The following is a 69,757-nucleotide window of genomic DNA, read 5'->3' as shown; positions in this document are numbered from 1 at the left end:
TCCCACACCTGTCGTGTCATTCACTAACCTTTGACAAGAACCTAAGAGTCACCAGCAGTGGTGCTGCTGCTGGGATTGGAGCTATTACACATGCAGCCATGTAGAAACAGTCACAGTGTATGTGAAAGGTCAGGACACGTGGATAAAAGCATTGTGCAAGCTGTAGTTTCCAAGGTAGCAGGGCTCGATCGCAGGGGATGGTGAAGGCCACCAAGAATCAGGTTGACCAGATGTTACCACATGCCAGGCGTAGCATCAGGCATGCCTGAAAGTCAGGGATCAACCTGGTGAGGCTAAAACGCAGAATTATGTTCACGCCACAGCAGACATAGCATGCAGTAGACAAGCAATCCCACAACCAATGGATTAGATTTAAGATCCGCCGTTATGCCACCTGAATGTTGGAGGACAATTAAACAACCAACAAGCATCCACCAACATCCCCATCCTCAATACTGAGCACATCAGTGCAAAAGACAAGGCTGAAGTACTTCACCCATCTTCAGCCAGAAGTGCTGAATGGTTGATCTCTCTCGGCCTCCTCCTGAGGTCCCCAGCATTACAGATGACAGTCTTCAGCCAATTTGATTCACTCCGAGTGATATTAAGAAATGACTGAACTCACTGGATACTGTAACCTTGTGGCAATAGAACTGAATGCATGTGCTCCAGAGCTAGCCAGGCGTTTAGCCAAGCTGATTCAGTAGAGTTACAACAATGGCATCAACCAAAGTGGAAAATTGCCCAGGCATATCCTGCACACAAAGAGCAGGACAAATCCAAACCTGGCCAATTACCACCCCATCAGTTTACTTTGGACCATTAATGAAATAATGAATGGGGTCATGGACAGTGCTATTCGGTGGCAATTGTAAAGGATTAACCTGATCAATGATACTCGGTTTGGGTTCGGCCAGGTTATTTGGTCCTGGCCTCATTACAAATTTGGTCTAAGCATGAAAAGAAAGAGCTGAACTCCAGAGGTGATAGTGTCTGCCCCTGACATCAAGCTAACGGAGTATGGAACCAAATCACCATTGCAAAACTGGAGTCAAAGGGAATCAGGGATAATCTCTCCATTGTATGGAGCCATCCCTAGCGCAAAGAAAGATGCCTGCGGTTGTTGGAGGACAGTCATTTCGGCTCCAGGACGTCTCTGCAGGAGTTCCTTACGGTAATGTCCTAGGCAACCATTTTCAGCTGCTTCATCAATGATCTTCCCTCCAACATAAGGTCAGAAGTGGGGATGTTCACTGATGATTGCACAATGTTCAGTTCCTTTCACAACTCCTTAGATATTGAAACTGTCCATGTCCATATGCAGCAAGACTTGGACAATATCCAGACTTGGGCAAATAAGTAGCAAATAAGATGCACACCGCACAAGGTGATGAGCACATCCAACAAGAGCAAATCTAACCATCACTCCTTTCAACATCCAGGTGGTGAACATTGAACAGAAACTGAACTGGATTAGGCAAAAGTGAGGATTGCAGATGCTGGAGATCAGTGTCTAGATTAAAGTGGTGCTGGAAAAGCACAGCAGGTCAGGCAGCATCCGAGGAGCAGGAAAATCGATGCTTCGGGCAAAAGCCCTTCATCAGGAATGGTGGCAGAGAGCCTCCGGGGTGGAGAGATAAATGGGAAGGGGGTGGGTTCTGGGGAGAAGGTACTGGATTAGTGGTGCTGGAAAAGCACAGCAGTTCAGGCAGCATCTGAGGAGCAGTAAAATTGACGTTTCGGGCTTTACCTGGGGAGAAGGTAGCCAAGAGTACAATAGGTGGATGGAGGTGGGGATGGAGGTGATAAGTCAGAGGTTGGAACAGATACGTGGGAAGGAAGATTGGCAGATAAGACAGGTCATGAGAATGGTGAGGACCAGGGGGTTCTGTCCTTGTTGAGGTTGGAGGGGTGGGGTTTGAGGGCAGAGGTGGGGGACGTGGATGAGATATGTTGGAGGGCATCTTCAACCACGTGGGAAGGGAAATTGTGGTCTTGAAAGAAGGAGATCTCTACACCGCTGAAGCCAGATGCCAACTCGAAGACACCTCCTCCTACACCCCCCTGACCATGACCCCACCCCCCATCACCAAACCATCATCTCCCAGACCATACAGAACCTCATCACCTCAGGAGATCTCCCACCCACAGCTTCCAACCTCATAGTCCGGGAACCCCGCACTGCCCGATTCTACCTCCTTCCCAAGATCCACAAGCCTGACCATCCCGGCCGACCCATTGTCTCAGCCTGCTTCTGCCCCACCGAACTCATCTCCACCTACCTCGATACTGTCCTATCCCCCCTAGCCCAGGAACTCCCCACATATGTTCGAGACACCATCCACACCCTCGGCCTCCTCCAAGTCTTCCGTTTCCCTGGCCCCCAATGCCTCATCTTCACCACGGACAGCCAATCCCTCTAAACCTCCATCCGCCATGACCAGGGCCTCCAAGCCATCCCTTTCTTCCTCTCCAGACATCCCCAACAGTACCCTTCCACTGACACTCTCATTCGTTTGGCTGAACTGGTCCTCACCCTCAACAATTTCTCCTTCGAATCATCCCACTTCCTCCAGACGAAAGGTATAGCCATGGGCACCCGGATGGGTCCCAGCTATGCCTGTCTCTTTGTCGGCTACGAAGAACAGTCCATCTTCCGTAGTTACACCGGCACCACTCCCCACCTCTTCCTCCGCTACATTGATGACTGCATTGGCTCCCGCAAGGAGGTTGAGCAGTTCATCAACTTCACCAACACATTTCACCCTGACTTTAAATTCACCTGGACCATCTGACATCTCCCTCTACTTCCTGGACCTCTCCATCTCCATCAATGACAACTGACTTGACACTGACATTTTTTATAAACTCACCGACGCCCACAGCTACCTGGATTACACCTCTTCCCACCCTACCTCCTGCAAAAATGCTATCCCGTATTCCCAATTCCTCCGCCTTCACCGTATCTGCTCCCAGGAAGACCAGTTCCACCACAGAACACAGCAGATGGCCTCCTTCTTTCAAGACCGCAATTTCCCTTCCCACGTGGTTGAAGATACCCTCCAATGCAATTCATCCACGTCCCGCACCTCCGCCCTCAGACCCCACCCCTCCAACTGCAACAAGGACAGAACCCCTTGGTCCTCACTTTCCACCCCCAACCTCTGCATAACTGCATCATCTGCTGACATTTCTGCCACCTCCAAACGGACCCCACCACCAGGGATATATTTCCATCCCCACCCCTTTCCACTTTCCACAAAGACCGTTCCCTCCGTGACTACCTGGTCAGGTCCATGCCCCCCATCAATCCACCCTCCCATCCTGGCACCTTCCCCTGCCACCGCAAGAATTGCAAAACCTGCGCCCACACTCCCCCCTCACCTCCATCCAAGGCCCCAAAAGAGCCTTCCACATCCATCAAAGTTTCACCTGCACATCCACCAATGTCATTTATTGTATCTGTTGCTCCCTATGCAGTCTCCTCTACATTGGGGAGACTGGACGCCTCCTAGCAGAGCGCTTTAAGGAACATCTCCGGGACACCCGCACCAATCAACCACACCGCCCCGTGGCCCAACATTTCAACTCCCCTTCCCACTCTGCCAAGGACATGCAGGCTCCCTCACCACCACCACTCCCTCACCACCTGGCACCTGGAGGAAGAATGCCTCATCTTCCGCCTCGGAACACTTCAACCCCAGGGCATCATTGTGGACTTCACCGGTTTCCTCCCCCCACCTTACCCCAGTTCGAACCTGCCAGCTTAGCACTATCCTCGTGACCTGTCCTACCTGCCAATCTTCCTTTCCACCTATCTGCTCCACCCTCCTCTCTGACTTAACACCTTCATCCCCACCCCCATCCACCTATTGTATGCTTGGCTACCTTCTCCCCAGCCCCAGCCCCTCCCACTTATCTCTCCACTCCGGAGGCTCCCGGCCTTAATTCCTGATGAAGGGCTTTTTGCCCGAAACATTGATCTTCCTGCTCCTCGGATGCTGCCTGAGAGGTGTGCTTTTCCAGCACCACTCTAATCTAGACACTGAACTGGATTAGCCATACTAAAAACAGTAGCAATAAGTGCAGGTCAGAGTGTCAGAATCCTTCAATGAATAACTCATCTCCTGTCTCCCCAATGCCTGTCCATCATCTACAACCAGACTTTGGAAGTCATCTGAGAACAAGTGTACCATCTCTCAATCAGCGGACCACAAATGTATACCTGAGTTCACTGATATCCTTTACGTTAAAACACTGCAGTTTGTGCAGTTTACCATAGAGGCGGAGAGCCAGTGTGCCCAAACTGATGGATTTGCAGCCTTCATTGGGTTCTGTCAAGTACCAGGGGCCAGTGACAACACCCATGTGGCCCTCAGACCTCCATGGCATAATTCTCCTAGATTCTGGAACATGCAAAATTTCCTGCTGTGTTCTCAAACTATTCAAGGCGATATCAAAACACTTACATGCCATACAACTCCTGGCTTCTGTGAATCACACATGCATACTCAGCGGTACCCCAGAAGGCATAGTTAATGATCCAATGCGAGACCCTCAGATTGATGCTGAACAAATCTATGATACAGGGCAAAAGTGAGGACTGCAGATGCTGAAAACCAGAGTTTAGATCAGAGTGGTGCTGGAAAAGCACAGCAGGTCAGGCAGCATCCGAGGAGCAGGAAAATCGATGTTTCGGGCAAAAGCCCTCAGGCAACTCACTCAGCTACTTTCAAATATCTGCAAAGCTTGTTGCAAAAGAGTCACTGAATTCACATAGAGTTGAGCCCAGATTCAGTGCAGATCAGTCAAAAGTAAGGCAAATACTGATGCCCTTGGTTGGAAGACTGAGCACGAGAGGTAAACTACCCTGCCCAGCTGGAGGAGAGAGCTGTGGCTGATGCTATACTCATGCTGCAAGTCAAAGGCAGCATTCCCTCCCCGATTCCCTATGGTATCCAGACTAATATTCACCGAAGCACTTCAGAGTGAGATCCAAACCAGGCCCAGACAGACACAGCCAGGTGTGGTTTCACCTTTACCCGAAAGAGGACCTCAGACAATTGATGGGGGCAATTGCGAACTGCTGGAAAATCCTGATGAAGGGCTTTTGCCCGAAGCGTCGATTTTCCTGCTCCTCGGATGCTGCCTGACCTGCTGTGCTTTTCCAGCACCACTCTGATCTAAACTGTACAATACAGTCCATGTACACACCAGGACTGCCATTGACAGACATTGAACAGGTCATATTATGAAGATGCACCTCTCTTCCTTGGTCTGCTCAGAGACTCACCAGGCACAATCACAGAACAGTCACTTTTCTCCTATGTCTGTTCAACTTAGTCCCAGAATGGGCTGAGAATTTCTGAGATGGAGCAGCTACCTGTCTCCTCAGATGAGGAAGAAGGGGAGTCTGACAGAGATGATGGCGGAGCCAGTTCTGATGGTGATGATCATGATGATGCTGAGGGCAGGTGTGAGACAAGATAAACAGTCCTGAGACAAACTGAAAGTGGTAAGATTTGAGAGCAAATGACTTTGCAATAACATATGTGAACAATCAAAGCTATGCACCAATTTTGGCACCCTCAAGGAAATGCTGCAGGTCATATCTTTAAAACCAGCACTTTGTTTAGCATAAAATGTAATCTTTTGCATCAATAACCTATTTAGTTTTCTGGGCAGAGCATCAATATGACGCTGTGCTCATATGTTTCAAACCTGGGTTTTCAAAGGAGTATTCATTTATTAAACAGATGTAGAGGTGCTAAACTGTTCTGATTAACTCCCAAAACCCAAACATCAGTCTTAGGTTCCAGCTTTCCAGTGACAATGTTTTTTCTCAGACATCAGTGAACAAGGGTCTCAGTGCTCCACGCAATGTACATGTGAGGGTATACAGTGATCATTGTCCCTCAAGACCATCTATAAAGGAAACAGAAATAGTCAGAAGTCTTGATAGATTAGAGGACTGCAAATTAGAGACCACCCGGTTTTTAGTTTCCTATCACTATATCCTGGTTCCAGCTGAGCTTGAGGAATTTGCTGACTGCTGCACTGCCTTGCCTCAGATGATAAGGTCCAGGGCCTAGAGATCTCCTGTGTAGGTGCAACCACCTCAGCCTAACCTGCTAGAAGTATCTGTGTCCCTCTCCGAGGGGCGGGGTGCAGCCTGGTAGCTTGGGAATGCCCAGAGATGACAACTGTTGGGTGCCTGGCCGTCGTTTCTTCTTCCTGTGAGTGCTCAATGACAGTTTCCTCATCCTGGAGTGGGTGGTGCACCTGGAGGGAATTGCTTCACTTCTCTCTTTCTCTCCTTGTCATGAAGAATGAGTCTGTCCTCCTCCCTGACCCTGCTCCGGCACCTCAACAGTTTCTGTGCCTGTTGGGACTCTCTCATCAAGTGGTGCTTGGTTAGTGGATGTTGAACTTTCCATTAATATGGCAGTTTGCAATTGCCCCCATCAATTGTCTGAGGTCCTCTTTCGAGTAAAGGTGAAACCACACCTGGCTGTGTCTGTCTGGGCCTGATTTGGATCTCACTCTGAAGTGCTTCGGTGAATATTAGTCTGGATACCATAGGGAATCGGGGAGGGAATGCTGCCTTTGACTTGCAGCATGAGCATAGCATCAGCCACAGCTCTCTCCTCCAGCTCGGCAGGGTAGTTTACCTCTCGTGCTCAGTCTTCCAACCAAGGGCATCAGTATTTGCCTTACTTTTGACTGATCTGCACTGAATCTGGGCTCAACTCTATGTGAATTCAGTGACTCTTTTGCAACAAGCTTTGCAGATATTTGAAAGTAGCTGAGTGAGTTGCCTTCATCGTTCAGAGCACCGAGTACAGGAGTTGGGACATCATGTTACAGCTGTACAACACATTGGTGAGGCCACTTTTAGAGTACTGCATACAATTCTGGTCTCCCTGCTGTAGGAAGCATGTTATTAAACTAAAAAGGGTGCAAAAATGACTTACAATGATGTTACCCAAACTGGAAGGTTGGATAGGCTGGGACTTTTTTTCCCTGGAGTGTAGGAGGCTGAAGGGTGACCTTATAGAAGTTTATAAAATCTTGAGGAGAGAAGATAAGGTGAATAGCCAAGGTCTTTTCCCAAGGGGAGGGGAGTTCAAAACAAGAGAGCATAGATGAGAGTGGATAGGGTGTCAGGTAAACAGAGTGCCAGTGTGCTCGTTGTCTTGCCAGGATACCAAGTAGTGTGGGGTACCTGGTTCGTAATGTGCAGATAGTTGGGTGTTGAGTAAATAGTCTGCCAAGGAGCCAAACAAAGAAAATGGTAGGTGAGTAGGATGCTGGGAAAGAGGTGGCCTTTGTGTCGGCTAACAAGGGTGATACGAAGGTGGTGAAGCCTTTTGGGTAAGTTGGGTTGGGGAAGGTAATGGTGCCTCCAACTGCATGGCTACCTTCAATAGAATCTGGGGGTGGGGGGAGGGGTGAGTGTGTGTGTCAGATTAGTGGGTTGTTGGGTCAGGTTTGACAAAAAGTTGTCATCTCTGGATGGGGTTGTCAGGCCAGCAGCAGGGACGTTCAGTCAGATGATGGTGTGACTGGTCTGGGGGATTTATTGGAGTTGCAGGGTGGCGGTGTCAAACCAGTGGTGTTGGGTGTTTGGTCTGGTGGTAGAGAGTGTGACATCCCCAGTGTGTGTGGCTGTGTCTAGGGGGAGGGGGTATGTAATGGGATTGTGTTGGGTGGGGCATCAGACCAAGGCTGGTGTTGTGATCAGGGTTCCAGGAAGATTGGTGGGGTATAGTTATGGGGTTGATCAACAAGTCTGGTGTTCAGTTTGATGGTTACACAGGAGTTACAGTAGCTTTCTCAATCCCCTCTCTAATCATTAGCTAAACTACATAGAAACTGTCTGAATTCTCCAACTTTAATGGATGTCTTGAGAGGCTTCTAAACACAGGGGAGTTTTGGATTGTAATGTTCAGTTTCAGTGCATCAGCTCCATCAGGATTCCCCACAGTCCCGATGGGCAACTCCAGTCTGTGCTGAATAAAAACCGAAAGCATTGCAGATGCTGTAAATCACAAACAAAAAGCAGAAGTTGCAGAGCATTTACAGCAACTTCTGTTTTTGTCCAGTCTGTGCTGCACCCACAACCCACTTATCATCACAATATCTGGTTTTTTTTCTGTTCTGTGTGGCTGCGTATTTTGTTCATGTGTGTTTGGACGATGTGCACATTGAGGAGTGTTCATTTTTAGCTGCCAAACTGCAAATGTAAATGTTTGTAAGCGGAGATAACACTTGACCCCATTTGATTGACAGGACCGGTTTTGATTGCCCAAGAGAAATTTAATTGGAACAAAACAAACCTCTCAAAATATTTCTGTGCTTTTGCATTCTGCTCAGGACAAGTCAGATTGAATAGCCTCACTGTGTTTCCCTCATCGATTGTTGTAACAGGGATAGCAGTCAGGCCCCAGCACTTATAACTGACTCTCAGCCAAGCTCCATGACCGAAGGATCTTGGTCACAAAGGCATTAACAGCTCACAACAAGGAAACACTATATTGACATTCCACATGACCAGCTCATCAGATTCACAGCGACCCAACCCAAGAGTGCATGTGACAGTTTGGATGCCCATTTGTCTTTGCTCTGAACATGATCAGTCTCCTCAATTAACATTGTCAGCAATTGCTCTTTGTGTTTGTCCCTGTTGAAGTGGGAATTTCTCAACATCATGCATTGACAATCGAACATTGTATCACTCTAAACCACAGCAGTTGCATTCCACAAGGTGGCACTCCTTTGGCTCCAACTCTCCCAGGACTATCGTGATTACCTGCTCTTATTTCTTCAATCTCTAAGTCCTGGTGTGGAAATGGGGCTGCTTCTGAGTCGTAATGTTGCAGGAGTGGTGGAGTGTTCAGTAAAAAGGGTTTTGTTTTCCAACTGTTGCACTGTGATTTGCAGAATGGTATGCCAGTGGTTAGTTATTGCCATGGTTTTGGTGTGTGCAGGCATGTGCACTAAGTTGGTTTCACAGATTAGGGAAGGTGCATTCCGGTGTGTGCAACAGAGTGTTTTCTCTTTGATAATGTCAGTTGAGGAGACAGTCCTTGTCCAGAGTAAACAGAAATAGACGCATTCACAGTACATTGCTTTTATGCATATGATCTACCTTGGGTTTCAGAAAATGAACTTAATGGTAGAAACAAAGTAAGCTTTTTTTTGTATTCTGAGTGGGATCTGGGTATCACTGACTGGGCCAGAATTTATTACCCATCTCTACTTGCCCTTGAGAAGGAGTGGTGGTGATGAGATGCCTTCTTAAACTGATGCAGTCTACGTGCTGTGGGTAGACCCACAATGCCATTAGGAAGGGAATTCTGGGATTTTGACCCAGTGACAAAGTCAGATTGGCTTGAAAAGGAACTTTCAGATGGTGGTGCTGCACTTGTCCTTCTAGATGGTGGTGACTGTGGTTTTGGAAGTTGCTGTGTAAGAATCGTTGATGAAAATCTGCAATGCATCTTAAGCATGGTGCAAACTGATGCTACTGAGCATTGTGGTGGAGTGACTCAATGTTTATGCCTGTGGTGCAAATTAGCAAGCTGATTTGTCCTTGATGCTGTCAAGCTTCTTGAGTGTTGATAGAACACTGCCTTCCAGATCCCAACTTCAAATAATGTAAAACAGCTTTGCACACGTTTTAAAAATATACTTATTCATAAAATTTGAAAAGTTGCCATAGTCCCAGAGGACCATAGAAAGAAAGACAACTGGTGATGCTTCAAGGGAGGGTCAATGTCAAGAAGACAGGAATTTCATAGTGATGTCAGCTGGCTTGGGAACTAAACCCACGCTGTTGGCATCACTCAGTTTTGCATACCAACCATCCAGCCAATGGAGCTAAACAGCCCCCATATTTTTAAATATTTATAATTTGAAAGATAGATTAAATAAAGTTTAAATTTGACACCACATGATGTGCAAAATGTTAAATTTCTTTCAATACAACATGTGGTACTGAGGTGCCTCACTGCACTCACAGTTAGATTTACAGTCTTGCGGCACAAAGGTAGTGCCCCTACCTCTGGGCAAGGAAGCCTGGGTTCAAGACCTACCTGCTCCAGAGGTGTGTCATAACATTTCTGAGCAAGTTGATTTGAAAATATCTAACTTACCTTTCATGTCAAACATTGTCTGGTGTATACAATTCTTGGGTTTTTACACAGTTCCAGCCCCTTAGTGTACTATGGTGGGAAGGCCTTATTGTCCTTCCCAAATTGAGTCTCTGATCTAAACTTCAATATATCCCTCATGTATTGATGGGATACTGCTTTTCCTGTATTTCCATTTCTGTATATTTATACCTGTTCTATGAACTTTTTGGATATCCATCAAACAGTCAATTAAATGCTGCAATGTAATAGGTCAGGTAATTTGGAATACTGCACTATAATCTAGACTGTGACAAACGATAAATACTATTATCTTCTTTCTCCCGATCTGGGTCATTTAGTTAATATTGAATAATATCTACATCACTTAAAACAAGACCTTTAAGATGTTCACGTCTGCCAAGAATACTTACCTGTTCTTCCAAATGAACTTGGCACATCCCTGGTAGCTACACACTCCCATGCCAAACAAGACATGGGCACGTCATCCTCTCTACTGACATGGTCTCTCTGATCTGCTCCAGAATTACCTCCTGCTGCCTAATCCAAAATCAGACAAGGAGTGGATTATTATTAACATGGATATAAGGGACTGTGGCTTGAATTTCGATAGCTTTTGTCTGAAAGAATGTAACTTAAAGCTTTCCTATACTTTACATATTTGTGTAAATGCAATAACTGAGCTTTCTGAAAAAACTTCAGATGTCTAATTCATGTTTTGAAAAATAACCAGGCCATTTAAGTAAAACCGACCAGCAAGATAGACATGCAAAACCTTGACTGAGAGAGAATGACACTCTCACCTCTAAACCAGAAGGCTTTGGTTTCAAAAGCCATTCCAGAGAGACTTGAGTACAAAATTTAGAAGGGCCAACACCCCAATGCAGTTCTGAGGGAGTACCTCAGTTAAAGAAGGGCTGACATTCTGATCTGGTGGCTAAAGCAAGCCATAATCTGCCCTCCAGGAAGGATGTGAAAGATCCACCAAAAAAGAGCAGCAAATTTGCAGGCAGTGAGATTGCACAAAAAGGCCATGATGATGGTGTGTTCTGAGGAAGGGTCACTTGAGCCAAAACGTTAACTCTACTTTCTCTTCACAGATGCTGCCAAACCTGCTGAGCTTTAACAGCAATTTCTGTTTTTGTTTCTGATTTACGTCTGCAGTCCTTTCAGTTTTTATGACTATGTACAATCTTCTCGGTGTTTTCTGAGTGATAAAGATTGACTGGAAGCCTGGAGGGACAATCTTGACTCATAATGAACTGCAAGGAGTCCCTGAATGTGAAAAAAAATCCAGTGAAAAATGAAATAATAATATTAAAATAACAATAATAAAAATAGTTGTTTGGTAGCAAAGAGCCTCAGTGTTACTGGGAAAGATAAATGTTAATCATCCATAAATGGTGCATTCTCCAAGGGCTCAGGTCTATTAACCAGTGTCATGGTGACAACCCTCATTTGTTATAAATGCTGTTTTTTCTTTCGAGATGGTTTTCTTGCCAATAGTCCTGAAGAGTGCAAAGTGAAAAGCTTTCACCAAGTGTCATTTTTTCTCTCTCTCTAAAAGGGGAAACAAATCCACCTGATCTGTCAGGTCATTGTCCCCAGACACTGACACTCCACAGGCTCCCTGCGCATGCGCGCGCATCCTCCCGCCCCCCCACCTCAGGCGCGGACCCGCCCATTGGCGACGTGCGCGTGCGCCGCGAGGGGTGGCGTGACTGCGGATGACGTAAATGCTCGCGCAGCTTCCGTTGTTGTTGAGGAGGTCGGGGCGCGTTAGAGAGTGAGTAATGTATAGACGTGTTATATATCTGGGCAGAGGGATAGGGGGTAATGTATAGATCTGTGCCGTGGGAAGCTGTAATGTGTTTGTAGGGAGTGTGGAAGAAGTAGGTGTGAGTGAGTAAGTAAGTAATGTACAGAGGGAGAGAGGTCGTGTGCAAATATGGAGCGAGATAGAGAGAGGCTGGGAGTAATGTATAAACATAGACCTGGGGGTAAGTGTATTGGTAGGGAATGGGGGTGTAGATATAGGCTGGAAGAGGGGCTAGTGTGTAGACGTGCAGGGGTGGGGGTAATGTAAAAGTATAAAATGAGATGGGGAAATGTGTAGGTATGCACCACAGGCTAATGCATTCATATAGGCTGGGATTGAGGGTATTGTACTGATACAGGCTAGGGAGAGGAGAGGGATAGTGTACAAGTGTTGCCTGTTGGTGGGTGGGGAGGGATAGTGTACAGGTGTGGGCTGTTGGTGGGTGGGGAGGGATAGTGTACAGGTGTGGGCTGTTGGTAGGTGGGGAGGGATAGTGTACAGGTGTGGGCTGTTGGTGGGTGGGGAGGGATAGTGTACAGGTGTGGGCTGTTGGTAGGTGGGGAGGGATAGTGTACAGGTGTGGGCTGTTGGTGGGTGGGGAGGGATAGTGTACAGGCGTGGGCTGTTGGTGGGTGGGGAGGGATAGTGTACAGGCGTGGGCTGTTGGGTGGGGAGGGATAGTGTACAGGCGTGGGCTGTTGGTGGGTGGGGAGGGATAGTGTACAGGCGTGGGCTGTTGGTGGGTGGGGAGGGATAGTGTACAGGCGTGGGCTGTTGGTGGGTGGGGAGGGATAGTGTACAGGCGTGGGCTGTTGGTGGGTGGGGAGGGATAGTGTACAGGCGTGGGCTGTTGGTGGGTGGGGAGGGATAGTGTACACAATTGAAGTGAAAAAGGATAGGAATGGGACAGTGAGTAATATATTTGTACATAGAGAGTAATGTATATGGGAGACTTATAACAGTAAAATATAAATATAGAAGGTGTAATATGGTGTACAGGGTGATGGAGCAAACAGTGGTATGCAATACAATAATGTCCTGAGTAGGTGTGATGAGGGAGATGATAATACACACTGACTGAGGGGGAAGAAGTGAAGAGTAGGCTGGAGAGAAATATATAAATATACAAGGGTGGGGAGGGATTGCATATAAATATGAGCAGGAAGAAATGAGGACTATAATTTATGCACACCAAGAGTGAAAATGTAAAAGTTGGACAATATACAACAGTGAGGGTGGTAAAGAAATATATAATATAAACATTCACTGAGTGAAATATAAATAATTACATAAGGAGAAAGTGACCCAGGAGACCAAGAAGGACCTGCAGGATAGGGGAAGAGAGAAAGGCAGACATGGGGATATAGAGAAAAAGCACCCAGTGATCAAGTGCCAGTGTGGCACCCAAGGGAGATACATAGGTGGAACAGAGAGAATTTGTGGAGCGGTGTAGGAAGATCTTGGGAAGCTGGGGCATGACAGCTTTGGAGATATAGGTGTTGGGGAGGTTGTGGAATTTTGGGAAGAGTGAGGGAGTGTAAGTGGGTGGTGATTAGGATAGAGTGAGTGTGTCAAAGGGCAGAGGTGGAGATTTCCTTGGGATTGAGAGTTCAGTGAAAGTGTGTCTGACCTTGGGGTTGTTTGACTTTGTTTTTCTTGATCTTTTATGGGGAGCTGTAAGTATAATTCAAAAGCTGAGGGCACAAGGAAGTTTTTTTCAGTAATGTTAATTTAATGTTGTGCTTTAACTTGAGGTATTTAACAACCGCTTAGAATTAGTCTGTTGGGTATCAAACCATCTCTTTCTGAGAATGTTTTGAATGTACAACCATTTCAATAGCATATCGTGGTTGTATGTTGGAAGCACACTAGCTTTCGGAGCGACGCTCCTTCAATCACCTGATGAAGGAGCGTCGCTCCGAAAGCTAGTGTGCTTTCAATTAAACCTGTTGGACTATAACCTGGTGTTGTGACTTTTTAACTTTGTACACCCCAGTCCAACACTGGCATCTCTGAATCGTGGTTGTATGGTTTCTTGTTGATTAATTGTGGAGGTGATATTTCCAGCTCGAAGGCACAATTAGCAAACAGGAGAACCAACCTATTTTCTTCAGTATTTATCCAGTCACCTGCTGAATGTGGTGATTGGCCTGTTTCCTTAAAATTGAGACACCACAGCAATATCAATCGAGCTGCCTTATAACGTGGTTATTCTTGCAGTGTTATCTTGTATTTAGTAAGTGATATTCTCACTTTGAGTCAAGTTTGAGCTCCACCCAGTCACCTAACTGCAAAATAAATGGAATAGTGCACTGTGGTGCTGTGTTTTTTTTAAGTCAAAATGTTAAACCAAGGCTTTGTCATGTTCTGTTGGATCTGTTCAAATTACACTGTTGCTATTATGATGCAGAACTTGGGAGTTATCCTCAGTCTCCTGGCTAATATTTATCTCTCATCCAATGCCTAAAGCAGATTACTGTATTTGATCATCATTATTGTTAATGGGAGCCTGCTGTGTCCAAATTAGGATCTCTTGTTTAGTTCAGTAACTGTATTAGGCTTTGAGATCTATTTTTATTCGTTTGAATCATTAGTGAGTGTATTGACATGGCAAATACTATCTTTTTCTAAAAAAAAATTCTTTCATTTTTTCTGCCAAGGCCTTTATACACTTCTAATTTGCACAAATAATAGTCTGTGTGAGCTTGTTAAAATAAGTTGGAGTCAATTAAATGCAGGAAAATACATTGCCTTTTGAAATTACATAACGCATGTTCTCTTAGAATGCAGTGGAAAGGATCTAAGCATTTACACTGTAGCAGTAAATCTACAGGAGCAAATTTTATTAAAAACTTAATCTTGTTCTCTGGATACTTCAAGTACTTTATGAGCAATAAACTACTGTTTTGGTCAAATATGATAGACATAGCCAGTTAAACAACATATAACTTGTATTTGTAAAAGTCCCTGAACACTCTCCTTCCCAAGGCACTGTGCAGGAGCAATGTTGGACAGAATTGGATATAGCCACATTAAAGAGATAATAGAACATAGACCAAAACTTGGTCATATGATTTTAAGGAGGATTTTTTTCTTTAAGAAAAAAAGCAGAAAGATATGTTGACAACCAGGGTGAAATCGCAAGCTTAGGACCTGGGAACTGAAGACAAAGCTACGGTTTGTGAAATAAAGGCAACCTAGGATGAAGAGGCCAGAGTTTATTATATTTCCTTAACAATCACTTAACATTATTCTCAGTTGTCAACCTAAATGGAGTGAGGCTTGAGGCTTTTGATTTAGAATTGGTTGTGTAGTTGTTACTTTGTGTTCACGTTCTCTTAGATTTTTGTATAGAATTCTTGATCTTGATTTCTGCTTTTGGAATGATAGGTCTTGAGGTTGCTGTGTTGAGAATTCACAGCTGGATAACAAGATGAAACTCAGGATTTGGCTGCCAGGAATTCTTGGAATTCTTCTTGGATTGAACCTTGGCGTGTTAGGCCAAATTACACCTATCCCAAGTTCAGGTAAGATGTGTTGGATTAAAAGGTGTAGTTTAATTGGTTGATCTCTCATACCTACATTTATTTATATAGATACATGCACGCACACACACTTGCTCTGTTATATTCATAGCATCTGTTTTTAAACCAGGATCTGACTGGATATGCTAAATAATATCTGCTACTTTGCTGTATCTTCAAATTACAGACGATAATCATCGTTTCTAAGATAAGCTTTTAATCAATAAATAAGGGGTTGATTTTTTTTTCATGACCACACTTTAGGAAAGGTGTGATTGCACTGGAGGGAGTGTGGAGGACATTCACCAGGATGGTGCCTATATTGGATCACTTTAGCAATGAAGCGAGGCTGGATAGGCTAAGGTTGCTTCCTTTGGAACAGAGAAGGGTGAGGAAAAACCTGATTGAGGTGTATAACATTGAGGGGCTGACTGGGTAGATAGGAAATAGCTGTTCCCCTTAGGTGAAGGGGTGTAATTATAAGGTGAAGGTCAGGTAGTTTCGAGCAGATTAGAGGAACATCTTGCTTCACACAAAGGGTTAGGGGTACAAAGGGTAGAGACAGGAATCCTCAAACCTTGTGGATGAGCAAGGCTATGAGCCAAGTGTTGAAAAATATGAATGGTGTGTATAGGTTTGTGTAGACTTGATGGGCCGAAGGATCTGTTCTGTGCTATGTGACTCTTGTCAAGAGTGTGGTGCTGGAAAAGGCCCTTGCCCAAAACATCGATTCTCCTGCTCCTCAGATGCTGCCTGACCTGCTGTTCTTTTCCAGCACCACACTCTCAATTCTGATTTCCAGCATCTGCAGTCCTCACTTTCTCCTATGTGACTGTATGACCAGCATCCTGGAGAGTTTGAAGTTCGTGGTCTCTTATTGCTTCGCTGTCAGAGTTTGATGATTGGATACCATTCCTGACACCACCTTCCAAAGGTTGTGTAAAAGGTATCTGTGTAGACATGAGGTGCTGACCAGTTGCCTTCAATGATGTATTATTCTATGATTTGAGTCAAGTAAGTTTGCACCTGGATGAGAAGTATAAAATGTTGGGTTTTCTTTTTGGCTAGGAGTCAGGGTTCGATCTAAATATGAGAAATTGGTATTTTAGGCCAAAGGTGGGTGTTGACAGTTGTATAATATTGACTGTTACTTGGGTACATACGATATTCCACATGGCACCATTGATTAATTTGTTGTTTGAGCAGAATACTGCAGTCACTAAAGGAATAACATTTTTTTGAATCGAGTTGAATTGTTGCATCACCTGTTGTAATGTTAACGTTATGGGTCTGCTACTTTTCCTCTGCACCTTTTTACTACTGGATTGTTGTCAAGTTCCATTTCATACAACACACCTTTTAAGATTTTGTCTGTTGGATCTCAAGAGTTGGCTTAACATAGTGTGTAATTTTTGCAAGTCCATGTGAAGTTGAGAAATTGATTTGGGTTCATCGGAATGAGTAGCTGCTTTTGATGACCAAAGGCTTCATATAGTGCATGTGTTTTAGAAATAGAATATTGTAAATTTACATAAAACTAGTGAGTGAACATAGAATGTCTGCACAGATATCTCTGACTTCAATTTCTCTGGGTTCTCATTTTGGATTAGCATAACTTGTGTAATTTAAGTATGAGAGGCAAACGTTGATATTTAGAAATTGTCATGCCCCTGTTTGTTAGAAGTTACTGGGTGTGTTGTATCCAAATGTGACCTTTAAGGGTGCGTTATGTTCACTAGTCTGTAACTTCTATTCTCACTGGTTCTAGAGTTAGCTATTGGTAGAAAATTATGATGCAGAGAGACTAATAGACTAATTTTGACGTGTTCAACAAATGTGTTCCGTCCAGATTCCATAACTTTTAAAGTATATAATCTCTCATTTTTATAGATCATGTTGTAGAAGCTTATTTTGTAGGATGTGGAACTTTCAAAAACATTGGTCTTTGTGATTTCAGTGATGCCATTCTGCTTCAGGCCACATGTACATTTTTTGTTTATTGTTTTGTTGATTTTGTTTGGGTATTGTTACTTTGTGTTAGAGTATTTAGTGTTGTAGGTTTTTCTTGAAGGCCTTCATTCTTGTGCAAATGTGGTTGAATAGAGAATATCATAAGTTTAAACCCATTTCAATCCGATTACATATCCACTTTATTTCAATGTATGTTTCTATTCTTGCCCTGCTCTCGCTCTCATGTCCTCTTGTCTCCATGTTTCTTGCCTGCCTTGTGTGCCTGGCTGACTCTTGCATATCACATTGGTCTGCCTTCTCTCACTATCGCTCGATCTGTTAATTTAATGCACCCCCTCGATATCCTTCTGTCTACATGCAAATGTAGAAGATAGGAGTGGGAGTAGACCATTCTACTGCTTAAGCCAGCTCCACCATTCATTACGATCCTGGCTGATTCTTGAGCTCAATATCCTAATACCACACTTTCAGGTAGCTCTATTAATGGACCTCCTCTCGCTGTTTTGACATGCTCTCACACTTCATTGATGTGCAACCCCTCCCACCTGCTCATACTGTTGATGGGCTCTCAATCTCTTTTGCTTGCTATATTGATTTGCCCTCCTGTTCTCTCCCGTTCTGTTAATGTGACACCCCCACACACTCTCTCTCGCTTTGTTGGCATGCCTCCCTTGTGTTCACATGCCTCCCTGACCTTCTCTTGCCCCTTTTTAGTGATTATCCCTGTCTTTCGCTTGCCCAGCAGGTCTGTTTCCCTGATTCTTGTTTACCCCATTGGTGTGCCCACCTCACTCACATTAGATATTGTCTGTATGGAGTTCACCAAAATGTTCAACAAGGTTCCACGTGGTAGACTGGCTAGTGAGGTTAGATCAAATTGGCTTGAAGATGGTGGTGGAGAGAGGGTGGGATGGTGAAGGTAGTCTTTCAGACTGGAGGCCTGTAACCAGTGGTGTTCCACAAAGATCGGTGTTGGGTCCACTGCTTTTTGTCATTTTATACAAATGATTTGAATGTGAATATAGGAGACATGGTTTGTAAGTTTGCAGATGACACCAAAGTAGGTGGGGTAGCGGACAGTAAAAAAGGTCATCTGGGTGCAATGGGATCTTGATCACATCGGACACTGGACTGAGGAATGGCAGATGGAGTTTAATTTTGATAAATATGAGGTGTTGAGTTTTGTTAAAGACAAACCAGGGCAGGACTACAGTTAATGGCAAGGCCCTGGTTTGTGTTGCTGAACAGAGACTTAGGAGTGCAGGTGCATAGTTCCTTGAAAGTAGAGTAGCGAGTAGATGGGAGTGAAGTAGGTGTTTGGCACACTTTATTTTATAAACCTTTATGAAAGCATGAGGGGCATGGATAGGGTGAGCAGCCAAGGTCACTTTCCTTCGGTGGGGTAGTCCAGAACTAGAAGGCATAGGTTTTAGGTAAGAGGGGAAAGATTTAAATAGGACCTGAGGGGTCCCTTTTTCAGGCAAAGGGAGGTGGACATATGGACCGAGCTGCCAGAGAAAATAGTGAAGACTCTAATACAGTTACAGTATTTAAAAGGCATCTGCATAGGTATATGAAAAGAAAGGGTTTAAAGGGATATGGGGCCAATTGTTGGCAAATGGGACTAGATTAGATTGAGATATCATGGACGAATTGGACCGAAGGGTCTGTTTCCATGCTGTATGACTCTGGGTTCTCCTCTCATCCCCCTACTACCATAAGGAACTTACAAAGAAATTTGATAATTATGCGTGTGCAACTATGACTGGGTTGCTGTTGCAAACTGCACTGATTCCTTTTACGAGTTTTTCTGGTCAGATGACATTCTTGCGTTTCCCAGTAATTGTGCAATCAATCCTCAGTGATTACGAATTGTCAAAATCAAAACTGAGTCCTAAAGAGCTATGCAGTGAAATGAAGCCCTCTTGAAGCATGGTGATTAGTATAATGTAGGAAACAGCAACCAGTTTGCACACAACAATGATCTATAATCAATTACAGGATAATGGTTGGATTATTTGATCTTATGTTTGTTGTGGGATAAATAGTAATCCTCCATGCTAGGTATGACTTCAGAATAGTGCCACGAGGTCGGTGATGTCCATTTGAGAGGACAGACTGGGCTTTGGTTTACTGTATCACCTGAAAGGCATCCCCCCCCCCCCAGCACTGCAGCACTTTTCTCAGAGCTGCACTGGATTGGCAGGCTAAATTTTGCCCTTGAACCTAGGAGGGGAGGCTTAAACTCATGTGTGAGAATGCTATCACACGTGGAATATGTTCATCTAGTACTTTTTGTTAGAATACTAAATGGACTCAAACTCTGAATGTTCACCTGTACCTGTGTTTTTGCTTTTGCCACTGTTTACCTATTATTTACTTATCTATGCTAATTAACTGTGATCTGCCTGCATTGCTCGCAAGACAAAGCTTTTCACTGTGCCTCGGTACACATGCCGTTCAGTTCAATTCAATTTGATCCGATCCGTCACAGCTGATACTGGATTGATTATTGGAAGTGACAAACCTCTAATCTCTCAATTTTAGACTTTTGTAATGTTGTATGCAGCTGTCTCAGTTCCTGAACTCTTCAAGCTTAGTTTCTTTGCACAACTAAAAGTAAAATTCTTCAGGATTTCTTCTGGAGTGTTTCTTTCCAGTAAACAACTGAATGAATGCATTGGTACATTAAATTGAACGTCTGGGCAAAGGGGGAAGAAGAGGAAAAAATCCAGTTTTTTTTTTGGTGTCCCAGTTACCATTTGATAACACACAAGTCTCCAAAGTCTCCATTTTGCTGATTTAAAGCAGACTTCCCAAATTTAATTTAAATTCTGTTAAGGTGATTAAAATAGAGTCTGTGGTGCTGTGTGGAATTGCCAGATTGTACTAAACACCCATTTAGTCCACTTGTGTCCGTTGGTGAAGGCTCACTGTTAAGGTATGGTCAATAAATGGTAGCCTTGCCAGCAATGCCCAAATTCCATGAATGAGCAAAAAAATCTGGTAAGAAAGCAAGGTATAACCATACATGGTTAATGTTTGAAGATGTATTAAGATGAATAGACATCTCCACGGGTTGAGGAGAAGGAATAGGTTAATTGTTGGCTTAATCCTTTGCAAATGAGGCAGGTCCTCTATTCTGAAATTTCTTTTTTAAAAAGTGCAATTAAATATGTATGTCTTTTTCAGGTTCAGGTTGTAGTGATTCCAGTAACATCAATTGTGAGCAATGTCTGAGAAATGTTTCCGTGAGTACCATGATTAATTATTGCATTCCTGTTGCATACTTTGTCTAATGAATGTGATATCAAGCACACATCTGCAGGGATACAGGGCTGGAAAGGTGTGTCATCAGACTGAGGTGGGAGGAGGTGAGAGTGGCAATTAAGTACTGGCCTAGAGCAGTTATGAGGGTGCAATCTGAACAGAATTACCATTGATCCACAAATTTTATGCCATAGGCTATATTTGTCTACTGTGTCTGTAGAACAGTCTAAAACTGATTACACTGCCTTGCTGTCTCTCCCCAAACCTTGCATATTCCTCTCCTTTTTTTGAAATGTTTATTCAAATTTTCAATTAAAGATTCACTTGTCGGTGACTCATTCAATTGCAGTGGTACATCTTTCTGTGGTCTTTCAGTAGTCCCCTCTCTAGGAATGTCTCAATTCCTCATTCTTCTGGTCATTTTAAATAAGTAATTTTACTCCAGTCTCCCTCTGTACTTAATTGTGGGAGTACAGCAGAAATGATAAGCAGTTAAACCACAATGCATTATGCTACTGAAGGTCTCTTGCCATTTGCAAAGCTGGACGAGTTTTAAACAGATGAGGGTAAGTCTTTTCTGACTAAAACCTGGCATTCAGCATTTGTAACAGAATCAATATTGGTGCTCGTGTTGAGAAATCTGTAATATTTCAAAACCGCCCTGGCATGTGTTCGTCTAGTACTTTGTTAGCAGTATGTACACACAGTGCTGCTTCATGTGTATTACAGAGAATTTATAAGATGGAAACTGTTCATTTGGTTCATCCAGTCCTTGCTAGTAATTATTTTTCACCAAGTGTTCTCCCACTCCATTGACTTAATCCAATGCTATCAATAGACCCTTCTATTCTTTTCTCCCATGTGTTTAGCTGCCTTTCTAAACATGTTTTTACATTTTTTACATTACATTACAGTGTGGAAACAGGCCCTTCGGCCCAACAAGTCCACACCGACCCGTCGGAGCGAAACCCACCCATACCCCTACATTTACCCCTTATCTAACACTACAGGCAATTTAGTATGGCCAATTCACCTGACCCTGCACATCTTTGGACTGTGGGAGGAAACCGGAGCATCCGGAGGAAACCCACGCAGACACGGGGAGAACGTGCAAACTCCATACAGTCAGTCGCCGGAGGCGGGAATTGAACCCGGGTCTCTGGCGCTGTGAGGCAGCAGTGCTAACCACCGTGCCACCCACGAATGTGTTATTCATCTCAGCTATTCCCTAGGGTGGTAACAAGCTCTACATCATCTCCACCCTCTAGGCAAAGAAATTCTCTTGAATTTTTTAAAATTTATGTGTGACTACCTTTGATTTCTGATCACTAGATTGGAAAGGCATTCTCTATATCTCTAATTTTAGAAACTCCTTTCAGGTTAATCTTTACTTTCTCTCTTCCTAAGGAAAGAGCACCAGCTTGTTCAATTTTCCTGAAGCTGTGACCGTTCAATTCTGATATGCTCAAATCTCTTCAGTACCTTTTTTTGTAAAACTGAGCATAAAGCAATTTACAATACAACAACAAAATTTGATATAGCATTTCAAGTGCAGTGCAGGAAGATATCCCTGTTTTCATCCAATGTAAAATAATAGCGATTGAGTAAAGTAAAGCAAACCTGATCTGTAGCCAAAATTTTATATATCATCCCCCTCAATGACTTGCTATGTAGGCTGCATCCCAACAAGGGGAAATGAAGCTTCAGTGAATTTGGTTGGATACAAAGTCTGAGCAGCTATTTTCTTACCCAGAATGCTTAGCAACATAAGATGATTAGTAGGATTTTAAATCTGGAAGCTCATACACTACAACACTCAACTTGTCTTGAACAGTGAACAGGCTTTCCAGTTTGAGAGCAGAGGGGTGCTGAGTTTTGAAGGATTACTGACTTGTGCAAATACTTATTCTCTAGGTTCATTGACACCAATACTGTGTGTGCATAGATTTTTAACTAGCTTAATTGAATCTTACAGTGTCTGTGGTGTAATGCCAACAAAAAATGTGTTGACTACCCAGTGAGGACAATCCTTCCACCAAAGACGTTGTGTCCACTGTCTGAAGCACGATGGGGTGTCTGCTGGGGTAAGTGACCGGGAAGTTATTACTTTTATTTCTTGTCAGTCTTTTTGAAATGCTTCTTCACTATTACATAGACTTTTAGAATCATACAGCATGGAAACAGACCCTTCAGGCCAACTCGTCCATGCTGACTAAGTTTTCCAAACTAAACTAGGCCATCTGCCTGTGTTTGGCTCATATCCCTCAAAACTTTTCCTATTCATGTACCTGTCCAAATGTCTCAACGGTTGTAACTGTACCTGCGTCTACCACTTCCTCTGGCAATTCTTTCCACATATGAGCCAGGTCTCTGTTTATAACTTAAATCCTCCAGTGCTGGTGACATCTTTATAAATCTTTTCTGCATCATCTCCAGTTTAATAATAATCTTCCTGTAGCAGGGTGACTGGAACTGTACACAGTACTCCAAAAGTGGCTTTACCAAAGACCTGGAGACCTGCAACATGATGTCATAACTCCAATACTCCAAGATCTGAGCAACGAAGGCCTCTTTACCACTCTGTCTACCTGTGACGCAACTTTCAATAAGCTATATACCTGAATCACTAGGTCTCTGTTTTGAAACACTCCCTCAGGCCCTACCATTAACTATGTAAGTCCAGTCTTTGTTCATCATACCAAAAGCAACACTTTGCATTTATCTAAATTAAACTCACGTGGCACTCAGCTCATGGGCCCAATTGATCAAGATCCCTTTGTAATCTTGGATTACCTTCCGCACTATCTATTAGACCACCACCTTTGGTGTCATCGGCAAGTCTACTAACCTTGCTTCCTGTATTCGCATCCAAATCATTTTATATAAATGACAGACAAAAATGAACTCAGCACCATTATCACTTTCTCAATGCAAAATATTCTGCCCTTTCTTCCCTTGGCCTCCATTCAGCAAATCCTTCAGACTTGGTTAAGTCAATAGCTATCCTGACTTGCCTTTTCCCACACTCCTCTGATATTACTAACCCCCTGATCTTAAGTTTCTTGATGCCATACTCCATTACCAGTATCTGATGCCCATTTAAATCCAAAGTCCTGATTATTAACCAGGTGAACTTCAAGAGCTTTTGCCATCCACATCCTTTTGACCTATTTCCTTCTGGGTTTGCCAACAGGAAGCAAATTTTCTTCATTCTTTCCCCTCTCTCCAACTGCACTTCAAATCTGAAAACTGTCATGTCATTGTCTTGTCACTACTTCCACTGTGGATTAATTCAACCATTGCCTCACCTCGTCACTGCATTTCCCTCTGCAGGAAAAAAAACTATTCTCTCCCAACCAACTTGAAGTTCACCGATGTGGCCCCTGTCTTTAGTATCTGCAAATCCAAAGGACACAGTTGTATCCAGAAGGTTCAAGTGGTTTGGTCACCAGAACTGAATAGCTTTATATTGAACTATTGGTTGTAATTACCAGGTTCTGTAAAGGACACTAACGTAGAACACTCTTCCATTGCTGAATATCTCTTCAAGACATTCGCTCCTGCTCCATCTTCCCTTTCCAATAACTAGAGTAAGGAACATCTTGTGCATCAAGATTGAGATTGCTTGTTCAGTTGTCTCTGCTGCTTCTCAGCAATGACCTGATTTCACATTCTTGTCTAGTTCCTCTCACCACTTCCTAAGTTCAAGTTGTTCATGAGACCCACCTTATAGCACTCTTGACATTATTCCAATTAAACTGTTGACTATCTAATTTCATTTTCTTTCAATGGTAGCTGACCATGTAAATTGTTTTCCTCTCCAGACTTCCTGCCTAAAATTTCCCCTTTCTGACAGCTGCTTATCTAAATCTTTTCAGTTTGTTTTCTGCCCACCGTGATACTTAAATGGCTTGAACTAAAATCTCAAATGAATTTCTCCATGTTTGGGGTGTTCTTTGGTCTCACTACAGCTTTTAATATCTTCACTAATGTTATCTGCCATTTAGTGGACTTCTCATGGTTTGGTTTCATCCCTAGCTATCCGAAAGCAATCAATGTGATTCCACTCGTGGCATTTCCTTTCACCGCATACCATAACATTCATGTTCTTGAAGGAGTTATGCTGAGACCCTTTTGCTTTCTCACATCGATTATATCCCGAAGGCAATTTTGTCCAAAATCACAGTATCAACTTCTGCCTGCTTGCTTATGCTACCCAGTTCTAGCTCTCCACCATTTCAGTGTTGTCAACTAGATATTTTTGACATTGTGTAACATTTGGCTTCCTCCAGTTAACCTTTGGTCAGGATCAAAGCTATTGTCTCTGGCTCCTGCCTCTACCACAAGAGGCATTACCACAGAATCCATTCCCTCCCTAAGACTGGAGAAACTTTCCCCACACAACTGCGCACACATTTTAGAATTTAGGACACATTTTTGTTTTGTTCAGTAATGGGGGATATTTTAGGCTCTGTCCTTGATTCTCTGTTTAAGCTAATGATTCAAAGGGAAGTCAGCAGAGATCCAAGAGTGGTTGATCCCAGGAGAAAAGCGACACAAAATCAACATGAGTTGATGAAAATGTGAACATAAGAATTCATAAATTCTAATTCCAAAGCCCTTCACAGAACCATTTTATTATGAATCACCAAGTGCAAATGGATGCAGTACATCAACCCCTCTAACTATATATAATTTACTCAGTCCTTTTATCAGCCATGTATCTCACTGAATCATTTTTGCCATTCTCCAATAATTTGCATTACACCAGCAAACGGTTCGTCTTTTCAGGGCAATCAACAGAAACTTGCATGAACAGTGTGTGTTTGACATTCTGTACTCTTTTCTATGTGGCATAATGTGTGCATATGGATAGTTTCATAACAATTATTTGTTGATTATAAGCTATAATTGTTTATTGCAGTTGTACTATTGCAACCTTAGTACAGGTCTCCTTATCCACTGATACCAAGCTACTTGCAAAGTTGCAAATTAAAGTCTTGAATTTATTTATGATCTTTTAAATCTTTGGGGCATTTACAACCAATCACCTTAGTTTATTGAAAGGACAATAAGGGAACGTGGCAGCTGATTTGTGCAGAATAACCTCCTACAAACCACAGTTCTACTGGATAATCTTATTTTGGTTTTGGTTGAGATGAGTATTGGGTGGAACACTAGAGAGTATTTCCAGTATCCCCAAGAGGGCAATGAAGGCTTTGGTTTAATAATCATCTCAGTCAAAACATGACACCTCCCTTAGAACCACAAATTGAGTTAAAGATTGGGAGAATACATCTGGAATGTTTATGTAGGCTGCTGAGAGGTGATGGTACTGGATTTTTTTTATTCACTCATTGGATATGGCCATCACTTGTTCAGGCAGCATTGTCGATTCCTAGTTGCCCTTCAGAAGGTGGTAGTGAGCTGCCCCCTTGAACCACTGTAGTCCATTTGGTGTAGGTACACTTGGGAGGTTCACTAGGGAGGGAACACCATGATTTTGGTATGGTGACAGTACAGGAATGGCTAGTGAGTGGTAGTTGGGGATTTTGCAACGATGTTTCCACATAGTTGCTACCCTGTCCTTCTCAATGGTAATGGCCATAGGTCTGGAAAGTGTTTTTTAAAAAGCCTTCATGAATTTCTATAGTGCGTTTTGTAGACATTACATGCTGCTGCTACTTAGCCTCTTTTGAAGTGACTGAATATTTGGGAGGTGGAGCCAATGAAGCAGGTTAATTGTTCTGGATGGTATCAAGCTTCATGAGTGTTGGAGCTGCACTCATCCAGAAAAGTTGAGTATCCCATCATATTTGTGACTTGCAATTTGTAGATGGTGGACAGGCTTTGGAGAGTCAGGAGGTAAGTGACTTGCTAAAAGATTCCGAGTCTCTGCTCTTGTAACCACAGCACATATATGGCTCATCCAGTTCAGTTTTTGGTCAAGAGTAACCTGCACGATTATTGATAAGGGGAGGGTTTAGTGATGGTTATGCCATTGAATGTCATGGGGTGATGGTCATTGCTTGGCACTTTTTGTGGTGCTAATATTACTTGCCATTTATCAGCCCATGGCAAATATGATCCAAGTTTGGGCATAAGTTGTTCAGTATTTGAGTAAGGAATTAAATGGTACTGAACATTATGCAATCATTGAACGTCCCCATTTCTGATTTAATGATGGAGGGAACGTCATTGAAGCAGCTAAAGATGGTTGTTTGGTTGATGAGAGTAGTAGAGTGGAAGAATAAATATTCAGAATTTAAACTGAGGGGTTTTTAATTGTCAAATTAACAATCAAGTGAGTATAACTAGTCTAAATATAACTAATGCTTCTAAATTTGAGAGGTAGATAATTGAACCATTTCTCCACTAGTTTCTTGGTGCACATGTGAGCCTGGATAATCAAGGTGTAAATGCAATGTCTCCATACATGCGCACACCCCTACACCTTCAGGGAGAAGGCACTTGGGTGTCTACCCTCTGCTAATCTGTTGCTTAACTAGCTATGTGAAAGAATTGTAAAGTGTGCTGAAATCAGGCAGCATTCAGATTTTAGAAGCAAGTAGACTGGGTGTGTTGGGTACTTGGAATGCAGGCATCATTAACATTTTAAGGTATGAATATAATGCCACCAGATAGAAAAAGCCAAATGATATATTACAAACATGTTCTTCCTTGATCTTTAAAGCTGATCCAATGCACATTCATGAGAACTGGTTCTGTCACCAAGGGCAACTTATTTCAGAAGTATTCCTACATTTTGCCAGTTCAAACCTCAACAAATTGCATCTGTGCATTGATTTTAAAAGTTAACATTGCCAAAATCAGACTCCATGTGGCGATGATTCTCTCTTTTAGAACTTATTTCTACATTAGAAAAGAAAGCATTATTAAACACAGGATGCAACTTCCCCGTTGCTCTAAAGAAATCACACAGAGCACAAAGGATCTATCGGTCTCACATTTAGCTGTGTCTTGATAACTTTAAAATGAAACACAAGCAAAAGTTCCAAAGTTGGTTTCATAGGAAGTTAATTGTTCACAAAGAAAGAAGCAGTTGCAAGATAGAGAATAAAGGTGCAAAAGAAGTTTCTCATGGGAGAGGTTGAATTCCATTCGAAGTTTAAGACAACCCCTAAAAGATTTACTCTTCTATTCTTGCTCAACTGGTCAACCTCAACCGGCAAATGAATGTAGCAACTCGCTTAAAGTTTTGATTGGTAATGTCTATTTTATGCCTGGTAATTATAAAACATTGCATTGTTCAATTCATACTTGTGAAAAATGCAGGTTATTTCCTGTAGCATGTGGTTTACTTGTTACTGCATACTTAAAATAAGCAATGCAAATTCTTATCTTTGTGTGCTTATTCTTTGTGGTCTATGAAAATTCTGTTTTCGCTGTTAGTCCAGGTTGCTTATTTTTCACAGTTCCTGACATAATTATTTGGTTAAAATGAAATGCAGACATAAATAAGGTGTAGCTTTTTGATACACAGCTGTGTATAAAATTTGCAATTGGCTAAACTGTAGAACTTTAAGTATTAGTGTAGAATCAAAGGAAACAAAGTGGTGGGGAGGTGCAGGCGGAAGGCAAGATCTTGAATGGCTTGGGGATGCACCAACTCAACACAGTTCCCCAAATCGAAACTCGTCACATCAGTGTAGCTCCAGTGATATTTGAGAACTCCCAGTTTGGCTATGTTGGGGTGTGTTTTGGATCCATCTCGTGATGTGAAAGACTTTTTTTGGGATCAGTGGGATCATGCCCCTGTGCAAATCCACTTCTTCAGAAAGGAATGGTGGGTAAAGGGGGACTTCAAGGAGAGCTGTTGAAAGTGCAATTATCCATAGTAGAAATCTGAACATAGCTAATGGCAGAATGAGGCTCTGTTCCATCAAGGCAAACAGTGGACCTACTATGTGCAACTTACTGAAATTGTAGGACTTAAAGATAATCTTGTCTGAATGAGCCCTGTAACAACTCACTCAAGTCTATCTTTATTGTTTCACTTCCTTTTAATTGAGCTGGATTTCCCAGTTGAGACATTTAGAGCTTGTTTTGTCTGTCCCCTTTTGCCAGCTTTCCTTAACAGGTTTTTGAATTTATATTAATGATTGATTTTTCTGAGCCACTGCACTCCTCAGACACCTGAAGTGAGGTGATTTGTGCCCCTTACATCAGCTATATGTTAGTGGGTGGCAAGGAGGGGAAAATTTACTCTTTTTTTTTTTAAATTTGAGAGCTGTTCACTTCTGATTTTCCAGAATCTTGTTTAAAGGTTGAATAAAATATATATTTCAAATGTCCTGAATATTAAACAAAACCCTTTTTTTTTTTTGCAGTGAACTTTGAAGCTTTAATCATTGCTATGTCAGTGGTTGGTGGAGTTCTTATCTTGTCCCTGTGTATCTGCTGCTATTGCTGCTGCAGGAGTCGCAAAAACAAGAAGTGAGTGTTTGGTCTTTTATCAAAAGGTCAGAGTGAGCCAGCACTGAATCATATGGGCTTCCATCTTAGCTCATTGACTTGCTGCATCTATCAGTGTGCTATAGGACATCTGACTCTTCAGTTCACACTTATGTTATTCTTTGAAAGGAATAAAACTGAGAGAATGTTTTTGTTCAATGTAGATATGCTAGTTAATAAAATTATATTAAAATTTTAGCTCTGCTCAAGGCAATGAGGGTGAACATGTTGGACTCCTTTTTTTTTTTCCCCCTCTGGAAAATAGAAGGCAAGATGTGACCTGATTGACATTTTTAATATTACGGAGGGAGTTGATAGAGATATTTCAATTTATACAGAATTTCAAACAAAAGGGACTTAAATATGAAGGAATTACTAATCAACCCAACAAAGAATTCAATAAAATTTCTTTATCTGGAGAGTGCAGAGAATGTGAAACTCTCTACCAACTGGAATGGCTAAACAAAATCAGATGTTTATTAAGGAAATTTGGTAAGTAAAAGATGCAGATAAGGGCACAACATGCAGTTCACTAGGGTGGTGGGGTGGGGTGGAAGATCTGGTTGAAACTTACCAAGTACTTAGACCTGAATAGAATGGCTATGGGGAAGCCCCTTGAGTATCCCTGAATGTAATTGCTATACCCTTGGGTCCTTGCTATCACTTTGGAATTCCCATTTGCACTTCTCTATCTTTCTATCTATTTGAAGACACTCCCTGAAACCAACTTTGACCAAACTTTTGGTCATCTGTTATACTAATTTGTGGCTTAATGTCAGATTTTGGTTTATTATAATTCTGGGAAGTGGTTTGAGATGCTTTACTACTTTAAGGGTGGTATAGAAATGTTGGTTAATTGGTTCGTCCAGTTGAAAGTATGAGAAGCACATTTACTTTTTAAAAATCCATTCACAAGTTCTTTTTGTAAAGACCAGCACTTATTGCGTGAGTCTAATTATCCTTGAGAAGATGGTAGCCAGCTGTTGCCATGAATGGCATTAGTCCTTTCTCGCTGTGGGTTTCACTGACTTGTCAAGCTATTTCAAAGGATATGTAAAACTTAGATATGTTGCTGTGAGTCTGGAGACACATAGAAACCAGACAGGGTAAGGGCCGCAAATTTATAATGAACCAGCTGGATTTTTCTATTAGTGTGATACTACTCTGGTCACTATTACCGATATCAATTTTTTTAATTACACAATTATACCCATCTGCAGATCATTAGTCCTGGTTTCTGGATCATTCCAGGAATTGAGGAAGGGTTCAAATTGTAGAGTTGCACCACCCCACAGGAATTGCTATTTATTGGCAATTTGTTTTCGTGGAACACATTACCTATATTGACCCAATGATGACCTCCTTCGAGCACTGGCCTAAGTTATCACATCATGCTGGAAGACTTCAGTCTGAACAACATACATGGTCAGTCTGGTAACTTTTTTTTTGTGAAGTGGAACAAGAATGATCTCAAGGCATATTAGGAGGAGTCAGAAAAGGCATAGTATGAAAGATGGTAGGCTGGAAGAACATACCAAGCCAGGCAGCATCAGGTGGTGGAGAAGTCTGTTTTGGGTAGCCTTGCTGCTTCTATCTTGCTCCAAATATGAAGGATGGGTAGAGTACCATTATTTGAAGCTACTTTTACATCCTTGCTCTGATATCTGGGCTTCCGTGTGTTCTTCCAGCCTTTTGTGGTCCAATTTCCGACTCCCTGTATCAGCATCTCTTATACGTTTGGTAAGAAGATTCCCAAAGAATATTTACATTGAACTAAACGAGTTAAAAATGAATGTTTGTTTTTTTAATGTCTTGAACTGTTGTTGAGGCATGTCTCTCTCTAAATCGTATTTCTTTGATTTTCTTTTTAGAAACAACAGCATAGATCAGAAGATGGAAAGAGAAAAAGAGCAGAGGAGGATGAGGCAAGAAGAAAGGTAAGGAACAGAAAGGTGGAATAAAACAGGTAGCTTTTCAAGCATGTAAATCTGTTCGTGTGATCCAGATGAACCCATGTGCTTTCACCGTGCCCTGCATGTATCATCAATTCTCTGCAATTTTGACTAAACATCTCCACAGTTCTGAGGTGTGTTCACCACCTGACATGCTTACCCAAAAGGCCTCACTTCCTGCATGACAGATTCTCCCTCTCCAGCGATAACTACCTTCGTCCTCGCTTTTACACCAAGTGCTTACCCTTTGCAAAGCCTAATGGCGTCCTAAACACTGCTCTATTATCCAAGGTTACTAAAGTAGCACAGCAAATCTTGGGCATAGACTGCAGAGAGTTCACAATGCAATAAGTGACAATAAAACTCAACCATCTGCACACTGCTATGGAATCTCATGTTATTTTGAAAGGGAAGGACTGGTTACAACACAGAACAGTACAGGACCTTTGGCTGTCCATGTAGCGCTGACCTTTTATCCTACCCTAAGAATTAGGGATAGTCAACATGGCTTAGTGTGTGGGAAATGATATCAAAAACTTGATTGAGTTTTTTTCCAAGTATCAAACATGATTGATTTAAGGCAGAGCAGTGGACACAAATGTATATTGACCTCCGTAAGGCATTAAAAGATTCTTCTTGGTAGACTGGTTAGCAAGGTTGGAATACAGGAAGAACGAGCCACTTAGACAGAACTGGCTCAAAGGTAGAAGACGGGGTGGTGGTGGAGGTTTTTTGGAATGGAGGCCTGTGACTAGTGGAGTGTCACAGGGGTTGGTGCTAGTCCATTACTTTTCAACACTTATTTAAATGACTTGGATGTGAGCATAAGAGGTATAGTTAGTAAGTTTGAAAATGGCACTAAAATTGGAAGTGTAGTGGACAACAATGAAGGTTACCTCGGAGTACATTGGGATCTTGATCAGATGGGCAAGTGAAGTTTAATTTAAATGTGAAATGATGCATTTTGGAAAGGCAAATCAGGGCAGGACTTGTACACTTGATGGTAAGGTCCTGGGGAATGTTGCTGAACAAAGATCTTGGAGTGCATGTTCATAGTTCTTTTGAAAGTGGAGTCTCATAGGATGGTGAAGAAGATGTTTGGTATTCTTGCCTTTGGTCAGTGCATTGACTGTAGGAGCTAGGAGGTCATATTGCGGCTGTACGGAATATTGGATAAGCCACTTTTAGAATGTTGCATGCAATTCTGGTCTCCCTGCTATAGGAAGGATGTTGTAAACTTGAAAAGGTTCAGAAAAGTTTAACAAGGATGTTGCAGGAGTTGGAGGGTTTGAGCTATAGGGGGAGGCTGAATAGGCTGGGGCTGTTTTCCCTGGAGCATGAGAGGCTGAGGGGTGTCCTTTTGGAAGTTTATAAAATCATGAGGGGCATGGACAGGGTAAATAGAAGAGGTCTTTTCTCTTGAGGGAATCCAAAACTGGAGGGCAAAGGTTTAAGGTGAGAGGGGAATGATTTAAAAAGGACCGAAAGAACAACTTTTTAACAGAGGGTGGTGTGTATATGGAATGAGCTGTCAGAGGAAGTGGTGGAGGCTGGTACAATTGCAACACTTAAAAAACATGTGAATAGGTTTATGAATAGGAAGGTTTAGAGGAATACAGACCAAACGCTGGCAAATGGGACTAGATGAATTTAGGATATCTGGTCAGCCTGGATGAGTTGGACCAAAGGGTTTGTTTCCGTGCTGTACATCTGTGGCACTTATGACTATGTTATTATGGTGTATTGTTTGAAGCTCTTGGGTCTAATCACTTGGGATTGTTTCACTTTTCCTTTTTTTGTTTATATTTCAGGAAAAATGAAATGAAAGTCCGCCATGATGAAATCCGGAAGAAATATGGTGAGGAGAGCTTGTTTTGCAACTGTTTTTCAGTCCTTCCATCATCAAAATGCTCAACCAAGCTGTGCTGCCCTTGGTTTGGAACAGTCATTAAATCCTGATGTTTGGCAGCAGTGGGTGTTATGACTAGAGTAATTTTGGATTTTACTGCAGGGATACAGGCTATTGGGCTCAGCTGCTCTGGCCTTGATGTTCCATGTGAACCTGTCCCTTTATATTTCATTTTACCCTCTCAGCATAAACTTCCATTCAATACCATTCTCCCTCATGTACTTATCTAGCTTCTGCATATCTAGTTCTAATGTTAAAAAATCACGCAACACCAGGTTATAGTCCAACAGGTTTATTTGGAAGCACACTAGCTTTCGGAGCGTCGCTCCTTCATCAGGTGGTAGAACCAGGGCTATTACCTGATGAAGGAGCGACGCTCTGAAAGCTAGTGTGCTTCCAAATAAACCTGTTGGACTATAACCTGGTGTTGTGTGATTTTTAACTTTGTACATCCCAGTCCAACACCGGCATCTCCAACTCATTAGTTCTAATGTTGTAATGGATCCAGTCCGTTGTTGTAAATTTCATTTACACTTCGGAAGCTGAGTTCATTCCATTCTACAGCTAACCATCAAAGCTCCAAAACTTTAGATTGGATTGAATAGAGCTGTAGCACACTTGTAATGCTGTATTCTGTCCCCTTTTATTGACGAGGTAATGCAATTGAAAGGTTAACTTGAATATCTTATACAGTTGGCAATTGGGCCTCAGACTGGAACCGAACTCCCTGAGGAAGGTAAAAGTAGCTGCAAGTGGTTACGGTTGGAAAAGCAGAGAATATAGCTGGGAGTCTGTGTAGGCCACCTGGAGAGCAAAGTGGGCTGAACTATATCTAAGACATGCAACTCTTTCAACTGAAAGATTGGTAGTCATGTAATAGAACAGTGCCTGTCTTTGTACAGTTGTACAAGCTTGAGTGGCAATGCCAGTCAGGAAATCTTGGACTTGTCATTTTAATTGATGGGCAGAATGTACCACCTGCTAATACTTTGAGTGCCATGGCCATTGTCCATTCACATGTGAAACTGTATAATGACCCATTGTATGCACCCATTCACAAGTGAAAGTGTATCTTGACTGACTAAAATATGCAAGGTTGGCTAATCTTAACTTTGATTTTTGCTTTTATTCCAGGTCTGTTCAAGGAACCAAATTCTTACTCCAAATTTGAAAACAACTAATGCGAGTAATGGAAACAACTCTGCTACAAACAAAGAAAATCCAAATGATTAGTATTCAGATAGCTCAGTCTTTAATTATATATTATACTTAACCAACCTCTTCCCTCCTAAAACCCCAGAAGCAATGAAATCAAACCAGGTCTATGTTTGATTTTCTTCTCTGGGAAGAGGAGCTTTTGTTTTTAACTCGTCAAATTCTGGATCAGATAGTATTTAATCTTTGGCATAATTTCTAATCCTGTAACTCTAAGATTCTAGTGTTTACACTGGGGAGATTGACACCAGCAATTTCAAGCAAGTGTTGTAGATGGACCAAGCCACTGTTTCTAGATGCCCTAATTTAGTTTTTCTCAACCCGAACAAACTCATTGTAAAAGAAAAGCTCATTTAAATCACTTAGTTGGATGTTTCTGGTAGGATGTATGTCCAATTCCAGAGCAAAGCCTGTGCCATTCAATGTCTTGCCCCTTTATAATCCACGTACAATGCAAGATGGAGTAGATATTTTTATCCATGCCTTGGATCCAGCTGATCAACAGCTTCTGCAGATAAACAGTGTCGATGGATCTGTGAAAGTTCTGTTTATACAGCCACTTATAAACCAAAGAGTGCAAGAAGTTGAAAATGCTGCATTTTCTAATGGCTGTATGGATGAGAAAAAGGGTATGGATGGGGACTCCAACCAGTGCCTTTCTGTTTTTAGTAGAATTTTGTTTGAGCTCTCGAAGAGGCCATGTTTATGATGATTTCTATTTCATTGCACTCTGTAGAAATACCAATGTATATTGGTGTCATGTTGCTTTATTGCCTGTGGGAAAGCTGCGAAATTTTTTTAACTGCTGAATTCTATTAAAAAAAAATTTAAAAAGAACATGGAAACTGGATTTTAAATAAATTTGAACTGTATGTGTCATGGTGTGCTAGTAGATCTGGGAGAAGGCTGAAATCATGGTTAGCAAAAGCACAGTTCACTCAGACAGAAGAGAAAGCAAATGTTATTGCCATTTGAGTTGGCAAAAGAAGAACTGGCTGTGACCCCATTCTTGTTATCGCTATAGTGGGACATCACTGTGTCACAAGGTGTCTCCCACAAAATGGCTTCAAAAAATGGCCACAAAATGATTTCAAAGCTGTTAAGTTTCAATATGAGCCATGATAATTAGGAATAGCTGAGAGGCATCCAGTAATTGTCAAGCAGTATAGTGAAGATATTGGGGTTCTGTTAGAACCTTGCTGAAATAGACCTAATTAAATATTCTTGAAGAAAAACTAACAGTCATTATGGATCCAACCTTTTATAGGAAATATTTGAATTAAAGTAAAAGGGCTGTTCTTTGAGTGAGGTGGTAATCAGTCTTCTCTCTGCACAGGGATATTTTATAGATCAGATGAAATTACAAGTCTCTTTGCAATTCATTCTTTTCGTCTTGACGTTGCCTACATTTGTAGCTGTAGTGTGCGATTTAAGCATTCAAACCAAAAAATCAACTGCGGTGAGTAATAAAACTGGATATTTTTTGTTAATAGTAGAATGATGAGTTATGACGAAGACAAATTAAAAATACAACGCTTCTGTAAGTGAAGAGTTGTGAAAACTGGTTATTAGTATAGAAATGAGTAAACTGTACTATGGTAAGCTAATGTAAATGAGACCGCTAAGCGTCTTGAGGTTCATACTTGGTCAATGTATTCTGATCTCTTGGGGAGGAGTGAAAGTTATTTTTAAGGCTTTTTGGCTTAATTACATGGGGAGATGGGTCTCTGAAAAATGTTCAGTTGTGATGTTGCTCTGTCGAGCCAGAGTAGGCTTGATCTAATTGCTTACTTTTCCTGCCCATCATTGTGTATGTTGGTATAGTTAATGTGTGGAATAGATGTAGCATGGGTTATTCCAGCAGGACAAAATCGTGGATGCAGTAATCCACTCAAAGGCATACTTCTCAAGTTTATTAGTACTAATCAAATGGAGCAACTTCATAGAATCCCCACAGTGTGGAAACAGGCCATTTAGCCCTTTTTTGAGTCCACACTGACTCTCTGAAAAACATCCCACCTCGCCCCCCCCCAACCATTCCCTACATTTCCTATGACTAATGCACCAAACCTAAACATCCCTCGACATCATGGGCATCTTAGCATGGTCAATCCGCCTAACTTGTACATCTTTGGACTGTGGGAGGAAACCGGAGCACCTGGAGGAAACCCAGGCAGACACAGGGAGAATGTGCAAACCCCACACAGAAAATTGTCCGAGGGTTGAATCAAACTGGCATCACTGGTGCTGTGACGTAGAAGTGCTGACCACTGAGGCATCATGCCATCCCTTTGGTAAATCAGGAACATCCTCCGGGTGCAAGACTGCACATTCTTTGGGTATGTGATCATGACCTAATGGAGCCAAATAGCCAGTGGGGCTTTAAGTTTTGCTTTAAGGATGTTTGCAACAATGATGTGTAGGCCCTAAACTGAATTGTGCTTGGGGGTCATCAACTGGTGAAAGAAGGAAATGGTGACATGCAGGAACCTGAAGAAGGGCTTATGCCCGAAACGTTGATTCTCCTGTTCCCTGGATGCTGCCTGACTTGCTGCGCTTTTCCAGCAACACATTTCCAACAGATGAGACTTACCAAGTTTGTTTATCAACTAGGTAAAACCAATGACTGCAGATGCTGGAAACCAGATTCTGGATTAGTGGTGCTGGAAGAGCACAGCAGTTCAGGCAGCATCCAAGGAGCAGCGAAATCGACGTTTCGGGCAAAAGCCCTTCATCTCCGAAACGTCGATTTCGCTGTTCCTTGGATGCTGCCTGAACTGCTGTGCTCTTCCAGCACCACTAATCCAGAAGTTTCTGTTTATATTAATCTCTTGTTGGTTTGATTTTTTTTTTAACTGGGGACAAGTCTGATGCAACAGGTGAAGACTTAAGTCCAACTATGTAAATTCCTTGCGCAGGTTTATAAAACATTGAGAACATCATATTACAGTGATTACTGTGGAATTGGGGAAAAGGAAACCAGGATGCAGGGGAAAGGAGATAGATCACTGTCCCTTTGTTGCTGGATCAATATTTTTGGAACTCCTTCCCTGTACGTAATGGACTGCAGCAATAAAGCTGATGGCCTGTCACTGCCTATTTCAGGGCAGTAAATACTGATGTTGTCAATGAATGTAGAACAGAACAGGCTGTTTGGGCTACTGTGAAATATTGTGAGATACATTCCATTTTGTTCAAAAAGTACACTTCTGTAGGTAGGCAGTCATGTGCCACTTTATAAATCCCTACTTTGGAAATAGAACCAGTCTGACTCAAGATTTGGATATAGAAAGTCTCTAACCTCACACATGTGATGCATTGTCTGAGTTGAGCTGCCACTTTTTTTAAATAAAACCTGAAGTTATCTCAGGGCTGTGACTTGACAGTTCTAGGATTTACATATTAATCAATTAAAACCTGCATCCCCATTCTAAGTAATGGAAGACTTAACAACAATCTAGGTCTGTTCATCACATCAACTGTATGACCCTTTGATCTTTTAATATAAATTCTGTGTCCTGTGATCCTGTCCCATGAGTCACCTGATGCAAGCTTGTACTTCCAAATAAACCTGTTGGATTATAATTTGGTGTGTGATTTTTAACTGTGACTTATTGTGGTATAGATATCTTTACTAACTCACTCTCCAGCTCGCTGATACAGTTTTCCCATTCATTACCCTGTACTAACCCGTGTTTCCACTACCCACCCTAAGCTATGGAATGATTACAATATTAATCAGCCCTTACCCACAGTCTCTCACGAACTGAATAGATTACAAAACATCAAACAGTTTCTTCAACAGTAAATACATAAAACAGGGCTGATGTCTCCTTTATTGTCAAATTCAGAACTTATGTGAAATTGCATGAATGAATGAGACTCACCCTGGCAAATAGTAAGCAAATCTCATGACCCAGCTGCAGCAATCAGTATAATATCCTTTATTTTGTTTTAAGTATAACTTCTAACTTATTTAGAGCATGTAGGCCCAGTACATTCACTAACATAAAACACTAAAGGGGTAATATTTCTTAATTATGCAAGCAGACCAGACACTTTAGATTCCCTACAATGTGGAAGCAGGCCATTTGCCCCAACAAGTCCACCCTGGCCCTCCGCAGAGCAACCCACCCAGACTCATTTCCCCCGATTAATAGGGGACTCAATAGTGAGAGGGACTGACCGGGGTTTTTGTGGCAGCAGGCGGGACTTAAGGATGGTGTGTTGCCTTCCTGGTGCCAGGGTTAAAGACATCACAGACAGAGTGCAGGAAATCCTCAAGGACGAAGGTGAAGACACAAGCAATCTCCCTGAGGTAACAGTGGCTGAAGGACCTGAACTTGAGGGAATTTATATTTGCCAGGCATTGGTGTTGCACAGACTGTTAGGTCTGAAGATTGAGAAGTCCCCGGGGCCTGATGGTCTACATCCCAGGGTACTGAAGGAGGTGGCTCGAGAAATCGTGGATGCGTTGGTGATTATTTTCCAGAGTTCAATAGATTCGGGATCAGTTCCTGCGGATTGGAGGGTGGCTAATGTTGTACCACTTTTTAAGAAATGTGTGAGAGAGAAAGCAGGAAATTATAGACCAGTTAGTCTGACCTCAGTGGTGGGAAAGATGCTGGAGTCTATCATAAAGGATGAAATTACGACACATCTGGATAGTAGTAACAGGATAGGTCAGAGTCAGCATGGATTTATGAAAGGGAAATCATGCTTGACTAATCTTCTGGAATTTTTTGAGGATGTAACTCTGAAGATGGACGAGGGAGATCCAGTAGATTTAGTGTACCTGGACTTTCAGAAAGCTTTTGATAAAGTCCCACATAGAAGGTTAGTGAGCAACATTAGGGCACATGGTATTGGGGGCAAAGTACTAACTTGGATTAAAAGTTGGTTGGCTGATAGGAAACAAAGAGTAGTGATAAACGGCTCCATTTCGGAATGGCAGGCAGTGACCAGTGGGGTACCGCAGGGATCAGTGCTGGGACCGCAGCTTTTTACAATGTATATTAATGATATAGAAGATGGTATTAGTAATAACATTAGCAAATTTGCTGGGTGGCAGGGTGAAATGTGAGGAGGATGTTAGGAGATTGCAGGATGACCTGGACAGGTTAGGTGAGTGGTCAGATGCATGGCAGATGCAGTTTAATATGGATAAGTGTATGGTTGTCCACTTTGGTGGCAAGAACAGGAAGGCAGATTACTACCTAAATGGAATCAATTTAGGTAAAGGGGCAGTACAAAGAGGTCTGGGTGGTCTTGCACACCAGTCAATGACGGCAAGCATGCAGGTACAGCAGGTAGTGAAGAAGACTAATAGCATGCTGGCCTTCATAACAAGAGGGATTGAGTATAGAAGCAAAGAGGTTCTTCTACAGCTGTACAGGGCCCTGGTGAGACCATACCTGGAGTACTGTGTGCAGTCTGGTCTCCAAATCTGAGGGAAGACATTCTGGCTATTGAGGGAGTGCAGCGTAGGTTCACGAGGTCAATTCCTGGAATGGTGGGACTACCTTATGCTGAAAGACTGGAGCGACTGGGCTTGTATATCCTTGAGTTTAGAAGACTGAGAGGGGATCTGATTGAGACATATAAGATTAATGAAGGATTGGACACTCTGGAGGCAGGAAATATGTTTCCACTGATGAGTGAGTGCTGAACCAGAGGACACAGCTTAAAAATATGGGGTAGACCATTTAGGACAGAGATGAGGAGAAACCTCTTCACCCAGAGTGTGGTGGGTGTGTGGAATGCTCTGCCCCAGAGGGCAGTGGAGGCCAAGTCTCTGGATTCATTTAAGAAAGAGTTGGATAGAGCTCTCAAGGATAGTGGAATCAAGGGTTATGGAGATCAGGATACTGATTAAGGATGATCAGCCATGATCATATTGAATGGTGGTGCAGGCTCGAAGGGCAGAATGGCCTATTCCTGCACCTATTGTCTAATGCACCTAACACTATGGGCAATTTAGCATGACCAATTTACCTGGACTGCACATCTTTGGACTGTGGGAGGAAACCCACACAGACACAGGGTGAATATACAAACTCCACACAGACAGTTGGCCGAGGCTAGAATCGAACCCAGGTCTCTGGTGCTGTGAGACAGCAGTGCTAGCCACTGTGCCACCCCACTTAATCTAATCAGAAGTAATAGCCACCATTTAACAAATGTTTAAACCATCTCCTGTTTTCCCCAGGACAGAAATCACCCAAGCCTTGCAAAAACAATACAAGTTTGTCCATCCTTATACCCAATGCACTCCAATTCAGGTAACATCTTGGTAAACCTCTCTTGCATCCTCTCCAAAGCCTCCACATCCATCCTATAGTGGCAACCAGATCTGTGTACAATATTCCAAATGTGACCTACCTAAAGTATAAATAGCTGCAACATGACTTGCCAACTTTTATACTCAATACCTCAACAGATGAAGGCAAGCATGCCAAATGCCTTCCTTCCCACCATAACCACTCATGCCGCACTTTCAGACAGCTATGGACTTGCACCTCAAGTACCTCTTCACACCAACGCATCTAAGGATCCTGCCATTTAATATATACATTCCAAAATGCATCACCTCACATTTGACCATATTAAACTCTGCCACTTCACACAACTTTCTGACTTAGCTGTATCCTGCTGTATCCTTTGGCAATCCGCCTCACTATCCATAACTCCACTGATTTTTGTGTCATTTGTAAACATACTAAATAGATCATCCAAATCACTTGCCATACGTTGCAAACAACAGAGGTCCTGGTATTGATTCTTGTGGAGCTCCCCCAGTCATTAAAGGGACCCCTCCACAACTACTCTCTGACGTCTATGACCAAGCTAATTTTGTATGCAATTTACCAACGTCCAACATGATATTTAAATATAATTTGGGACAGCCCAAAGCTCATGAAACAAGAATTCTTTATTGCACAGGCATCAGGTCAGTACCAATAGGAAGGGAATTACGGATAAACCATAACAAATATGGTATCCATATGAAAGTAAACCTGTGGTTTACAAATGGTTGAGAAATGTCTGTGTTTGTGTAATTATCTCCCCATGAGACCTCTTTCCATCTCCAAAAGACATTTTTTCTTCCAGAGCAGGTTCATTTGGCTGCCCTGCTCAGTGTCTGTCCCTCACCTTCACCACCTGCTGATAGAGGTCCTCTTACAGAGTGAAGAATTTATACTCCAGGCTAGCCCATAGGCTGAGTGATACATTCACAGCATCTCTGCAACTTAAACCTAGCAGTGCAATTTGTAATCTTACCTGACTGACACTCCATCCACCACCTTTAATACTCACTTCCTTTACTGCTAATGTACAGCAGCAATGTACACCATCTATAGCTGTTATGAGGAAAGGACCCTGTCCCTAACAACCACAAGCAGCTGACTGACAGTCAAACCCCTGGACTGGTATCTGAGATGACTCACTCTGCCAGGCAACTTGACTGACTGGGGTAACACTGTGGCTCAGTGGTTAGCACTGCTGTTTCACAGCGACAGAGATCAGGTTCAATTCCACCCTCGGGGGACTGTCTGGTGTGGAGTTTACACATTCTCCCGTATCTGTGTGGGTTTCCTCCCATAGTCCAACAATGTGCAGGTTAGGTGGATTGGCCATAGGTAATGTGTGGGTTATGGGGATAAGGAGTTTTTCTCCCTGGAGGTTCAGTGAGACCCAATGGGCCAAATGGCTTTTATCTGTATTGTTATGATTTTTAAAGATGCACTGGGACAAATACTGACGTTCCTTAGATAGCATCTTCCAAAGCCATAACCTCTATCACCCAGGAAACACTAACTGCAAGTTTTACACCGTAAGACACAGGAGCAGAAATTAGGCCAATCAACCCATTGAGTCTACTCTGCCTGTAATCATGGCTGATGAGTTTCTCAACCCATTCTCCCACTTTCTTTCCATAACCCTTGATCCCCTTGACAATCAAGAATACACCTCTGTCTTAAATATACTCAAAGATCTAGCTTCCGTACCATTCTGTTGTCGTAAATTCCATAGATTCACCACTCTCTGGCTGAAGATGTTTCTCCTTATCTCTATTCTAAAAGATCTTTCATTTCCTCTAAGGCGATGTTCCCGGGTCCTAATCTCTCCTACCAATATCTTCCCAACATCCACTCGGTCCAGGCCATTCAGTATTCCGGACGTTTCAAATAGACTCCCCAGCCTTCATCCTTCCAAACTCCATTGTGTATCAACCGAGTCCTCAAACATTCGTCAAACCTTCCACATACATTCCTTATACCGTCCTCACACCTTCCTCAAACCTTCCTCACACGTTCCTCATACCTTCCTTATACCTTCCTCATACCTTCCTTAAACCTTCCTCACACCTTCCTCACACCTTCCTCACACCTTCCTCATACCTTCCTCACACCTTCCTCAAACCTTCCTCAAACCTTCCTCACACCTTCCTCAAACCTTTCTCACACCTTCCTCAAACCTTCCTCAAACCTTCCTCACACCTTCTTCAAACCTTCCTCACACCTTCTTCAAACCTTCCTCACACCTTCCTCACACCGTCCTCAAACCTTCCTCACACCTTCCTCACACCTTCCTCAAACCTTCTTTATAACTTCCTCACACCTTCCTCAAATCTTCCTCACACATTCCTCAAACCTTCCTCACATCTTCCTCATACCTTCCTTAAACCTTCCTCACACCTTCCTTAAACCTTCCTCACACCTTCCTCAAAACTTCCTCACACCTTCTTCACACCTTTCTCAAAGCTTCCTCAAACCTTCCTCACACCTTCCTCAAACCTTCCTCACACCTTCCTTAAACCTTCCTCACACCTTCCTCACACCTTCCTCACACATTCCTCAAACCTTCCTCACACCTTCCTCAAACCTTCCTCACACCTTCCTTAAACCTTACTCACACCTTCCTCAAACCTTCCTCAAACCTTCCTAAAACCTTCCTCACACCTTCCTCAAACCTTCCGCACACCTTCTTCACACTTTCCTCATACCTTCCTCACACCTTCCTTAAACCTTCCTCACACCTTCCTCAAACCTTCCTCACACCTTCTTCACACCTTTCTCAAAGCTTCCTCAAACCTTCCTCACACCTTCCTCAAACCTTCCTCACACCTTCCTTAAACCTTCCTCACACCTTCCTGAAACCTTCCTCACACCTTCCTCACACCTTCCTCAAACCTTCCTCACACCATCCTTAAACCTTCCTCACACCTTCCTCAAACCTTCCTCAAACCTTCCTCACACCTTCCTCACACCTTCCTCAAACCTTCCTCACACCTTCCTCAAACCTTCCGCACACCTTCTTCACACTTTCCTCATACCTTCCTCACACCTTCCTCAAACCTTCCTCGCACCTTCCTCAAACCTTTCTCACACCTTCCTCAAACCTTCCTCACACCTTCCTCAAAACTTCCTCACACCTTCCTCAAACCTTCCTCACACCTTCCTCACACCTTCTTCACACCTTCCTCAAACCTTCCTCACACCTTCCTCAAACCTTCCTCATACCTTCCTTAAACCTTCCTCACACCTTCCTCAAACCTTCCTGACACCTTCCTCACACCTTCCTTATACCTTCCTCACACCTTCCTCATACTTTCCTTATACCTTCCTCACACCTTCCTCAAACCTTCCTCACAACTTCCTCACACCTTCCTCAAACCTTACTCACACCTTCCTCACACATTCCTCAAACCTTCCTCACACCTTCCTCAAACCTTCCTCACACCTTCCTTAAACCTTCCTCACACCTTCCTCAAACCTTCCTCAAACCTTCCTCACACCTTCCTCAAACCTTCCTCACACCTTCCTCAAACCTTCCGCACACCTTCCTTAAACCTTCCTCACACCTTCCTCAAACCTTCCTCAAACCTTCCTCACACCTTCCTCACACCTTCCTCACACCTTCCTCAAACCTTCCTCACACCTTCCTCAAACCTTCCGCACACCTTCTTCACACTTTCCTCATACCTTCCTCACACCTTCCTCAAACCTTCCTCGCACCTTCCTCAAACCTTTCTCACACCTTCCTCAAACCTTCCTCACACCTTCCCCAAAACTTCCTCACACCTTCCTCACACCTTCCTCAAACCTTCCTCACACCTTCCACACACCTTCCTCAAACCTTCCTCACACCTTCCTCACACCTTCTTCACACCTTCCTCAAACCTTCCTCACACCTTCCTCACACCTTCCTCAAACCTTCCTCATACCTTCCTTAAACCTTCTTCACACCTTCCTCAAACCTTCCTCACACCTTCCTCACACCTTCCTCACACCTTCCTCATACCTTCCTCAAATCTTCCTCACACCTTCCTCAAACCTTTCTCACACCTTCCTCAAACCTTCCTCACACCTTCCTTAAACCTTCCTCAAACCTTCCTTATGCCTTCCTCACACCTTCCTCAAACCTTCCTCACACCTTCCTCAAACCTTCCTCACATCTTCCTCATACCTTCCTTAAACCTTCCTTACACCTTCCTTAAACCTTCCTCACACCTTCCTCAAACCTTCCTCACACCTTCCTCACACCTTCCTCAAACCTTCCTTAAACCTTCCTCACACCTTCCTCACACATTCCTCAAACCTTTCTCACACCTTCCTCACACCTTCCTCAAACCTTCCTTAAACCTTCCTCACACCTTCCTCACACATTCCTCAAACCTTCCTCACATCTTCCTCAAACCTTCCTCAAACCTTCCTCACACCTTCCTCAAACCTTCCTCACACCTTCCTTAAACCTTCCTCACACCTTCCTCATACCTTCCTTAAACATTCCTCACACCCCCCTCAAACCTTCCTCACACCTTCCTCAAACCTTCCTCACACCTTCCTCACACCTTCCGCAAACCTTCCTCACACCTTCCTCAAACCTTCCTCACACCTTCTTCACACTTTCCTCAAACCTTCCTCACACCTTCCTCAAACCTTCCTCACACTTTCCTCAAACCTTTCTCACACCTTCCTCAAACCTTCCTCACACCTTCCTCAAACCTTCCTCAAACCTTTCTCACACCTTCCTCAAACCTTCCTCACACCTTCCTCAAACCTTCCTCACACCTTCCTCAAACCTTCCTCAAACCTTCCTCAAACCTTCCTCAAACCTTTCTCACACCTTCCTCAAACCTTCCTCACACCTTCCTCAAACCTTCCTCACACCTTCCTCAAACCTTCCTCACACCTTCCACAAACCTTCCTCACACCTTCTTCACACTTTCCACATACCTTCCTCACACCTTCCTAAAACCTTCCTCACACCTTCCTCAAACCTTTCTCACACCTTCCTCAAACCTTCCTCACACCTTCCTCACACCTTCCTCACACCTTCCTCACACCTTCCTCACACCATCCGCAAACCTTCCTCACACCTTCCTCAAACCTTCCTCACACCTTCCTCACACCTTCCACAAACCTTCCTCACACCTTCCTCAAACCTTCCTCACACCTTCCTCAAAATCATCCTGACAAGCTTCCTCACACCTTCCTCAAACCTTCCTCACACCTTCCTTAAACCTTCCTCAAACATTCCCCAAACCTTCCTCACACCTTCCTCACACCTTCCTCAAACCTTCCTCAAACCTTCCTCAAACCTTCCTCGCACCTTCCTCAAACCTTTCTCACATCTTCCTCAAAACCTTTCTCACACCTTCCTCAAACCTTCCTCACACCTTCCTCAAAACCTCCTCACACCTTCCTCAAACCTTCCTCACACCTTCCTCAAACCTTCCTCACACCTTCCACACACCTTCCTCAAACCTTCCTCACACCTTCCTCACACCTTCTTCACACCTTCCTCAAACCTTCCTCACACCTTCCGCACACCTTCCTTATACCTTCCTCACACCTTCCTCATACTTTCCTTGTACCTTCCTCACACCTTCCTCAAACCTTCCTCACAACTTCCTCAAACCTTCCTCAAACCTTCCTCACACCTTCCTCAAACCTTCCTCACACCTTCCTCACACCATCCGCAAACCTTCCTCACACCTTCCTCAAACCTTCCTCACACCTTCCTCACACCTTCCACAAACCTTCCTCACACCTTCCTCACACCTTCCTCAAAATCATCCTGACAAGCTTCCTCACACCTTCCTCAAACCTTCCTCACACCTTCCTTAAACCTTCCTCAAACATTCCCCAAACCTTCCTCACACCTTCCTCACACCTTCCTCAAACCTTCCTCAAACCTTCCTCAAACCTTCCTCGCACCTTCCTCAAACCTTTCTCACATCTTCCTCAAAACCTTTCTCACACCTTCCTCAAACCTTCCTCACACCTTCCTCAAAACCTCCTCACACCTTCCTCAAACCTTCCTCACACCTTCCTCAAACCTTCCTCACACCTTCCACACACCTTCCTCAAACCTTCCTCACACCTTCCTCACACCTTCTTCACACCTTCCTCAAACCTTCCTCACACCTTCCGCACACCTTCCTTATACCTTCCTCACACCTTCCTCATACTTTCCTTGTACCTTCCTCACACCTTCCTCAAACCTTCCTCACAACTTCCTCAAACCTTCCTCAAACCTTCCTCACACCTTCCTCAAACCTTTCTCACACCTTCCTCAAACCTTCCTCACACCTTCCTTAAACCTTCCTCACAACTTCCACAAACCTTCCTTATGCCTTCCTCACACCTTCCTCAAACCTTTCTCACACCTTCCTTAAACCTTCCTTACACCTTCCTTAAACCTTCCTCACACCTTCCTCAAACCTTCCTCACACCTTCCTCAAACCTTTCTCACACCTTCCTTAAACCTTCCTTACACCTTTCTTAAACCTTCCTCACACCTTCCTCAAACCTTCCTCACACCTTCTTCAAACCTTTCTCACACCTTCCTCACACCTTCCTCAAACCTTCCTCACACCTTCCTCAAACCTTCCTCACACCTTCCTCATACCTTCCTTAAACATTCCTCACACCTTCCTCAAACCTTCCTCACACCTTCCTCAAACCTTCCTCACACCTTCCTCACACCTTCCGCAAACCTTCCTCACACCTTCCTCAAACCTTCCTCACACCTTCTTCACACTTTCCTCAAACCTTCCTCACACCTTCCTCAAACCTTCCTCACACTTTCCTCAAACCTTTCTCACACTTTCCTCAAACCTTCCTCACACCTTCCTCAAACTTTCCTCACACCTTCCTCAAACCTTCCTCACACCTTCCTCAAACCTTCCTCAAACGTTTCTCACACCTTCCTCAAACCTTCCTCACACCTTCCTCATACCTTCCTTAAACTTTCCTCACACCTTCCTCAAACCTTCCTCACACCTTCCTCAAACCTTCCTCACACCTTCCTCAAACCTTCCTCACACCTTCCACAAACCTTCCTCACACCTTCTTCACACTTTCCTCATACCTTCCTCACACCTTCCTCAAACCTTCCTCACACCTTCCTCAAACCTTTCTCACACCTTCCTCAAACCTTCCTCACACCTTCCTCAAACCTTCCTCACACCTTCCTCAAACCTTCCTCACACCTTCCTCACACCATCCGCAAACCTTCCTCACACCTTCCTCACACCTTCCACAAACCTTCCTCACACCTTCCTCAAACCTTCCTCACACCTTCCTCAAAATCTTCCTGACAAGCTTCCTCACACCTTCCTCAATCCTTCCTCACACCTTCCTTAAACCTTCCTCAAACATTCCCCAAACCTTCCTCACACCTTCCTCAAACCTTCCTCACACCTTCCTTAAACCTTCCTCAAACATTCCCCAAACCTTCCTCACACCTTCCTCACACCTTCCTCAAACCTTCCTCAACCCTTCCTCGCACCTTCCTCAAACCTTTCTCACATCTTCCTCAAAACCTTTCTCACACCTTCCTCAAACCTTCCTCACACCTTCCTCAAAACCTCCTCACACCTTCCTCAAACCTTCCTCACACCTTCCACACACCTTCCTCAAACCTTCCTCACACCTTCCTCACACCTTCTTCACACCTTCCTCAAACCTTCCTCACACCTTCCGCACACCTTCCTTATACCTTCCTCACACCTTCTTCATACTTTCCTTGTACCTTCCTCACACCTTCCTCAAACCTTCCTCACAACTTCCTCAAACCTTCCTCAAACCTTCCTCACACCTTCCTCAAACCTTTCTCACACCTTCCTCAAACCTTCCTCACACCTTCCTTAAACCTTCCTCAAACCTTCCTCACTCCTTCCTCAACCCTTCCTCACACCTTCCTCACTCCTTCCTCAAACCTTCCTCACACTTTCCTCACCTTCCTCAAACCTTCCTCACACCTTCCGCACACCTTCCTCACACCTTCCTCAAACCTTTCTCACACCTTCCTTAAACCTTCCTTAAACCTTTCTTAAACCTTCCTCACACCTTCCTCAAACCTTCCTCACACCTTCTTCAAACCTTTCTCACACCTTCCTCAAACCTTCCTCACACCTTCCTCAAACCTTCCTCACACCTTCCTCAAACCTTCCTCACACCTTCCTCATACCTTCCTTAAACATTCCTCACACCTTCCTCAAACCTTCCTCACACCTTCCTCAAACCTTCCTCACACCTTCCTCACACCTTCCGCAAACCTTCCTCACACCTTCCTCAAACCTTCCGCACACCTTCTTCACACTTTCCTCATACCTTCCTCACACCTTCCTCAAACCTTCCTCGCACCTTCCTCAAACCTTTCTCACACCTTCCTCAAACCTTCCTCACACCTTCCTCAAAACTTCCTCACACCTTCCTCAAACCTTCCTCACACCTTCCTCACACCTTCTTCACACCTTCCTCAAACCTTCCTCACACCTTCCTCAAACCTTCCTCATACCTTCCTTAAACCTTCCTCACACCTTCCTCAAACCTTCCTGACACCTTCCTCACACCTTCCTTATACCTTCCTCACACCTTCCTCATACTTTCCTTATACCTTCCTCACACCTTCCTCAAACCTTCCTCACAACTTCCTCACACCTTCCTCAAACCTTACTCACACCTTCCTCACACATTCCTCAAACCTTCCTCACACCTTCCTCAAACCTTCCTCACACCTTCCTTAAACCTTCCTCACACCTTCCTCAAACCTTCCTCAAACCTTCCTCACACCTTCCTCAAACCTTCCTCACACCTTCCTCAAACCTTCCGCACACCTTCCTTAAACCTTCCTCACACCTTCCTCAAACCTTCCTCAAACCTTCCTCACACCTTCCTCACACCTTCCTCACACCTTCCTCAAACCTTCCTCACACCTTCCTCAAACCTTCCGCACACCTTCTTCACACTTTCCTCATACCTTCCTCACACCTTCCTCAAACCTTCCTCGCACCTTCCTCAAACCTTTCTCACACCTTCCTCAAACCTTCCTCACACCTTCCCCAAAACTTCCTCACACCTTCCTCACACCTTCCTCAAACCTTCCTCACACCTTCCACACACCTTCCTCAAACCTTCCTCACACCTTCCTCACACCTTCTTCACACCTTCCTCAAACCTTCCTCACACCTTCCTCACACCTTCCTCAAACCTTCCTCATACCTTCCTTAAACCTTCTTCACACCTTCCTCAAACCTTCCTCACACCTTCCTCACACCTTCCTCACACCTTCCTCATACCTTCCTCAAATCTTCCTCACACCTTCCTCAAACCTTTCTCACACCTTCCTCAAACCTTCCTCACACCTTCCTTAAACCTTCCTCAAACCTTCCTTATGCCTTCCTCACACCTTCCTCAAACCTTCCTCACACCTTCCTCAAACCTTCCTCACATCTTCCTCATACCTTCCTTAAACCTTCCTTACACCTTCCTTAAACCTTCCTCACACCTTCCTCAAACCTTCCTCACACCTTCCTCACACCTTCCTCAAACCTTCCTTAAACCTTCCTCACACCTTCCTCACACATTCCTCAAACCTTTCTCACACCTTCCTCACACCTTCCTCAAACCTTCCTTAAACCTTCCTCACACCTTCCTCACACATTCCTCAAACCTTCCTCACATCTTCCTCAAACCTTCCTCAAACCTTCCTCACACCTTCCTCAAACCTTCCTCACACCTTCCTTAAACCTTCCTCACACCTTCCTCATACCTTCCTTAAACATTCCTCACACCCCCCTCAAACCTTCCTCACACCTTCCTCAAACCTTCCTCACACCTTCCTCACACCTTCCGCAAACCTTCCTCACACCTTCCTCAAACCTTCCTCACACCTTCTTCACACTTTCCTCAAACCTTCCTCACACCTTCCTCAAACCTTCCTCACACTTTCCTCAAACCTTTCTCACACCTTCCTCAAACCTTCCTCACACCTTCCTCAAACCTTCCTCAAACCTTTCTCACACCTTCCTCAAACCTTCCTCACACCTTCCTCAAACCTTCCTCACACCTTCCTCAAACCTTCCTCAAACCTTCCTCAAACCTTCCTCAAACCTTTCTCACACCTTCCTCAAACCTTCCTCACACCTTCCTCAAACCTTCCTCACACCTTCCTCAAACCTTCCTCACACCTTCCACAAACCTTCCTCACACCTTCTTCACACTTTCCACATACCTTCCTCACACCTTCCTAAAACCTTCCTCACACCTTCCTCAAACCTTTCTCACACCTTCCTCAAACCTTCCTCACACCTTCCTCACACCTTCCTCACACCTTCCTCACACCTTCCTCACACCATCCGCAAACCTTCCTCACACCTTCCTCAAACCTTCCTCACACCTTCCTCACACCTTCCACAAACCTTCCTCACACCTTCCTCAAACCTTCCTCACACCTTCCTCAAAATCATCCTGACAAGCTTCCTCACACCTTCCTCAAACCTTCCTCACACCTTCCTTAAACCTTCCTCAAACATTCCCCAAACCTTCCTCACACCTTCCTCACACCTTCCTCAAACCTTCCTCAAACCTTCCTCAAACCTTCCTCGCACCTTCCTCAAACCTTTCTCACATCTTCCTCAAAACCTTTCTCACACCTTCCTCAAACCTTCCTCACACCTTCCTCAAAACCTCCTCACACCTTCCTCAAACCTTCCTCACACCTTCCTCAAACCTTCCTCACACCTTCCACACACCTTCCTCAAACCTTCCTCACACCTTCCTCACACCTTCTTCACACCTTCCTCAAACCTTCCTCACACCTTCCGCACACCTTCCTTATACCTTCCTCACACCTTCCTCATACTTTCCTTGTACCTTCCTCACACCTTCCTCAAACCTTCCTCACAACTTCCTCAAACCTTCCTCAAACCTTCCTCACACCTTCCTCAAACCTTCCTCACACCTTCCTCACACCATCCGCAAACCTTCCTCACACCTTCCTCAAACCTTCCTCACACCTTCCTCACACCTTCCACAAACCTTCCTCACACCTTCCTCACACCTTCCTCAAAATCATCCTGACAAGCTTCCTCACACCTTCCTCAAACCTTCCTCACACCTTCCTTAAACCTTCCTCAAACATTCCCCAAACCTTCCTCACACCTTCCTCACACCTTCCTCAAACCTTCCTCAAACCTTCCTCAAACCTTCCTCGCACCTTCCTCAAACCTTTCTCACATCTTCCTCAAAACCTTTCTCACACCTTCCTCAAACCTTCCTCACACCTTCCTCAAAACCTCCTCACACCTTCCTCAAACCTTCCTCACACCTTCCTCAAACCTTCCTCACACCTTCCACACACCTTCCTCAAACCTTCCTCACACCTTCCTCACACCTTCTTCACACCTTCCTCAAACCTTCCTCACACCTTCCGCACACCTTCCTTATACCTTCCTCACACCTTCCTCATACTTTCCTTGTACCTTCCTCACACCTTCCTCAAACCTTCCTCACAACTTCCTCAAACCTTCCTCAAACCTTCCTCACACCTTCCTCAAACCTTTCTCACACCTTCCTCAAACCTTCCTCACACCTTCCTTAAACCTTCCTCACAACTTCCACAAACCTTCCTTATGCCTTCCTCACACCTTCCTCAAACCTTTCTCACACCTTCCTTAAACCTTCCTTACACCTTCCTTAAACCTTCCTCACACCTTCCTCAAACCTTCCTCACACCTTCCTCAAACCTTTCTCACACCTTCCTTAAACCTTCCTTACACCTTTCTTAAACCTTCCTCACACCTTCCTCAAACCTTCCTCACACCTTCTTCAAACCTTTCTCACACCTTCCTCACACCTTCCTCAAACCTTCCTCACACCTTCCTCAAACCTTCCTCACACCTTCCTCATACCTTCCTTAAACATTCCTCACACCTTCCTCAAACCTTCCTCACACCTTCCTCAAACCTTCCTCACACCTTCCTCACACCTTCCGCAAACCTTCCTCACACCTTCCTCAAACCTTCCTCACACCTTCTTCACACTTTCCTCAAACCTTCCTCACACCTTCCTCAAACCTTCCTCACACTTTCCTCAAACCTTTCTCACACTTTCCTCAAACCTTCCTCACACCTTCCTCAAACTTTCCTCACACCTTCCTCAAACCTTCCTCACACCTTCCTCAAACCTTCCTCAAACGTTTCTCACACCTTCCTCAAACCTTCCTCACACCTTCCTCATACCTTCCTTAAACTTTCCTCACACCTTCCTCAAACCTTCCTCACACCTTCCTCAAACCTTCCTCACACCTTCCTCAAACCTTCCTCACACCTTCCACAAACCTTCCTCACACCTTCTTCACACTTTCCTCATACCTTCCTCACACCTTCCTCAAACCTTCCTCACACCTTCCTCAAACCTTTCTCACACCTTCCTCAAACCTTCCTCACACCTTCCTCAAACCTTCCTCACACCTTCCTCAAACCTTCCTCACACCTTCCTCACACCATCCGCAAACCTTCCTCACACCTTCCTCACACCTTCCACAAACCTTCCTCACACCTTCCTCAAACCTTCCTCACACCTTCCTCAAAATCTTCCTGACAAGCTTCCTCACACCTTCCTCAATCCTTCCTCACACCTTCCTTAAACCTTCCTCAAACATTCCCCAAACCTTCCTCACACCTTCCTCAAACCTTCCTCACACCTTCCTTAAACCTTCCTCAAACATTCCCCAAACCTTCCTCACACCTTCCTCACACCTTCCTCAAACCTTCCTCAACCCTTCCTCGCACCTTCCTCAAACCTTTCTCACATCTTCCTCAAAACCTTTCTCACACCTTCCTCAAACCTTCCTCACACCTTCCTCAAAACCTCCTCACACCTTCCTCAAACCTTCCTCACACCTTCCACACACCTTCCTCAAACCTTCCTCACACCTTCCTCACACCTTCTTCACACCTTCCTCAAACCTTCCTCACACCTTCCGCACACCTTCCTTATACCTTCCTCACACCTTCTTCATACTTTCCTTGTACCTTCCTCACACCTTCCTCAAACCTTCCTCACAACTTCCTCAAACCTTCCTCAAACCTTCCTCACACCTTCCTCAAACCTTTCTCACACCTTCCTCAAACCTTCCTCACACCTTCCTTAAACCTTCCTCAAACCTTCCTCACTCCTTCCTCAACCCTTCCTCACACCTTCCTCACTCCTTCCTCAAACCTTCCTCACACTTTCCTCACCTTCCTCAAACCTTCCTCACACCTTCCGCACACCTTCCTCACACCTTCCTCAAACCTTTCTCACACCTTCCTTAAACCTTCCTTAAACCTTTCTTAAACCTTCCTCACACCTTCCTCAAACCTTCCTCACACCTTCTTCAAACCTTTCTCACACCTTCCTCAAACCTTCCTCACACCTTCCTCAAACCTTCCTCACACCTTCCTCAAACCTTCCTCACACCTTCCTCATACCTTCCTTAAACATTCCTCACACCTTCCTCAAACCTTCCTCACACCTTCCTCAAACCTTCCTCACACCTTCCTCACACCTTCCGCAAACCTTCCTCACACCTTCCTCAAACCTTCCTCACACCTTCTTCACACTTTCCTCAAACCTTCCTCACACCTTCCTCAAACCTTCCTCACACTTTCCTCAAACCTTTCTCACACCTTCCTCAAACCTTCCTCACACCTTCCTCAAACTTTCCTCACACCTTCCTCAAACCTTCCTCACACCTTCCTCAAACCTTCCTCAAACGTTTCTCACACCTTCCTCAAACCTTCCTCACACCTTCCTCATACCTTCCTTAAACTTTCCTCACACCTTCCTCAAACCTTCCTCACACCTTCCTCAAACCTTCCTCACACCTTCCTCAAACCTTCCTCACACCTTCCACAAACCTTCCTCACACCTTCTTCACACTTTCCTCATACCTTCCTCACACCTTCCTCAAACCTTCCTCACACCTTCCTCAAACCTTTCTCACACCTTCCTCAAACCTTCCTCACACCTTCCTCAAACCTTCCTCACACCTTCCTCAAACCTTCCTCACACCTTCCTCACACCATCCGCAAACCTTCCTCACACCTTCCTCACACCTTCCACAAACCTTCCTCACACCTTCCTCAAACCTTCCTCACACCTTCCTCAAAATCTTCCTGACAAGCTTCCTCACACCTTCCTCAATCCTTCCTCACACCTTCCTTAAACCTTCCTCAAACATTCCCCAAACCTTCCTCACACCTTCCTCAAACCTTCCTCACACATTCCTCACACCTTCCTAAAACCTTCCTCAAACCTTCCTCACACCTTCATCACACATTCCTCAAACCTTCCTCACACCATCCTCAAACTTTAATCACACCTGCCTCACACTTTCCTCAAACCTTCCTCACACCTTCCTAAAACCTTCCTCAAACCTTCCTCACACCGACGTCACACCTTCCTCAAACCTTCCTCAAACATTCCTCACACCTTCCTGAAACCTTCCTCACACCTTCCTCAAACCTTCCTCAAACCTTCCCCACACCTTCCTCACACCTTCCTCATACCTTCCTCAAAACCTTCCTCACACCTTCCTCAAACCTTCCTCACTCCTTCCTCAAACCTTCCCCACACCTTCCTCACTCCTTCCTTAAACCTTCCTCACACCGTCCTCAAACCTTCCTCACACCTTCCTCAAACTTTCCCCACACCTTCCTCACACCTTCCACATACCTTCCTCAAACCTTCCTCACACCTTCCTGAAACCTTCCTCACTCCTTCCTCAAACCTTCCTCACACCTTCCTCATACCTTCCTCAAACCTTCCTCACACCTTCCTCGAACCTTCCTCGAACCTTCCTCACACCTTCCTCACACCTTCCTCACACCTTCCTCAAACCTTCCTCACACCTTCCTCACACCTTCCTCAAACCTTCGTCACACCTTCCTCACACCTTCCTCAAACCTTCCTCACACCTTCCTTAAACCTTCCTCACAACTTCCACAAACCTTCCTTATGCCTTCCTCACACCTTCCTCAAACCTTTCTCACACCTTCCTTAAACCTTCCTCACACCTTCCTTAAACCTTCCTCACACCTTCCTCAAACCTTCCTCACACCTTCCTCAAACCTTTCCCACGCCTTCCTTAAACCTTCCTTACACCTTCCTTAAACCATCCTCACACCTTCCTCAAACCTTCCTCACACCTTCTTCAAATCTTTCTCACACCTTCCTCAAACCTTCCTCACACCTTCCTCAAACCTTCCTCACACCTTCCTCAAACCTTCCTCACACCTTCCTCATACCTTCCTGAAACATTCCTCACACCTTCCTCAAACCTTCCTCAAACCTTCCTCACACCTTCCGCAAACCTTCCGCAAACCTTCCTCACACCTTCCTCAAACCTTCCTCACACTTTCCTCAAACCTTCCTCACACCTTCCTCAAACCTTCCTCACACTTTCCTCAAACCTTTCTCACACCTTCCTCAAACCTTCCTCACACCTTCCTCAAACTTTCCTCGCACCTTCCTCAAACCTTCCTCACACCTTCCTCAAACCTTCCTCAAACGTTTCTCACACCTTCCTCAAACCTTCCTCACACCTTCCTCATACCTTCCTTAAACTTTCCTCACACCTTCCTCAAACCTTCCTCACACCTTCCTCAAACCTTCCTCACACCTTCCTCAAACCTTCCTCACACCTTCCTCAAACCTTCCTCACACCTTCCTTAAACCTTCCTCACACCTTCCTCAAACCTTCCTCAAACCTTCCTCACACCTTCCTCAAACCTACCTCACACCTTCCTCAAACCTTCCGCACACCTTCCTTAAACCTTCCTCACACCTTCCTCAAACCTTCCTCAAACCTTCCTCACACCTTCCTCACACCTTCCTCACACCTTCCTCAAACCTTCCTCACACCTTCCTCAAACCTTCCGCACACCTTCTTCACACTTTCCTCATACCTTCCTCACACCTTCCTCAAACCTTCCTCGCACCTTCCTCAAACCTTTCTCACACCTTCCTCAAACCTTCCTCACACCTTCCCCAAAACTTCCTCACACCTTCCTCACACCTTCCTCAAACCTTCCTCACACCTTCCACACACCTTCCTCAAACCTTCCTCACACCTTCCTCACACCTTCTTCACACCTTCCTCAAACCTTCCTCACACCTTCCTCACACCTTCCTCAAACCTTCCTCATACCTTCCTTAAACCTTCTTCACACCTTCCTCAAACCTTCCTCACACCTTCCTCACACCTTCCTCACACCTTCCTCATACCTTCCTCAAATCTTCCTCACACCTTCCTCAAACCTTTCTCACACCTTCCTCAAACCTTCCTCACACCTTCCTTAAACCTTCCTCAAACCTTCCTTATGCCTTCCTCACACCTTCCTCAAACCTTCCTCACACCTTCCTCAAACCTTCCTCACATCTTCCTCATACCTTCCTTAAACCTTCCTTACACCTTCCTTAAACCTTCCTCACACCTTCCTCAAACCTTCCTCACACCTTCCTCACACCTTCCTCAAACCTTCCTTAAACCTTCCTCACACCTTCCTCACACATTCCTCAAACCTTTCTCACACCTTCCTCACACCTTCCTCAAACCTTCCTTAAACCTTCCTCACACCTTCCTCACACATTCCTCAAACCTTCCTCACATCTTCCTCAAACCTTCCTCAAACCTTCCTCACACCTTCCTCAAACCTTCCTCACACCTTCCTTAAACCTTCCTCACACCTTCCTCATACCTTCCTTAAACATTCCTCACACCCCCCTCAAACCTTCCTCACACCTTCCTCAAACCTTCCTCACACCTTCCTCACACCTTCCGCAAACCTTCCTCACACCTTCCTCAAACCTTCCTCACACCTTCTTCACACTTTCCTCAAACCTTCCTCACACCTTCCTCAAACCTTCCTCACACTTTCCTCAAACCTTTCTCACACCTTCCTCAAACCTTCCTCACACCTTCCTCAAACCTTCCTCAAACCTTTCTCACACCTTCCTCAAACCTTCCTCACACCTTCCTCAAACCTTCCTCACACCTTCCTCAAACCTTCCTCAAACCTTCCTCAAACCTTTCTCACACCTTCCTCAAACCTTCCTCACACCTTCCTCAAACCTTCCTCACACCTTCCTCAAACCTTCCTCACACCTTCCACAAACCTTCCTCACACCTTCTTCACACTTTCCACATACCTTCCTCACACCTTCCTAAAACCTTCCTCACACCTTCCTCAAACCTTTCTCACACCTTCCTCAAACCTTCCTCACACCTTCCTCAAACCTTCCTCACACCTTCCTCACACCTTCCTCACACCATCCGCAAACCTTCCTCACACCTTCCTCAAACCTTCCTCACACCTTCCTCACACCTTCCACAAACCTTCCTCACACCTTCCTCAAACCTTCCTCACACCTTCCTCAAAATCATCCTGACAAGCTTCCTCACACCTTCCTCAAACCTTCCTCACACCTTCCTTAAACCTTCCTCAAACATTCCCCAAACCTTCCTCACACCTTCCTCACACCTTCCTCAAACCTTCCTCAAACCTTCCTCAAACCTTCCTCGCACCTTCCTCAAACCTTTCTCACATCTTCCTCAAAACCTTTCTCACACCTTCCTCAAACCTTCCTCACACCTTCCTCAAAACCTCCTCACACCTTCCTCAAACCTTCCTCAAACCTTCCTCGCACCTTCCACACACCTTCCTCAAACCTTCCTCACACCTTCCTCACACCTTCTTCACACCTTCCTCAAACCTTCCTCACACCTTCCGCACACCTTCCTTATACCTTCCTCACACCTTCCTCATACTTTCCTTGTACCTTCCTCACACCTTCCTCAAACCTTCCTCACAACTTCCTCAAACCTTCCTCAAACCTTCCTCACACCTTCCTCAAACCTTCCTCACACCTTCCTCACACCTTCCTCACACCATCCGCAAACCTTCCTCACACCTTCCTCAAACCTTCCTCACACCTTCCTCACACCTTCCACAAACCTTCCTCACACCTTCCTCAAACCTTCCTCACACCTTCCTCAAAATCATCCTGACAAGCTTCCTCACACCTTCCTCAAACCTTCCTCACACCTTCCTTAAACCTTCCTCAAACATTCCCCAAACCTTCCTCACACCTTCCTCACACCTTCCTCAAACCTTCCTCAAACCTTCCTCGCACCTTCCTCAAACCTTTCTCACATCTTCCTCAAAACCTTTCTCACACCTTCCTCAAACCTTCCTCACACCTTCCTCAAAACCTCCTCACACCTTCCTCAAACCTTCCTCACACCTTCCTCAAACCTTCCTCACACCTTCCACACACCTTCCTCAAACCTTCCTCACACCTTCCTCACACCTTCTTCACACCTTCCTCAAACCTTCCTCACACCTTCCGCACACCTTCCTTATACCTTCCTCACACCTTCCTCATACTTTCCTTGTACCTTCCTCACACCTTCCTCAAACCTTCCTCACAACTTCCTCAAACCTTCCTCAAACCTTCCTCACACCTTCCTCAAACCTTTCTCACACCTTCCTCAAACCTTCCTCACACCTTCCTTAAACCTTCCTCACAACTTCCACAAACCTTCCTTATGCCTTCCTCACACCTTCCTCAAACCTTTCTCACACCTTCCTTAAACCTTCCTTACACCTTCCTTAAACCTTCCTCACACCTTCCTCAAACCTTCCTCACACCTTCCTCAAACCTTTCTCACACCTTCCTTAAACCTTCCTTACACCTTTCTTAAACCTTCCTCACACCTTCCTCAAACCTTCCTCACACCTTCTTCAAACCTTTCTCACACCTTCCTCACACCTTCCTCAAACCTTCCTCACACCTTCCTCAAACCTTCCTCACACCTTCCTCATACCTTCCTTAAACATTCCTCACACCTTCCTCAAACCTTCCTCACACCTTCCTCAAACCTTCCTCACACCTTCCTCACACCTTCCGCAAACCTTCCTCACACCTTCCTCAAACCTTCCTCACACCTTCTTCACACTTTCCTCAAACCTTCCTCACACCTTCCTCAAACCTTCCCCACACTTTCCTCAAACCTTTCTCACACTTTCCTCAAACCTTCCTCACACCTTCCTCAAACTTTCCTCACACCTTCCTCAAACCTTCCTCACACCTTCCTCAAACCTTCCTCAAACGTTTCTCACACCTTCCTCAAACCTTCCTCACACCTTCCTCATACCTTCCTTAAACTTTCCTCACACCTTCCTCAAACCTTCCTCACACCTTCCTCAAACCTTCCTCACACCTTCCTCAAACCTTCCTCACACCTTCCACAAACCTTCCTCACACCTTCTTCACACTTTCCTCATACCTTCCTCACACCTTCCTCAAACCTTCCTCACACCTTCCTCAAACCTTTCTCACACCTTCCTCAAACCTTCCTCACACCTTCCTCAAACCTTCCTCACACCTTCCTCAAACCTTCCTCACACCTTCCTCACACCATCCGCAAACCTTCCTCACACCTTCCTCACACCTTCCACAAACCTTCCTCACACCTTCCTCAAACCTTCCTCACACCTTCCTCAAAATCTTCCTGACAAGCTTCCTCACACCTTCCTCAATCCTTCCTCACACCTTCCTTAAACCTTCCTCAAACATTCCCCAAACCTTCCTCACACCTTCCTCAAACCTTCCTCACACCTTCCTTAAACCTTCCTCAAACATTCCCCAAACCTTCCTCACACCTTCCTCACACCTTCCTCAAACCTTCCTCAAACCTTCCTCAACCCTTCCTCGCACCTTCCTCAAACCTTTCTCACATCTTCCTCAAAACCTTTCTCACACCTTCCTCAAACCTTCCTCACACCTTCCTCAAAACCTCCTCACACCTTCCTCAAACCTTCCTCACACCTTCCACACACCTTCCTCAAACCTTCCTCACACCTTCCTCACACCTTCTTCACACCTTCCTCAAACCTTCCTCACACCTTCCGCACACCTTCCTTATACCTTCCTCACACCTTCTTCATACTTTCCTTGTACCTTCCTCACACCTTCCTCAAACCTTCCTCACAACTTCCTCAAACCTTCCTCAAACCTTCCTCACACCTTCCTCAAACCTTTCTCACACCTTCCTCAAACCTTCCTCACACCTTCCTTAAACCTTCCTCAAACCTTCCTCACTCCTTCCTCAACCCTTCCTCACACCTTCCTCACTCCTTCCTCAAACCTTCCTCACACTTTCCTCACCTTCCTCAAACCTTCCGCACACCTTCCTCACACCTTCCTCAAACCTTTCTCACACCTTCCTTAAACCTTCCTTAAACCTTTCTTAAACCTTCCTCACACCTTCCTCAAACCTTCCTCACACCTTCTTCAAACCTTTCTCACACCTTCCTCAAACCTTCCTCACACCTTCCTCAAACCTTCCTCACACCTTCCTCAAACCTTCCTCACACCTTCCTCATACCTTCCTTAAACATTCCTCACACCTTCCTCAAACCTTCCTCACACCTTCCTCAAACCTTCCTCACACCTTCCTCACACCTTCCGCAAACCTTCCTCACACCTTCCTCAAACCTTCCTCACACCTTCTTCACACTTTCCTCAAACCTTCCTCACACGTTCCTCAAACCTTCCTCACACTTTCCTCAAACCTTTCTCACACCTTCCTCAAACCTTCCTCACACCTTCCTCAAACTTTCCTCACACCTTCCTCAAACCTTCCTCACACCTTCCTCAAACCTTCCTCAAACGTTTCTCACACCTTCCTCAAACCTTCCTCACACCTTCCTCATACCTTCATTAAACTTTCCTCACACCTTCCTCAAACCTTCCTCACACCTTCCTCAAACCTTCCTCACACCTTCCTCAAACCTTCCTCACACCTTCCACAAACCTTCCTCACACCTTCTTCACACTTTCCTCATACCTTCCTCACACCTTCCTCAAACCTTCCTCACACCTTCCTCAAACCTTTCTCACACCTTCCTCAAACCTTCCTCACACCTTCCTCAAACCTTCCTCACACCTTCCTCAAACCTTCCTCACACCTTCCTCACACCATCCGCAAACCTTCCTCACACCTTCCTCACACCTTCCACAAACCTTCCTCACACCTTCCTCAAACCTTCCTCACACCTTCCTCAAAATCTTCCTGACAAGCTTCCTCACACCTTCCTCAATCCTTCCTCACACCTTCCTTAAACCTTCCTCAAACATTCCCCAAACCTTCCTCACACCTTCCTCAAACCTTCCTCACACCTTCCTCACACCTTCCTAAAACCTTCCTCAAACCTTCCTCACACCTTCCTCACACATTCCTCAAACCTTCCTCACACCATCCTCAAACTTTAATCACACCTGCCTCACACTTTCCTCAAACCTTCCTCACACCTTCCTAAAACCTTCCTCAAACCTTCCTCACACCGACGTCACACCTTCCTCAAACCTTCCTCAAACATTCCTCACACCTTCCTGAAACCTTCCTCACACCTTCCTCAAACCTTCCTCAAACCTTCCTCACACATTCCTCAAACCTTCCTCACACCATCCTCAAACTTTAATCACACCTGCCTCACACTTTCCTCAAACCTTCCTCACACCTTCCTAAAACCTTCCTCAAACCTTCCTCACACCGACGTCACACCTTCCTCAAACCTTCCTCAAACATTCCTCACACCTTCCTGAAACCTTCCTCACACCTTCCTCAAACCTTCCTCACACCTTCCTCACACATTCCTCAAACCTTCCTCACACCATCCTCAAACTTTAATCACACCTGCCTCACACTTTCCTCAAACCTTCCTCACACCTTCCTAAAACCTTCCTCAAACCTTCCTCACACCGACGTCACACCTTCCTCAAACCTTCCTCAAACATTCCTCACACCTTCCTGAAACCTTCCTCACACCTTCCTCAAACCTTCCTCAAACCTTCCCCACACCTTCCTCACACCTTCCTCATACCTTCCTCAAAACCTTCCTCACACCTTCCTCAAACCTTTCTCACACCTTCCTTAAACCTTCCTCACACCTTCCTTAAACCTTCCTCACACCTTCCTCAAACCTTCCTCACACCTTCCTCAAACCTTTCCCACGCCTTCCTTAAACCTTCCTTACACCTTCCTTAAACCATCCTCACACCTTCCTCAAACCTTCCTCACACCTTCTTCAAATCTTTCTCACACCTTCCTCAAACCTTCCTCACACCTTCCTCAAACCTTCCTCACACCTTCCTCAAACCTTCCTCACACTTTCCTCATACCTTCCTGAAACATTCCTCACACCTTCCTCAAACCTTCCTCAAACCTTCCTCACACCTTCCGCAAACCTTCCGCAAACCTTCCTCACACCTTCCTCAAACCTTCCTCACACCTTCTTCACACTTTCCTCAAACCTTCCTCACACCTTCCTCAAACCTTCCTCACACTTTCCTCAAACCTTTCTCACACCTTCCTCAAACCTTCCTCACACCTTCCTCAAACTTTCCTCGCACCTTCCTCAAACCTTCCTCACACATTCCTCAAACCTTCCTCAAACGTTTCTCACACCTTCCTCAAACCTTCCTCACACCTTCCTCATACCTTCCTTAAACTTTCCTCACACCTTCCTCAAACCTTCCTCACACCTTCCTCAAACCTTCCTCACACCTTCCTCAAACCTTCCTCACACCTTCCACAAACCTTCCTCACACCTTCTTCACACTTTCCTCATACCTTCCTCACACCTTCCTCAAACCGTCCTCACACCTTCCTCAAACCTTTCTCACACCTTCCTCAAACCTTCCTCACACCTTCCTCAAACCTTCCTCACACCTTCCTCAAACCTTCCTCACACCTTCCTCACACCATCCGCAAACCTTCCTCACACCTTCCTCACACCTTCCACAAACCTTCCTCACACCTTCCTCAAACCTTTCTCACACCTTCCTCAAAATCTTCCTGACAAGCTTCCTCACACCTTCCTCAATCCTTCCTCACACCTTCCTTAAACCTTCCTCAAACATTCCCCAAACCTTCCTCACACCTTCCTCAAACCTTCCTCAAACCTTCCTCACACCTTCCTCACACCTTCCTAAAACCTTCCTCAAACCTTCCTCACACCTTCCTCACACCTTCCTCACACATTCCTCAAACCTTCCTCACACCTTCCTCACACCATCCTCAAACTTTAATCACACCTTCCTCACACTTTCCTCAAACCTTCCTCACACCTTCCTAAAACCTTCCTCAAACCTTCCTCACACCTACGTCACACCTTCCTCAAACCTTCCTCAAACTTTCCTCACACCTTCCTCAAACCTTCCCCACACCTTCCTCACACCTTCCTCATACCTTCCTCAAAACCTTCCTCACACCTTCCTCAAACCTTCCTCACTCCTTCCTCAAACCTTCCCCACACCTTCCTCACTCCTTCCTTAAACCTTCCTCATACCGTCCTCAAACCTTCCTCACACCTTCCTCAAACTTTCCCCACACCTTCCTCACACCTTCCACATACCTTCCTCAAACCTTCCTCACACCTTCCTGAAACCTTCCTCACTCCTTCCTCAAACCTTCCCCACACCTTCCTCACACCTTCCTCATACCTTCCTCACACCTTCCTCAAACCTTCCTCACACCTTCCTCAAACCTTCCTCACACCTTCCTCACACCTTCCTCACACCTTCCTCAAACCTTCCTCACACCTTCCTCACACCTTGCTCAAACCTTCGTCACACCTTCCTCAAACCTTCCTCACACCTTCCTCAAACCTTCCTCACACCTTCCTCAAACCTTCCTCACACCTTCCTCACACCTTTCTCAAACCTTCCTCACACCTTCCTCAAACCTTCCTCACACCTTCCTCAAACCTTCCTCACACCTTGCTCAAACCTTCCTCACACCTTCCTCAAACCTTCCTCAATCCTTCCTCACTCCTTCCTCAAACCTTCCTCACACCTTCCTCAAACATTCCTCACACCTTCCTCAAACCTTCCTCAAACCTTCCTCACTCCTTCCTCAACCCTTCCTCACACCTTCCTCACTCCTTCCTCAAACCTTCCTCACACTTTCCTCACCTTCCTCAAACCTTCCTCACACCTTCCGCACACCTTCCTCACTCCTTCCTCAAACCTTCCTCACACTTTCCTCACACCTTCCTCACACCATCCTCAAACTTTAATCACACCTTCCTCACACTTTCCTCAAACCTTCCTCACACCTTCCTAAAACCTTCCTCAAACCTTCCTCACACCTACGTCACACCTTCCTCAAACTTTCCTCACACCTTCCTCAAACCTTCCTCACACCTTCCTCAAACCTTCCTCAAACCTTCCTCAAACCTTCCCCACACCTTCCTCACACCTTCCTCATACCTTCCTCAAACCTTCCTCACACCTTCCTCAAACCTTCCTCACTCCTTCCTCAACCCTTCCCCACACCTTCCTCACTCCTTCCTTAAACCTTCCTCACACCGTCCTCAAACCTTCCTCACACCGTCCTCACACCTTCCTCAAACTTTCCCCACACCTTCCTCACACCTTCCACATACCTTCCTCAAACCTTCCTCAAACCTTCCTGACACCTTCCTCACACCTTCCTTATACCTTCCTCACACCTTCCTCATACTTTCCTTATACCTTCCTCACACCTTCCTCAAACCTTCCTCACAACTTCCTCAAACCATCCTCACACCTTCCTCAAACCTTACTCACACATTCCTCACACATTCCTCAAACCTTCCTCACACCTTCCTCAAACCTTCCTCACACCTTCCTTAAACCTTCCTCACACCTTCCTCAAACCTTCCTCAAACCTTCCTCACACCTTCCTCAGACCTTCCTCACACCTTCCTCAAACCTTCCGCACACCTTCCTTAAACCTTCCTCACACCTTCCTCAAACCCTCCTCAAACCTTCCTCACACCTTCCTCACACCTTCCTCACACCTTCCTCAAACCTTCCTCACACCTTCCTCAAACCTTCCGCACACCTTCTTCACACTTTCCTCATACCTTCCTCACACCTTCCTCAAACCTTCCTCGCACCTTCCTCAAACCTTTCTCACACCTTCCTCAAACCTTCCTCACACCTTCCTCAAAACGTCCTCACACCTTCCTCACACCTTCCTCAAACCTTCCTCACACCTTCCACACACCTTCCTCAAACCTTCCTCACACCTTCCTCACACCTTCTTCACACCTTCCTCAAACCTTCCTCACACCTTCCTCACACCTTCCTCAAACCTTCCTCATACCTTCCTTAAACCTTCTTCACACCTTCCTCAAACCTTCCTCACACCTTCCTCACACCTTCCTCATACCTTCCTCAAACCTTCCTCACACCTTCCTCAAACCTTTCTCACACCTTCCTCAAACCTTCCTCACACCTTCCTTAAACCTTCCTCAAACCTTCCTTATGCCTTCCTCACACCTTCCTCAAACCTTCCTCACACCTTCCTCAAACCTTCCTCACATCTTCCTCACACCTTCCTCAAACCTTTCTCACACCTTCCTCAAACCTTCCTCACACCTTCCTTAAACCTTCCTCAAACCTTCCTTATGCCTTCCTCACACCTTCCTCAAACCTTCCTCACACCTTCCTCAAACCTTCCTCAAACCTTCCTCACATCTTCCTCAAACCTTCCTCAAACCTTCCTCACACCTTCCTCAAACCTTCCTCAAACCTTCCTCACACCTTCCTCACATCTTCCTCAAACCTTCCTTAAACCTTCCTCACACCTTCCTCACACATTCCTCAAACCTTCCTCACATCTTCCTCAAACCTTCCTCACACCTTCCGCAAACCTTCCTCACACCTTCCTCAAACCTTCCTCACACCTTCTTCACACTTTCCTCAAACCTTCCTCACACCTTCCTCAAACCTTCCTCACACTTTCCTCAAACCTTTCTCACACCTTCCTCAAACCTTCCTCGCACCTTCCTCAAACCTTTCTCACACCTTCCTCAAACCTTCCTCACTCCTTCCTCAAACCTTCCTCACACTTTCCTCACACCTTCCTCAAACCTTCCTCACACCTTCCGCACACCTTCCTCACTCCTTCCTCAAACCTTCCTCACACTTTCCTCACACCTTCCTCACACCATCCTCAAACTTTAATCACACCTTCCTCACACTTTCCTCAAACCTTCCTCACACCTTCCTAAAACCTTCCTCAAACCTTCCTCACACCTACGTCACACCTTCCTCAAACTTTCCTCACACCTTCCTCAAACCTTCCTCACACCTTCCTCAAACCTTCCTCAAACCTTCCTCAAACCTTCCCCACACCTTCCTCACACCTTCCTCATACCTTCCTCAAACCTTCCTCACACCTTCCTCAAACCTTCCTCACTCCTTCCTCAACCCTTCCCCACACCTTCCTCACTCCTTCCTGAAACCTTCCTCACACCGTCCTCAAACCTTCCTCACACCTTCCTCACACCTTCCTCAAACTTTCCCCACACCTTCCTCACACCTTCCACATACCTTCCTCAAACCTTCCTCACACCTTCCTGAAACCTTCCTCACTCCTTCCTCAAACCTTCCTCACACTTTCCTTATACCTTCCTCACACCCTCCTCATACTTTCCTTATACCTTCCTCACACCTTCCTCAAACCTTCCTCACAACTTCCTCAAACCTTCCTCAAACCTTCCTCAAACCTTCCTCACAACTTCCTCAAACCTTTCTCACACCTTCCTCAAACCTTCCTCACACCTTCCTTACACCTTCCTCACACCTTCCTCAAACCTTCCTCACACTTTCCTCACACCTTCCTCAAACCTTCCTCACACCTTCCTCAAGCCTTCCTCACATCTTCCTCATACCTTCCTTAAACCTTCCTTACACCTTCCTTAAACCTTCCTCACACCTTCCTCAAACCTTCCTCACACCTTCCTTAAACCTTCCTCACACCTTCCTCACACATTCCTCAAACCTTCCTCACACCTTCCTCAAACCTTCCTCACACCTTCCTCAAAACTTCCTCACACCTTCCTCAAACCTTCCTCACACCTTCCTCACACCTTCCTCACACCATCCGCAAACCTTCCTCACACCTTCTTCAAACCTTCCTCACACCTTCCTCATACCTTCCTCACACCGTCCTCAAACCTTCCTCACACCTTCCTCACACCTTCCTCAAACCTTCTTTATAACTTCCTCACACCTTCCTCAAATCTTCCTCACACATTCCTCAAACCTTCCTCACATCTTCCTCATACCTTCCTTAAACCTTCCTCACACCTTCCTTAAACCTTCCTCACACCTTCCTCAAAACTTCCTCACACCTTCTTCACACCTTTCTCAAAGCTTCCTCAAACCTTCCTCTCACCTTCCTCAAACCTTCCTCACACCTTCCTTAAACCTTCCTCACACCTTCCTTACACCTTCCTCACACATTCCTCAAACCTTCCTCACACCTTCCTCAAACCTTCCTCACACCTTCCTTAAACCTTCCTCACACCTTCCTCAAACCTTCCTCAAACCTTCCTCACACCTTCCTCAAACCTTCCTCACACCTTCCTCAAACCTTCCGCACACCTTCTTCACACTTTCCTCATACCTTCCTCACACCTTCCTTAAACCTTCCTCACACCTTCCTCAAACCTTCCTCACACCTTCTTCACACCTTTCTCAAAGCTTCCTCAAACCTTCCTCACACCTTCCTCAAACCTTCCTCACACCTTCCTTAAACCTTCCTCACACCTTCCTCAAACCTTCCTCACACCTTCCTCACACCTTCCTCAAACCTTCCTCACACCTTCCTTAAACCTTCCTCACACCTTCCTCAAACCTTCCTCAAACCTTCCTCACACCTTCCTCACACCTTCCTCAAACCTTCCTCACACCTTCCTCAAACCTTCCGCACACCTTCTTCACACTTTCCTCATACCTTCCTCACACCTTCCTCAAACCTTCCTCGCACCTTCCTCAAACCTTCCTCACACCTTCCTCAAAACTTCCTCACACCTTCCTCACACCTTCCTCAAACCTTCCTCACACCTTCCTCACACCTTCCTCACACCTTCTTCACACCTTCCTCAAACCTTCCTCACACCTTCCTCAAACCTTCCTCATACCTTCCTTAAACCTTCCTCACACCTTCCTCAAACCTTCCTGACACCTTCCTCACACCTTCCTTATACCTTCCTCACACCTTCCTCATACTTTCCTTATACCTTCCTCACACCTTCCTCAAACCTTCCTCACAACTTCCTCAAACCTTCCTCACACCTTCCTCAAACGTTACTCACACATTCCTCACACATTCCTCAAACCTTCCTCACACCTTCCTCAAACCTTCCTCACACCTTCCTTAAACCTTCCTCACACCTTCCTCAAACCTTCCTCAAACCTTCCTCACACCTTCCTCAGACCTTCCTCACACCTTCCTCAAACCTTCCGCACACCTTCCTTAAACCTTCCTCACACCTTCCTCAAACCCTCCTCAAACCTTCCTCACACCTTCCTCACACCTTCCTCACACCTTCCTCAAACCTTCCTCACACCTTCCTCAAACCTTCCGCACACCTTCTTCACACTTTCCTCATACCTTCCTCACACCTTCCTCAAACCTTCCTCGCACCTTCCTCAAACCTTTCTCACACCTTCCTCAAACCTTCCTCACACCTTCCTCAAAACTTCCTCACACCTTCCTCACACCTTCCTCAAACCTTCCTCACACCTTCCTCAAACCTTCCTCACACCTTCCTTAAACCTTCCTCACACCTTCCTCAAACCTTCCTCAAACCTTCCTCACACCTTCCTCACACCTTCCTCAAACCTTCCTCACACCTTCCTCAAACCTTCCGCACACCTTCTTCACACTTTCCTCATACCTTCCTCACACCTTCCTCAAACCTTCCTCGCACCTTCCTCAAACCTTTCTCACACCTTCCTCAAACCTTCCTCACACCTTCCTCAAAACTTCCTCACACCTTCCTCAAACCTTCCTCACACCTTCCTCACACCTTCTTCACACCTTCCTCAAACCTTCCTCACACCTTCCTCAAACCTTCCTCACACCTTCCTTAAACCTTCCTCACACCTTCCTCAAACCTTCCTCAAACCTTCCTCAAACCTTCCTCACATCTTCCTCAAACCTTCCGCACACCTTCTTCACACTTTCCTCATACCTTCCTCACACCTTCCTTAAACCTTCCTCACACCTTCCTCAAACCTTCCTCACACCTTCTTCACACCTTTCTCAAAGCTTCCTCAAAC

General features: G+C 44.8%; 1 protein-coding gene across 1 annotated transcript; it reads left to right on the top strand.

Annotated features, from left to right (window-relative positions):
- The first annotated feature begins 11,826 nt into the window (after positions 1–11,826).
- LOC122551403 (pituitary tumor-transforming gene 1 protein-interacting protein-like) lies at positions 11,827–35,123 on the top strand. The gene is made up of 8 exons (XM_043693234.2): positions 11,827–11,940; positions 15,364–15,500; positions 20,661–20,719; positions 22,714–22,822; positions 29,090–29,195; positions 31,085–31,150; positions 32,977–33,023; positions 34,209–35,123. The coding sequence occupies exons 2-8, from the start codon at positions 15,407–15,409 to the stop codon at positions 34,253–34,255; spliced, it is 528 nt and encodes a 175-aa protein (XP_043549169.1). The 5' UTR covers positions 11,827–11,940; positions 15,364–15,406; the 3' UTR covers positions 34,256–35,123.
- Positions 35,124–69,757: the final 34,634 nt, after the last annotated feature.

This window comes from Chiloscyllium plagiosum, unplaced genomic scaffold (assembly GCF_037043375.1).
Source record: "Chiloscyllium plagiosum isolate Xiang-an unplaced genomic scaffold, Cpla_swu_hap1 HiC_scaffold_7, whole genome shotgun sequence".
NCBI classification, from domain to species: Eukaryota; Metazoa; Chordata; class Chondrichthyes; order Orectolobiformes; family Hemiscylliidae; genus Chiloscyllium; species Chiloscyllium plagiosum.
Note: the sequence above shows the minus strand (reverse complement) of the source record. Positions and strands in the feature narration are given on the sequence as shown.

What these genes read in the sequence shown, in the direction of transcription:
- LOC122551403 (XM_043693234.2), top strand. Translation starts at nt 15,407, where the DNA reads ATGAAACTCAGGATTTGGCTGCCAGGAATTCTTGGAATTCTTCTTGGA. An exon ending in TACACCTATCCCAAGTTCAG is followed by an intron (nt 15,501 to 20,660) that starts GTAAGATGTGTT and finishes TGTCTTTTTCAG; the next exon opens with GTTCAGGTTGTAGTGATTCC. An exon ending in TGAAATCCGGAAGAAATATG is followed by an intron (nt 33,024 to 34,208) that starts GTGAGGAGAGCT and finishes CTTTTATTCCAG; the next exon opens with GTCTGTTCAAGGAACCAAAT.